This window comes from the organism of the source record quoted next, unplaced genomic scaffold (assembly GCF_019419815.1).
Source record: "Pyrus x bretschneideri cultivar Hongxiangsu unplaced genomic scaffold, Pyrus_bretschneideri_v1 Contig3, whole genome shotgun sequence".
NCBI classification, from domain to species: Eukaryota; Viridiplantae; Streptophyta; class Magnoliopsida; order Rosales; family Rosaceae; genus Pyrus; species Pyrus x bretschneideri.
The window spans coordinates 6006338-6070544 of record NW_025999612.1 but is presented as its reverse complement, the minus strand read 5'-3'; the positions used below and the strand labels follow the sequence as shown (position 1 = coordinate 6070544).

The 64207-nt window shown below is 38.0% G+C and overlaps 8 protein-coding genes across 19 annotated transcripts in view; 2 read left to right on the top strand and 6 right to left on the bottom strand.

Moving 5' to 3' along the window:
- The first annotated feature begins 13137 nt into the window (after positions 1–13137).
- On the top strand, positions 13138–14999 carry LOC103949292 (protein yippee-like At4g27745). 6 transcript variants are annotated; one of them, XM_009360404.3, is made up of 4 exons: positions 13138–13286; positions 13618–13681; positions 13818–13925; positions 14561–14999. In XM_009360404.3, the coding sequence occupies exons 3-4, from the start codon at positions 13833–13835 to the stop codon at positions 14786–14788; spliced, it is 321 nt and encodes a 106-aa protein (XP_009358679.1). In that variant the 5' UTR covers positions 13138–13286; positions 13618–13681; positions 13818–13832; the 3' UTR covers positions 14789–14999. The 6 variants fall into 6 exon arrangements, with proteins under 6 accessions (XP_009358679.1, XP_048445475.1, XP_009358676.1 ...); XM_048589518.1 differs by having other exon boundaries at positions 13768–13925; XM_009360401.3 differs by having other exon boundaries at positions 13139–13286; positions 13798–13925.
- Positions 15000–16858: 1859 nt separating this feature from the next.
- On the bottom strand, positions 16859–46215 carry LOC103949296. Of its 2 annotated transcripts, XM_048589513.1 has the most exons (5): positions 44179–46215; positions 43602–44042; positions 17891–18584; positions 17632–17752; positions 16859–17523 (listed from the first exon to the last, which is right to left on the bottom strand). In XM_048589513.1, exons 1-5 carry the CDS (start codon positions 45795–45797, stop codon positions 17162–17164), a joined length of 3237 nt encoding a protein of 1078 aa, XP_048445470.1. In that variant the 5' UTR covers positions 45798–46215; the 3' UTR covers positions 16859–17161. The 2 variants fall into 2 exon arrangements, with proteins under 2 accessions (XP_048445470.1, XP_009358687.3); XM_009360412.3 differs by lacking the exons at positions 16859–17523; positions 17632–17752; positions 17891–18584 and adding exons at positions 41918–42540; positions 42649–42769 and having other exon boundaries at positions 42908–44042; positions 44179–46172.
- LOC125479741 lies at positions 18728–21544 on the bottom strand. 2 transcript variants are annotated; one of them, XM_048589515.1, is made up of 2 exons: positions 19701–21544; positions 18728–18864 (listed from the first exon to the last, which is right to left on the bottom strand). In XM_048589515.1, exon 1 carries the CDS (start codon positions 21326–21328, stop codon positions 20369–20371), a length of 960 nt encoding a protein of 319 aa, XP_048445472.1. In that variant the 5' UTR covers positions 21329–21544; the 3' UTR covers positions 18728–18864; positions 19701–20368. The 2 variants fall into 2 exon arrangements, with proteins under 2 accessions (XP_048445472.1, XP_048445471.1); XM_048589514.1 differs by lacking the exon at positions 18728–18864 and adding an exon at positions 19446–19564.
- On the bottom strand, positions 28599–32824 carry LOC103949321. Its single transcript, XM_009360440.3, has 7 exons — positions 30983–32824; positions 30708–30882; positions 30297–30412; positions 29967–30177; positions 29564–29801; positions 29298–29442; positions 28599–29077 (listed from the first exon to the last, which is right to left on the bottom strand). Exons 1-7 carry the CDS (start codon positions 32213–32215, stop codon positions 28757–28759), a joined length of 2439 nt encoding a protein of 812 aa, XP_009358715.1. The 5' UTR covers positions 32216–32824; the 3' UTR covers positions 28599–28756.
- Positions 39180–41091, top strand: LOC103949294 (protein yippee-like At4g27745). Of its 2 annotated transcripts, none has more exons than XM_048589517.1 (4): positions 39180–39511; positions 39839–39902; positions 40040–40147; positions 40657–41091. In XM_048589517.1, exons 3-4 carry the CDS (start codon positions 40055–40057, stop codon positions 40882–40884), a joined length of 321 nt encoding a protein of 106 aa, XP_048445474.1. In that variant the 5' UTR covers positions 39180–39511; positions 39839–39902; positions 40040–40054; the 3' UTR covers positions 40885–41091. The 2 variants fall into 2 exon arrangements, with proteins under 2 accessions (XP_048445474.1, XP_048445473.1); XM_048589516.1 differs by having other exon boundaries at positions 39181–39511; positions 40020–40147.
- A 7367-nt stretch (positions 46216–53582) lies between the features above and the next one.
- LOC103949291 lies at positions 53583–57320 on the bottom strand. Of its 2 annotated transcripts, XM_048589171.1 has the most exons (5): positions 57104–57320; positions 55443–57031; positions 54767–55344; positions 54500–54673; positions 53583–54346 (listed from the first exon to the last, which is right to left on the bottom strand). In XM_048589171.1, the coding sequence occupies exons 2-5, from the start codon at positions 56955–56957 to the stop codon at positions 53929–53931; spliced, it is 2685 nt and encodes an 894-aa protein (XP_048445128.1). In that variant the 5' UTR covers positions 56958–57031; positions 57104–57320; the 3' UTR covers positions 53583–53928. The 2 variants fall into 2 exon arrangements, with proteins under 2 accessions (XP_048445128.1, XP_009358675.1); XM_009360400.3 differs by having other exon boundaries at positions 55443–57320.
- A 141-nt stretch (positions 57321–57461) lies between these two features.
- On the bottom strand, positions 57462–60536 carry LOC103949289 (serine/threonine-protein kinase WNK8). 3 transcript variants are annotated; one of them, XM_009360399.2, is made up of 6 exons: positions 59899–60534; positions 59701–59738; positions 59362–59586; positions 58893–59271; positions 58401–58791; positions 57462–58318 (listed from the first exon to the last, which is right to left on the bottom strand). In XM_009360399.2, exons 1-6 carry the CDS (start codon positions 59986–59988, stop codon positions 57624–57626), a joined length of 1818 nt encoding a protein of 605 aa, XP_009358674.1. In that variant the 5' UTR covers positions 59989–60534; the 3' UTR covers positions 57462–57623. The 3 variants fall into 3 exon arrangements, with proteins under 3 accessions (XP_009358674.1, XP_009358673.1, XP_048445129.1); XM_009360398.3 differs by having other exon boundaries at positions 59359–59586; positions 59899–60533; XM_048589172.1 differs by having other exon boundaries at positions 58893–59586; positions 59899–60536.
- A 1666-nt stretch (positions 60537–62202) lies between these two features.
- Positions 62203–64207, bottom strand: part of LOC103949288 (plant UBX domain-containing protein 10) — a 3484-nt gene continuing 1479 nt past the window's right edge. The window contains exons 2-4 of the mRNA XM_009360397.3: positions 63284–63454; positions 62969–63172; positions 62203–62723 (exon numbers count right to left, since the gene is read on the bottom strand). Of these exons, the coding sequence (XP_009358672.1) occupies positions 62493–62723; positions 62969–63172; positions 63284–63454 (606 nt within the window). The 3' untranslated portion in view covers positions 62203–62492. The remainder of the gene's footprint in view (positions 62724–62968; positions 63173–63283; positions 63455–64207) is intronic.

Sequence of the window (64207 nt, the reverse complement as noted above, 5' to 3'; positions counted from 1 at the left end):
ACGGGTCGAACTCGACGCTTGTTCAGGGAGGGGCGTTTCAGGCACTTCTTCTGCATCATTTTCATGAACATGCGAGCCATGATCAGGTGTAGAGTGTAGAGGGGTGCTGTTCATGAAAACTTCTGGACCAACAGACACAACTCTAAATTTAGGACAATCTTTGACAATATTCCAACATTCCCACCGGTTGAAGGATTTATTTTTGCTTTTGATTTTGGCATCGTACCAAGCTTGTGCTTGAAGTTCCTACACAATGCGGGAGAAGAAATAATTATAGTGAAAATTGGTAACAAATAAATAATACAAACAAATAATTATAATGTAAGTAGGTAACAAATAAATAACACAAACAAATAATTATAATGTAAATTTGGGTATAGTACAAACAAACAAATAATATATTGTTACTTGATCTGAGTAATTTTCCCCACTTCGAATATTAGTACTAGCTTGTGCCAAGGCGTCTCTCCACGTGCTAAATGATTGGCTAAGTAATTTCCAACGACTGGACATCGATTCTTTGGTTCTTTTCCCACCAATTTTCTCAAGATAATTGGTATGAATAAGACTCCACATTTCTCGCAACTGCATCTCATTACCTATAAGCGAACTATGAGTAACTTTAACCCAGCTAGTACACAACGCAACATCTTCAAGAAGAGACCAATTCGTACCTACATCAGTAATCATTTTTTTGAAAGAAAATGGATTGAAACTTTGAGAGAAAGAAAGGAATGTGATTGAAAGTAGTTGAGAAAATATGAAATTGTGGCATAAGGTAGATGATAATAAGAAGGTATTTATAGAAAAGTAAAAACAATTTTTTTTTAAAAAAATTTCAAATTTTTTTTCGAATTTTTTACAATTTTTTTTAAATTTTTATTCAACAAATTAATCTCTGCCATTGGATATAAAAAAAATTTGAATTCCAACACTCCAGATTGTGCCACGTGTCACAACGGTAACTTTTCTTACTTTTAAAACTATTTTTTCTTTTATTTTTTTATTTATAAAGCAGATTAATATCAACCGTCGATCTCAGATCGAACGGTTGATATTAAATAAGATTTTTTTTAATTTTTTTTACCATTGAGATCGAACAGTCCAAGTTAAAGAGCCATTGAGATCGAACGGACCGTGGGAAGCCACATGGCTTCTAATGGTAACATTTCAGTCTGAAAAGTGGGCTGACTTTTCTGAAAATATGTCAGGCGACGCACCCCCACGTGCGAGTAGGGTGCACGCGCTTGACAGAAAAAAATAAAAAAAGGGCCTGACACCAGGCTGACGTCAGCCCTGGCGTCACATCCATTTGGGCTCTCAGGCTGGCAATTCTTCACAGGCCCCGAGCTTAGGCCTCCACCTCCACTCGGGCTCCTTCATGCTGGAGCGAATCCACAGGGCCTCGGGCCCTTTTCTCTGGCCTGTCCCCCGAGCAATCCACCACGGTGGAGTTGCTCTAAGTAAACATGTGAGCTGCTCACTATCATACTGCAGTTCGGAAACATGTACGTAAAGGTCTTTCAAGCACTAAAAGTGGCTTGGGAAAGTAAAAAGGCAATTGCAAAGAAGCCCCTAAATTTTGCAATCTAATATTTATAGATAATAAGGCTATATATATATATTTTTTTTTTTTTGAACAAACGATATTATCTATACTAAAAAGAAGGGGGTGAGATTAGCCTTACAATAGACTAGTAATAATGTGGTTCAAATTCACTTTTGACGAGAATCGAACCTAAAACCTCTCACTTACAAATGAAGAGGAATACCATTAGACCGTAGTACTAAGTGACAGTCCTATTAGATCGTAGTACTAAGTGGCAGTCCTATTAGATTAAGAATGTGATTGCGTAAATCCTAATATATCTAGGATGACCTTATGAGATTCAACCATATCCTATTGGGATAAGGAATTTACCTTCCCTACAACTATAAATAAAAGTACAATGGGTGGAATAACACACATCTCACAATTACACATCTCTCTTTTTCTCTCTACTGTTGCCGCACCCTCTCTATCCTTTATATTGTTCAGTAAATTAGGCCTACAACAAAAACTTACTTTTATTAGAACTTAAAAATCTCATTGTGCACTTTTTATTACTGTACATTTTTTTCTTTCTAAATATAAAAATTTGGAGTGCACAATATCTGAAGTGTCAACAACAACACCCTTAAAAAAAAAATATTTTTTTTTCCAATGATCATGAATGAACCCACTGAAGAAATTAGAATGAAATATTTTTGCACCACCTCAAAAAATGCGCCTGAAGTTATATTTTGGGGCCAATGGGCTGTCTCCCAACTGGGATGCGCTATGTAGCTGACCTAGAGTTGGGTGATTCAAGTAGTTTACTTGCCTTGGCACGACTGTTTGGAACACTTAGATCAGACAATGATGCTAGGACACATCTTCTAACCCAAAGTAAGGATCTTGTGCTTACAAGCACACTTTGCCAAGCCCGCTTGTTTGGGAAATTTGATTTTTATATCACCATTCGCAAACATACGAAATGACCCTCTTTCATTGTGGAATCAAGGGAATATATGTGGACTAATCTAACCAAAATGCGGACTATATAAATACTTATGGTTTTGGTTGATGTATCGACAAAATGGTCACATGTTTGTCCACACACATTGTTGCTAAACCTCCTGGCCGATTTTAAGGGTTCACCACCCTAATTATCGCATAAAGTTTCGAAGACTGGATAATCCCGGAGAGTTTGTATCAAAGATGCTTTGATAAGTATTACATTTCTTTTGGGTTTATAATTGGGCACCAAATTCCCATGTTCACCCTAAAACAGCCTCATAGAGTAGTCATAAAGTGCAATTTAATTGATCGCCCAAACCTTGGTAAATGTACCAAACTTTAGGTTTCCGCTTAGGGCTATGCAATCTTGTACACATGTATGTTGGTTCGCCTTGAGGCCCATTGCCACCTAACCTTTTCAACGTTACAGTTGGTTACTGGGAACGAACCTGACATTTCGTACTTATGCATTTAGGTGTGCATTCTATGTGCCAAGTTTCGCCTCCGCAATGTATCAATATGGGTCCTCAAAGAAGGATGTGAATCTTTATTGATCATGATTCTCCTTCGCACTAGCTCTTTAAAGCCCTTGCAGACGATCTCTTACTCAATCATGAATAATTGGTCATGCGATTGTAGAAATGGAAATTCTATTTAAATAATGAAGAGATAACAAAAAATTCATTTATTTCTATTATAAGATAGCCTTCCCACCATTAGGGGGAGATAAGAACGTTAACCTTCCAATAGAACGACACGAATTTGCATGGACGTTGCCCACTATGTCTCATCTCAATCCATGTACTGCACAAATGTGATAAACAAGTGCGATGTATTCTAGCTTTCAGAATGTTGCTCTAAACGCATTCATCTAATCTAGCTAAAGCGACAAGATTATATACCAGCTGCAAACATGCTTGTAATGATAGACGTACCTAACGAACATCGAGTAAATATCCTTGAAAGGTGTGTTGCCCTTAAAGGATGGTTTGGCTACCCCTGTTAGACGACCTGGTACACCAGCGAATAACTAATCAATTTGTCTCAACCTGAAGCATGACTAATCACTTAGTTCATAGGATTCACTTCACTCGAAGAGGAAGATCACGACACAACATGAATCTATACTCGATTGTTATTTCAAATCATTTTCATTTCATGAGATTAATCCCGATTACTCTAAAAACTTAAAGTTCTTGGTCCAATATACTAGTTTGGATGAGATAATCAAATTGGAATAAGATTATCATTGATGATGTTTTCACTTATATGGTAGCTACCGACATAAATGAAAAACGAAGATATCAAACCGTGTTTCGTTGATTAGTGAAAATATAGAATTGATTGGACAACTGAAATTACAATCTAGGTTAAATTCCATACCAAAGTGTATTTTGAACCTATAGTTCCTATACTAGCTAAGGTAACCCAGTTGTATTACTAGTGAGAAATGAAGCATAATGAGATGAATGAAATAGTGCAAAGTAATGCACGCCTTACGGTGCAAGGTTTCTCTCAAATGCATTGTGATTGGCAGTAACATTATGAAATATGGTTAGTTTTTCTCCATTGGAATATTGATACGAAGATTTACATGTAAGTTCCCGAAGAATTACATGGATTGGTTCAAATTGTTCCAAATCACATAACACCCTCTCAACTTGTTTGAGGCATTCATTTACAGAATGAAGCAATCTGACGGATATGGTATACTCGTCTAAGTGATTATTTAATCAGTCAGGAATATGAATAAATGCCCTTATGTGTTAAACTATGAAGTCTTATTCCGAATTCCTATAGTTGTAGTTTATGTCGTTGACGTGAATCTCACTAAGACTCTGGAAGAGCTTGATAAAACTACCTTGCATCTAAAGACAAAATAAATGATCTTGGAAAAACTCGTTTATGCCTTAACTTGAAGTTTAAGCGTTACTTTGATGGTACTTTGGTCTAACAGTTGAACTATACCCCTAAGGTGTTACCTTTGAATATTTAATGATCTTCCATACACTGTATGCAAATGAGACCGTTGAAAAGGTTATGGAATCTGAAATTCCATAACTAAGTTCAACTTTGCACTTTGTTGTACTTGGCTCATTGCGTTAAACATGACATCTCCTTCACTATTGATCTATTGGTAAAGATGCAGCACCACACCTACATGCAACCACTAAATTGGTATTAAAGAAAATTTTCCGTTACCTTGAAGGTACTAAAGACTTAGGTTAATCTCAATGCATCACAAGCGAATCCGACCCCCCTGATCCTAGAAATGGTGCTTGCTCTGTTTGTTATGCTGACGCATGTTACTTATCAAATACACACAAGGTACGTCCCAAGATGGTTATGTCTTTACTGTTAAGGATATCACAATATCTTGGAATTTGATGATATGACTTTAGTTGTGAAATCTTCAAACCGTTCCAAGACTCAACTTACTTCACTATGCCACACATGAGACATGGTTGAGAGCTTTTGTTGAGCATATTCGAAATACTTGCTGTTTTCATTCATCGTTGAGTCCCGATGACGATCCATGAAGACTATGCTCATGTATCAACCTGACCAAGACATCATCAATAAAGTTAACACTAAGACATATTGCGTCTACATCGCATTAGTAAAGTATCAGGAGATTGAAGTCATGCAAGCCGATCCCAAACAACCTTACTGACCTCTACACAATGTCACTGCCGAAGTCAACCTTCCAGAAGCTTGTCCGAGGAATTGGTATATCTAACTATTCATACACAATGCTTATATTTCTCATTGGAAGTTTGATCAAACTAAGGGGAGTATTCAAAAGTATATTTACTTGATCTTAATGTACATTTTCCCCTACGATTAGGAGCATTTTCCCATTAGGTTTTTGCTACCTAACTAGGTTTTGACTAGGCGCCCATCATGGGCTGGTCATATCCTTGTAAGCTCTTCTACATGCATCTAGAAGACATTTAGTTTTGACTTAATGCAACTTCTCATTTTTCTCCTTAGTCTATGAGTTCTTTTCCCAGCTTGGGTTTTACTATAGCGAGGTTTTGTGAGTTTTACCTTTTATGCATTCTTTTGTTGATTTGAGACTTGTATTCGCTTATTGTGTCGACGACTTCATTAATGAACTTACTTTATCACTGAAGACCTGATGCGCCATTTGTTTGAGTATTTACACACTCAAAGTGAAGTGTTGTAGTCTTATTAGATTAGGAATGTGATTGTGTAAATCCTAACATATGTAGGATATGCTTATGGGATTCTAACCATATCTCTTCGACTAGATATTATCCTATCGATATTATCCTATTAGAGTTGTAAATCTATTGGGATAAGGAATTTATCTTCCCTACTACTATAAATAAAAGCAAAATGGGATGGAATAACACACACCTCACAATTACACATCTCTCTCTCTATTGTTGTCGCACCTTTTCTCTCTGTCCTTTATATTGTTCAATAAATTAGGCCTACAACAAAAACTTACCTTTATTAGCACTTTAAAATCTCATTGTGCACTTTTTATTAATGCACATTGTTTTCTTCCTGAATATAAAATTTTGGAGTGCACAATATCTGAAGTGTCAATAATGCAACACCCTTAAAAATAAATTTTTTTCCCAATTTTATTATATAATCATGCTATATATTCAAGTGAAATTTTAAATTAGTGTTTTTGAAGGTTTTTTTCTTGTTTAGCTGTTTAAGATTTAACTGCTTTTGATTATTTAGTGGAAAAATTTTTCCTTGTGCCCATAACATATGTGGTACACCATGTGTTATTATATAAGTGGTGGAAAATTTTATTTTTTATGTTTTTTATTTTTTAACACAAGAATCTCACCACTTATATAGAGACACGTGGTATACCATCCTATATTCCGGCATATTGAAAAATCTATCTATTTAGTGAAGGTAAATGCTTGTAGCTCTTTTACTTATTATTTAATGAAATTTGTAAACTTACAATCAGTGAATCCTAAAGTTTGTTTGATTTAAGTTATTATTTTCTAGCATCAATACATTATCCTACTTTTCTTTGGAAATCTATCTTAAGGAGGGGCCTTTTATTAGTGAGTCCTAAAGTTTGTGTGGATTTAAGTTATTAATTTGAGTCATTGTACAAGTTATTGTTTTAGGGTTCATTCAACGTTGGAACATCGCCTTCCTAATATCCTGGTGGAGAGTGATTCACTTCACCTAGATCTAGTGCAAACGGTGGGCTCTCTCTAACCAAAGGCTTGTCCTCAGTTTTATCACGGACGACATTAAACTGTGGCTTCACTCCTTTGATGATGTGCAAGTTTCACATGTCCATCGTTCAGCTAACAAAATGGCTTATAGATTAGTTCGAATGACTCTATTTCTTTGGTTGAATTCTTATTGGCTCGACGGACCTCCAGATTTAATTCACGATGTTTTACTATAAGATTGTAACTCTCTTCGATGATGAAATAAAAGTACTGCCATTCACCTAAAAAAAGGTTCATTCAGTGCTATTACTTTTAGTATTTCGTCCATTTCTTTTTATGAAGGTTGAGAAAAATATTGGCCTATATTTATATAGCCAAAGTCCATTATTATTAATATCTATCATTTTCATATATCTATTTTCAATCTTTCGATGGACCTAACTAACTTGACTTTGTGGATAACTAGACAAAGTCATCAATCTAATCAAATTTGAATTCTATAACTTACAAAATTGTTCTAATTCAATAACATAGAAGTAAATTTTTATTAAATTTTTTGTTTGATAGTTTGTGATATTGAGACTATTTTAGAAAATTCGCTGTATTAAAAATGTGATAATTAGAGCAAGTCATTCTTTTCATCATCATCATCATCTAAAATTCATTTTAAAATAATGTCCTTGATTTATTCGGTGAAATGATATCATGTTAGTAAGACATGAAGACTTTTTTCTTTAATGGAAATGATATGGAAGTATTATTCTATATTATTCACACAAGTTGGGAATAATTGAAACATTGCTAAGAACCCCATAAGCCTAACATTTGATTTTTGATTGCTATTGGCCGGGCAGTGATCATGTACTGCACGACATGATAAGATGGCAAATGAGAAGAGTTTTGAGGGGTTAATTATTGCTAGCTGGTTTGTCACGTAATTGTATAGTTGATGACCAAATTAGTACGATGCAGTGTGGTACCTACCCTTCCAACCCAACCCAATGCCAATTTATTCTACGCTTGCGTGTCTAAAGCGCACTTTCTGGTCTAGATTCAAAATATCATTCTTGAACCTCTGTAGATTTGCAGGTGGAATTTGATGATACACATTCGCACACGTAGAGTTTCCTCGACTTTTTGTTTGAAATAGAAAACAAAAAGATTACATATAATCGTTCACGTTGTTGAAAATGAGTTTCATAATAATAAGATAAGGAATTTGTATTTGGTTATAATTAGTTAAGAGCTATTTTTCGTGATGTTAATTGGTTTTATGATAACACTTCAAACATTTCATTACATCAGATCAAATTTTCTCGTGTCTAATTCAATGGCCACATATGTTTTACGTCACTCTATTTATGTTGTCTACATATTTAGTTTGAAATATAGCAATGCTATTATGAGTTAATATATGACAATCTTATTTGCATTTTTTCAATTGTACATAAGAATAAATTTTGACATGTTATATTGTCAATGTTTAGAGCCCATTTGGTATCCTACTAAAATTTTTTTTTTGGTTGAACTCAAACACCCTTGAGCAAGAATTTCATGGCATCAGAGATGAAACTAAACCAGGTTCCATTTCTACATCACGACGGCGATGGCCGCTGTCGTGTAGAAGAAGCCCACACGGCAGCTCAAAATCGACTTAATGTCGACGACTGAGTTGAAGGGGTCTATTGGAGTAGAGGCTAAACTTGATTCAATGATTCTGGTGATGAGAGGCAGAAATTGAAGAACGACAGGAGAGAGCATATCAATAAAATTGGAGGAGAGAGAGTGAGAGAGATCGACAAATATTGGGGAGTGAGATATAGAATTTGAGATTGGAAAGGAAATGTATGAACGCAAAAGAGTAGAGAATAGGTGAGAATAATTTGTGATTGATTTACTTGATTATTTGCATTATCACAGATTGTATATATAGGGTTTTTTAAACTTTAATCCTTCAAGAATATTGAAATTTAAAATAAGCCTAGTGTTAGATTACATATTGATTATAATTCCTTGATGTGTCCTTAATTCAAAATAATTAATGTGCATTTTATTTAATGTCTCCCATTAAATGTTTATGTCACATCCCAGCCCGGGGGGGGGGGACCCACTTCCCGGGCCCGCTCCATCACCTTAACACGATATTGTCCTCTTTGGGCCCCGACCACGCCCTCACGGTTTTGTTTTTGGGAACTCACACGAGAACTTCCCGATGGGTCACCCATCCTGGGAGTGCTCTCGCGCGCTACTCGCTTAACTTCGGAGTTCCCATGGAACCCGAAGCTAGTGAGCTCCCAAAAGGCCTCGTGCTAGGTAGGGATGGGAATATAAATTTAAGGATCGCTCCCCTGGGCGATGTGGGATGTCACAATTTAAATTTATTAATATACAAATTTTAATTATTTTTTGACCAAAAAAGAGTTTTTTAATTTATTAATTTTATTTAACATTCTTCAAACTTGAAAGACTCAATTAATGTACCTAAATATTAGTACTGAAACATGTGTACCGAAATGTATGTGTCGAAATATATGCACCGAAATGTATTATGTTAAATTGATGTACCTAAATGTGTGTACCGAAATGTTAGTACCAAAATGTATTATATTGAATTAATGTACCTAAATATTTGTATCAAAATGTATGTATCTAAATGTGTGCACCGAAATATATTATAATGAATTTAATGTATCTAAATGAAGAAGACAAAGTACATCAAAATATATTGTATAACAAAAATTAGTTTATCTAAATGTTTACAATAAAATATATTAGGATAAATGAAATGAAAATGAAAATTATAATGAATTAAAATTAATACATTAAAAATTAGGAAGAAAAAAGAGAAATAATTAATAAATCAAAATATAATTAATAAATGAGTTTATTAATGTATCAAAGGACTGAAATTAGATTTTAATCTTACTCATGATTTTAATCTAAAAGTCATCTTTGCCAAGGATTAAAATGAAGTTTTCAAGGTTTTTTTTTTAACTTTAATCCTTCAAGAAAGATTGAAATTTAAAATAAATCTAGTGTTTGATTACATATTGATTATAATCCCTTGATGTGTCCTTAATTCGAAATAATTAATGTGTATTTTATTTAATGTCTCCCATTAAATATTTAAATTTATTAATATACAAATTTTAATTTATTTTTTGACCAAAAGAAGAGTTTTTTAATTTTATCTAACATTCTTTAAACTTGAAAGACTCCATTAATGTACCTAAACGTTAGTACTGAAATGTATTATATTGAACTAATGTATTTAAATGTTAATATCAAAATGTATGTGTTGAAATATATGCACCGAAATGTATTATATTAAATTAATGTACCTAAATGTGTGTCAAAATGTATGCAACAAAATGTTAGTACCAAAATGTATTATATTGAATTAATGTACCATATGTGTACCTAAAAGTCATCTTTGCCAAGGATTAAAATGAAGTTTTCTAGTATATTCATATATACATATTACATCAGTTGACTTTGTAAAGCCATAGAAGGCAAGTATTAGAATACAACACAACAGTAAAGACAGAGACTGAGTGAATCGTGCAGTGCAGCAAATCACATCCTAATGGTAGATTTGTCTACTTGGTTTGCTGGACTTGTAGTAATCTCTTTATCCCCCCTCAAGCGAAGCAGAACAAAGTGAAGATTGAGCTTGGAAATAAGGAAGGAGAATCGTTCACGAGATAGTCCCTTGGCGAAGACATTGGCAATTTAACATTGTGATGTGAAGGAATATGTCGAGTGGCAAGGACCCCGCGAGCAATTAACTCACGAACAAAATGGTAGTCAATTTCTATGTGCCGAGTGTGAGCAAGGAAGATCGGATTTGTAGCCATTTGAAGAGCGAAGACATTATCAACATAAATGCATGTGGAGTATAAAGAGGAAGGCCAATCTCATGAAACAAATAGCAGAACAACCGTAGTTCAGCTGCAGTGGTGGCAAGAGCGCGATATTCAGCTTCAGAGCTTGAGTGAGACACTGTGGATTGCTTTTTAGCAGTCCAAATAAGAAGGTTCGAGTCAAGGAAAATGCACGCACCACTAGTGGATCGACGATCATCAACAAAACCAGCCTAGTCAGCATCGGAGAATCCACGAAAAAAGAAGTCTGTTGAGGAACGAAAGAGGAGACCATGAGCAACGGTGGCCTTGATATAGCAATAAATGTGCTTGATTGCTTGAAGATGAATGGTTTTCGGATTGTGCATGTATTGACAAACTTGATTGACAACATAGGTAATGTCGGGGCATGATAGAGTAAGAAATTGGAGAGAGGGAGGATTAGAGAGGGAGCAGAGGGAGATTGAGTTAAAAAACTTCAAAAACTCATGTATTGTGTTTTTAAGTTTAAAAAGTTGTTTTCAATGGAAGTATGACAGTAACCTAATTAATAATATTAGGGAAACTATAATTTTAAATCAAATGATTTAATTGTTGATGATTGAATTATTAATTAAGTGTTATTTGTTTTTTTATTGATGACACATTATTTAATTTACAAATTTAGTTTAAAAATTTAGTCTTCTTAGCATTGTCTATAACATAATTGCCAAAATTGACATTATTGTTGGTGTTGCAACTTGCATGTATTTGTATACTTGCATGTATTCGTATCCCATATAATACTATCCAATATCAGGCCATGTTGCTTTCCAAACAGATAAGGAAATTTTGAAAATATGCAAGAGACCTTACCTTTAATTTAAGGGGACTCAAGATGCAATCAACAGAGCTAAGAGCATCTTCATGGTGTACACACACACACACACACACACACACAAGAAGGAAGAAGAAGATTCTTTTCTTTTTCTTTTTTTTTTTTTTTTTTTTTGTTGTTGTCGTCAAAACGATAAATTTTGTTAAATTATATGTTAGATTAGTTATCGATGGAATTCGAAATCATACTATCATGTAAAAATTCAAACTTTTTTTTTTTTTTTTTTTACACTATGTTGAATGACCACTTGCCTTTAATTTATACAAATAATAATGTGCATGAGACACTGCCTTTAATCTATGTAAGGGTCCCAAGGGCAGACGCGATCATGAATGCAAAACTATATGAATAATGTCGGTGTGAATGTCCTTTCTCTTTCGGTGGGAGTCCTTCTCATTGTTCTATGAATGAACTTATTTCTCGTAATCCAACTATTTTATTGAGATCAAATGATCGAAATTTCCCTAATGATTAAGTGAGCATTTTTGCTCATTATCGTAAACTATAGTGTATGTTCATCATACACTTAATTATTTGCCACATGTCATTTTATTTGATCTTGGTTAATTTTTTTCAAAATTGTAAAAGTAACATTGAACTTGAGTTAAGTGAAAGGCTATGTGGCAGATAATTAGGTGAAAAGACATGTCTTTAGTCTCACCAATCCTTGTCGCCATTGGCCATGTTGTGGTTAGGATCAGTGGCAACTATCATCACTTTGTTGTTTCAATAGCTCTACCCCAAATCTAAATCACCACTTTCTTCCATCTCCCACAGTTCATCTCTCCCATCATCTTCATCAGTGGGTTCCATCATCTTCCCATCCATTTACAAGTTTGATCGATTACCGTTTGTGTTTTTCGTAATTTGTAGCAGAGTTTAGGGAGGATGTATAGAGCTTCAGCTTGGGTGTTCGCACTATCACCTTTGTTGGCCCTTGTTGGTCATTCCTGCTGTTCGCATTTGTTAGCGATGTTGCATGTGAGATCTTTCTTCTTGTGGACTTCCTATGTCATGTGATAGCGATCGTTGTTGTGGTGGTCCTGGGAGGATGCTGTGACCTTACTTTTACTCAACACTGGGGCACTCGCATGCAATCAAGGGTGCAACAGATTGTGTTGATCGTGGCATGGAGTAGGAACTATGCCGCGGAGGCAGTAGCTACATAGATTGTAGCTTCTTATTTCTATACCCACTTTATAACCCTACATCCCTACCCACCACCAAAAATTAAAAAATTAAAAAATTAAAACCCTATTTCTCCACCAACTACCATTCCCAAAATAACCTCGTATCATAAGACACAGGAATAGAAATATCAGCACTCTTTTTCTTTTGTGCTAACTTTGTATCTGAACCTTAATGTTTGTAGTTACCATTTGTTGGTAATATATTTACCATTTGACCAAAGAAAAAAAGAACCACCAAGTAAATGATTGATTGAGCTGTGCTAGTAACAGTAGTGCAAAGACTTCTGGCTAATGCAGACAATCTCATATTATATCAACGGTCAACAATCGTCCACATAAAACATTAAATAAAGTAACAAAATCCATGGAAGATTTGCCGACTTTTCCAACCTTTGACGCGCACACATTTTTGGCACTGCCACTTCACTCGCCATTAACCTAATAGTTATACCTAGATGGTTAATTTTGTAATTTAGCGCAAAGCTGATGTCATTTTTTCAGTGGACAGCTTCGAGGCAACTTGTCATCTTCCTGATCAGAAAGTTTACAACTGACCCAAACACCGACTCATCTCTCCTCCACTGCTACTACGATTAAACTCTCTCTCTAAAGTCACCATGGCACACTGGTCAGGTGCAACTCTTAATCAATCTTAATCCATCCGTTTAATCTTCACATATTCAATATCTCGTGCATTTTCAGGTGATCACTCCACTGCCCATTCATAATTAACGAAAAAGTTTCAAAATTTTCACTTTTTAAATTCTGGGTTTTATTTTTAAGCCACGATTCATTTCCAATTATTGTGATTTAGTTTTACCTTGTTTATTGATCTTGTGGTGGTTTTAGAAGTTGAGTTTTTGTGCAATTATTGGCTTAACTGATCACCATTATTGCTCTTAATCATTGGCTTAAGTTGTTTGATTCTTCACGTAATCACTGTCCTGTTTTGTTCTGTCAACAGAAATTGCGTACAAGATTAGTTGATATCGAAAATCATATAGACCAATATCTTTTGGTTTAAAAAGGTAAGCATTTTGTTACTCTTGAATTTTTGTAATTTTGATTTTTTGCTGAGAAGTTATGCTGATTGCTGGATGCTCTGTAAGGATAGGGTCTTGATTTTGTATATTTTGGCTTTAAGGGGTCTGGTCTTGTTCGTAGTTTTCTCGATTTTCGATGGCGGGATTGGTTGGGCCGAGGTTGTACAGCTGCTGCAATTGCCGAAACCATGTTGCCCTTCACGATGATGTCATTTCGAAAGCCTTTCAGGTGAACAATTTTACTTTGATCAAGTTGTTGTATATATTCTGAATGTCTCTCATTATGCTTATTGGGTAACCAACAAAAATCCGGTCTTTACAATGAAATGAATTGGTGTTTACTTTTCACTACATTTGGAGGAAATGAGGAATACAATTTTAGACTTTTCCTAATTTGAAATGAAGATTCAGTTCATACTCAATTAACTACCGTTATCCGTTCTTGTTTTGACATGAATTGGTGTTTACTTTTCATCACATTTGCCATTTGGAGTAAATGAGGAATACATTTTTAGCTTTTTCCTAATTTGAAGTGAAGATTCAGTTCATGCTCAATTAAGTAACAAATCTCTGTTCTTATTTTGAGATGAATTGGTGTCTACTCTTCCCTACATTTGGAATTTTGGAGTAAATGAGGAATAAAGATTTTTCCTTTTTGCATGTTGAAAATGAAATGAAGATTCAATTTGTACTCGGTTATCTATGCCAGGAGCCGAGTGGTTGTCGTGTGTTTGGTTGAGAGTTTCTATTTTCTGCATTGTGTTCGTATGGTTATTGTGTGTGTAAACGATAGTCTTCAGGATTTGAGTATGATGAGTAGATTGCAAGAAACATGATTCGACTATCTATTTTATTAAATCATAGGGTAGAAATGGTCGAGCGTTTCTGTTTTCACATGCAATGAACATTACAGTCGGGCCAAAAGAAGACAGACAACTCATGACCGGTCTGCACACGGTCGCTGATGTTTCCTGCTGCGACTGCCATGAGGTGCTGGGTTGGAAGTATGAACGTGCCTATGAGCAAACACAGAAGTACAAGGAAGGGAAATTCATTCTCGAGAAATCGAAGATAGTCAAGGAAGACTGGTAGCATCTGTGAAGGCTTTCAAGTTCATCCATCTGCATGCCAAATGTAAGTGTATGGATGCTCGTGCTTGTATTTATCTTGTCAAATTCTTAACAATTGAAAAATTCAATTGTTGTTGTTCGTTGTGGATTCCTCGTCTGTTGTGTGAATATTGTATCTGGAACTGGGGAACTGGCATATTACTAATTTGAATAAGATGTGAATAATTCATTCAGTAAGCTGGCTAGAAATATTCATTCAGTAACCCTCCAATGCCTCCAAAACCTCGACAGAACTGCGACCCTCGTGTGATTTGTTGGTGACAAACTTAGATCACAACCAAAACGCTTGTGCTTGTCAACGGACCATTTCAGCAGTGAGATATTCTCCTGAACCTCTAGATCTCCTTGGCTCGCAAGATCTTGAAAGTTGCTCTTATTGTTTCCCAGCTCCTTGTCGAAATGTTTTACAACAATCTCATCGGTCTTCAAGTTATTTTAACACATACCTATTGCTGTCAAGATTTTCCCTCACAATAAGTGTGTTAATCGCTCCCATCTCCAAAGCCTTTAGCGTGTCATCTACGCCCATGGTTAACTTCTTCAAAGTGTCTTCCGAGCAAGTTGTGCTCCTGTATAAATTTCACGTTGGACAGAAACTCCGCCGACAACTTAACAGCCTGATTGAAACCACCCTCTCCTCCGTAAGAAACATCAACCACTTTCAGTACTTTAGCCTGGAGGCGGGGATCAAAGTTACCTGATTCTCTAAGCTTCGATTTCAAGTCAGCTGATCAAGCCAGTACTAATCCCTTAACATTGGGCTGGTTGGTTGCTAGGCAAGTTCTGCTTTCTTCTTAACATGGTTGTCGCGCGCATTAATCTCCTCTCCCTGACGGGCAAATCGAAGATCTGAAATGTTAGAGAATATGTTTGTAGTGCTAGAGTTAGGTTGTTATGGGCGATTTATGCAATCAGCAATGTGCCAGATTCTCGAATTTTTCATTTCCAAGAAATAAGGTACTTCACAGCACCGTATATAAACCAACGTATATGATCGCGGCATCAATATAAACCTTAAAGCAAATGGATGTACCAAAACCTGAAAGATAATTAAGAATAAAATGAATTCGACATCATACAGTACTCCAAACAGTGCTCCTTTCGCGGCCCCTCCAACCAAAGCCTCTGCCATGATATACGAGCTTCCGAAAACTCCCTACACGCAAAAAACAGAAAACTTGTATTCGATTCGATCTAAATTACTGATTAGTCGGATTCAGGCCGGTTTTGCTCGAATCCGGTGGCAGTTGGTGGCGGACCATGAAGCGGATACGGATGCTCCTCCTGTGCGCAGCCTCCACGAAGCCTTGCTCATCCACAAGAAGCTACAGTTTTCGGGTTAGGTGGAATGCTAAGGTGTTGACTGGTTTAAGAGTCTGTGGCTCATTCAGCTGAAGACTGGTTTCTATTTTCTAATATTTTTCTTTGTTCCCAATCATATGTCCTCAATCTCTTTGTTCCTGTCACTTACTTTATAAATTACTAGCCTTTCTGCGTGCGCTTACGTGCGTGCGGACCCTTTTATAATTATAGCATTCTACGTTCGACTTATATGATTTAAATGTATTTATCTACGTGGATTTGAAAAAGTGAATTAAACGTTAAAAAAATGAATGTAACCTTATCATACATTTTGATGGAAGCAAAATATTTTTGTATCCAACATTTCTTGTGAAGACTCCCATAAATTAATAAACATATAAAACACACAGGAAAACAACATAACATGCTAATTATAAACAAACCAACGAAATTAGGACTTCAATTTAAACAGGATTAAAAAGCGACTTGCTGTTTAGCTCACTAACCCCATTGAATGAAAACAAATTCAATAAAATATATATATATATATATATATATATATATTAATGCCACACATGTACAAAAATGTTTGTGGGGATGAGCAATACCTTATCATGGCCATGTATAACTTAATGAAAGCAACGTGAGAATTCCTGCAAAATTAAAAGAAAAGCATGTAAAGAAAAAAGAAACAATATTTTTTTCGTACTTCATCTCAAAAGCCAGAAACTCATCTACTGCCACAATGGCAGCACCAATTTCCATTGATATAATAATTAAACAGTATACATAAACAAAGAAATCATCTTTACATATTGCAGATCAACTTTCATAAAATACATCAATTGATCATCTAACAAATAAAAAATAAAGTTGAAACCTTTTCCAAGGAGATGCTACACATACAAAAAGAGAGTAATCTTAAAGACCTTAATATCCAGCTTTGGATAATTGGTAAGTATCTGCTAACCTTCCTTTATATGCTACAAATTCTGACCTTTGCTTAGGAGCAATGGAATTTGATTATAATTATTCAGAGTGCATGTTCAATTTCATCTTCCCTTTTCTTGGTACGACTTCGCTCCTCTCTTTTCTTGGTGCAAAAATACACCATTTTCTCTTTCGCGGTAAGACTTCGCTCTTTCTTTTCTTGCTTCTTGTCTTCCATTCTCTCTTTCATAGTGAGATTTCTCGCTTTCTTATCGTCTTTTATTTCGGTCTTGGTAAGAAATTTCTCTTTCTTGTCTTCTTTGATCTCTTCCTTCGCTGGCCCAACTGATATTACCTCTGTTTTCGAAGCGATCTTTCTCAACCTAGTAGCTATTAGCGCCGGATCCAACAGCCCCATCACTGTTAGCCTTTGGTTCTTCGCGTCCCAACTGGTCGAATGAACCCCTGCTCATTCAAATCACCCGAAAAATGAAACGGTTTCGTTACATAATACTTTGTATTCGTCTCATATATAGTGCTGTAAACAAAACTAGGCAAAAAAGATTAGAATACCCTTTATGGCGTGGACAGCTTTCATGACTTTCTTCATTGCTTTGTCATTGGCACTCACCTTTAGTTCCAACTTCTGCTGCATATATGTCTGCGTCGACTTGACGGGGTTGTCGGGCTCAAACTAAATTGAAAGAAAGAGAGCATGTTAAAGTTGGATAAGCACCTGAGCCACGTTGGTAACAGTATCAACGCTTCTGTACAAACGAAAAAAACAAAAGCATGAGAATTCGTAGGTGTTCATGGCAGACTAAGAACTCACCATTGTCCCTGCATCTTTTGGAACATACGAGCTTTTATCTCCCAAGGTTGATGCGGAGGAATCATGAAATTGGTCCATTGGCCTGAAAGCTGTTGAAACATGAGAGCTTCCGTCTCCCAAGTAGGACGCGGATGAATCAGGAAAATGAGTTATCGGGCCTTCATCATCAAATGTGATGGGTGGTGGAGAAACACATATCAGGTCTTCATCATCCAGTAATTCGATGTTGTGTGCGCGGGAATGATGAGAAAGAGTCATCTCATCTTCAGCATTCAGTGGTTTCAGATAATATGGAAAACCAAATGCCGGAAATTCATACCTTGATGTCACCATAATCTTGTAATTTGGTGTTTTGAATTCATCAAACTTATCAAGAAGGGATTCCGATCCAGGCCAAACATCATCCAAGACCAACATTGATGGGTGCAGTGCTGTTTTCATGAGAAATTGGTGCAACCAGTGAAGTGCAATTGATTCGTCTTGCAACGCAGGTATCTGGAAACCCATCTGTTGATACAGTGTTTGTACCATAATGCTCAAGTTAGGATTTTCAGAAACATGAACAAAGAAGATGTTGTTCTTGAATATATTTTTGACTTCCTCATCTTCACAGAAGAATTTTGCTAATGTGGTTTTCCCGCTTCCCCCAGGACCCGTTAGCACAACCGCTGACACCTCATCATTAAGAAGAAACCTCTTCAATCCTCTCAGTTTCCTTGTATTCAGCATACGGAGGTTCAGAATCAAACACGTCTTTCCCCTGAATTTGCTTGAGTCCTAGCTCTGTATGAATCCCTTGTTCCCTGCACACTGAGGTCTGCAATGTTTCCTTTGAATCCCTTGTTCCCTGCACACTCGGTACATTCAATCCAACTGCTGGCGGTGTGGCTTCCACCACTTCATATGAACCTTTAATTTCACTTTGGTCGTTTTGTGATTGTATCGCACCACTCCTTTCAGTTTGACTGATCACCCTATGTTGGAAAAAAAAACTTGGAGTACACAACTCTAGCACAAGTGTTGGAGAGACAATACAAGTAAACAAATTACTTGTATTACACAAACAAAATATTACAACACAAACTATCAAAGACACTCTTGACAAGCTATGACACTCACTCACTTTCTAGAGACAAACTCTAGAGCACTCACACTCTTACAAGACTATTCTTTCTTCTCACTCTCACTTGCTTGCTTGCTTACAAGCTTGCTTGGTTGGTTTTGTTGATTTGTTGATACAAATGGTGTGGATGCCTTCTCCTTTTATAGGCATGGATGGAACCTTGGAGAAGCATGGACACACCATGCTAAAGATATCTAGATAATTCCACTAACTTCCTAAGCTAGAATTATCTACACTAATCTTACATGTTGGTGGAAACCTCACCATTCTTCTAGACTCTTCCACCAACTTAAGAAACAACATTCTAGTCATTTCTACAAAGTACTACTTTAACTTGGATTATCTTGCTAACCAACCTTAGTGAATGTTCTAGAATTCTTTATTCTAGATTTGTGTAGGTCTTTTAATTAGATGGGGTTGATTTCTTTAACACCCTATTTATATCACCACTTACGTCCTTTAACTGAGTGCCTGTACCATCACGTTCAATGTAGGGAAAATGCCTACGACAACTTTGTTTGGTGTCATCAAATTCTGATAGATCATGAAATCTACATCACAACATCTAGATTCAGGACAACTAACTAAATTACTAAGACTGAAATCCGAAAACCAAACCAGACAGAAATCATAGAAGCAACAAAATTAGCAGCGCGATAATTACAAAACTAGGTTGAGAGGCCAAACCTGCTGCATTTATGGCAAAACCTTCTCTTTTGACCAGACACAATCACAAGTGGAGCCTTCCAATGAAGTTCGCACACCCAATGCCTTCTATTATACGCCTTTGCATCACTCAGATCGACTGCACACCCATCAGCTTTACAAATAGGCATCCCGTCTCCACTTGCACCTGTCGCAGACTCAGCTCCTTTCTTCTTCCTGTCATGATGATCTTCCACTTGCTCATCAAGTTCCTCATCTTCCTCATCCTTAAGAACATCCTTCCCCAATACCCTAAATGGCACATCAAGTTTGGATACTTCTTTGCCCTGAATTCGCTTGTGCCCCGCCTCTACATCACTTACAGAAGTCTCCTCCATAGTCCTTGCTCCCACCTGCATGTTCATTGCATCCAGTCCAACTGCATGTGATGGATGTTCAGTTTTACTTTGTGCCACCCTACTCTCTTCAACTTTCCGCCACCCCACCTTTATATTAGCTTCCGGATACAATGTCTCAGTCACATCCCTTGTTCCCTCCACACTTAGTGCATTCAATCCAACTGCACTCTTAGCCATGGCTGTGGGCGCTTCACATGAACCTTTAGCTTCATTTTGCTCATTTTGTAATTTTACCACACCACTCCCTTCAATTTGATCGATCACCGCCTCTATATTGCTTACGGAAACCAATCACTCCCTCACATCCCTTGCTAACTGCACTCTTAGCACAGTTAACAATCTTTGAAGCGATTCGTCCAAACCAAGGAGTTTGTTGGTATATTCATACGTTTTATAGCTACTCCACTGACGAACCTTTGAGCAATTGCTCACAAGCTCTGCACCCTTCTCCATTTGCATTCTAACATCTTCTAATTCATCTTTTGGGAGATTCAATATCTTGCTACATTCTGCCACCTCTTCTATCAACGGCTTTACGGAGTCTAGCGTTGATTTGAGATCTCCGAGGGGGCGTTTAAGCATGGTAGTCTTGTCCTCCACTTGCATAACAGTGTCAAACAACACCCCAAACGCCGCTCCTAGAGCAGCAGCCCCTACTCCTCCACCTGACGGCGCCACTTGTTGTCCACCATTCTCTCCATTTTGTTCATTCGGTGTTGTCTCTGCACCACTTCCCGAAGACTCTCCCCCGTCCCTCGATTCTTGCTGCACTTTGAGCATATCGGCCAGTCTCCTTTCCAATTCACCTTGTTTGTCGTTGATCTTCCTAGCCAAAAGCAAGACCTCCTTCACATCCCGCGCTTCCTGCAGCTTCAGTATGTCCAACAATATTCTAAGAGACCTATCCAATTCAACAAGTTGTTCCGCATAACTCAGCTTATTGCAGTTGCAGCAGCTACACAAGATGTAGCAGCTCCACGAGCCACGGTTCGATAACATCCTAACGAGCTCTGTACCCTCCACCTTTTGTCTTTGCAGGCTCTCTATATCTTCGTTCGAAATACCCAATTCCACGTTACGTTCTCCTATCTGTTGGATGATCCGCGGCCTTAGAGAGTCTAGTGTGAATTTAAGATCTCTGAGGAGGGGTTTATACTGCATAGCAGTCTTGCCTATCGATATCTTAACAACATCATACAACGCTCCGAACAGCGCTCCTATGGCCGCCCCTCCAACTAAGGACAGTGCCATGATTACAACACCACCACTTTTCTGACCAGATTTCTGCCCAAAATCCGAACAGAGTGGCTGCTCCGGAGAAGCTCCGATTACAGAAACGAACAGCGGCGAAGAGATTTTGGTCAACTGAACGAACTCAGGAATCCAATCTTGGGAATGTCCCTCCCTCACTCCACCCAACAGACATTTAACGCGTGTTATCTTCTATAACCAGTTTGACTTTTTGTGGTTGTCTCTATAAGTTGAGTTTCGAGTCAAAATTCATAAGACGTTGTTTGAAGTTGTATGGCAATGCTCGCATTAAAGTGGGGGTGACCAAAAATTGGACCAACTCCTTGGGTTAAAATTCCGCCTCAAAACTTTCATCATTTGTTGGACTTAAAAATAATTTTTGGTATCTTAGTTGCCACCCAATACTTCCGCAAGGGCTCTTTTCCGATCGGGCAGCCATGATTATTAGAACTGATTTAAGGTCTGGATTTAAATTTATTTATATTTTAGTTGAGATTTATAAGTACATTGAATCCAATGATTTAACGGTAATTTGGCTAAAACAATTAAATTAAATCAAAATTCATCTACAAAATCTATTAATACCTATCTATTTGTTCAAATATCCATGCAAAATTCACTTTTCTGATACAATTCTTCCATTTTTTATTTCTACCCACTTCCAAAACTATTTGTTCTCATTTCCAAAATTTTCAAGATGTCAAGAGATCATATAGAGGACCTAATTGGTCAAATGATGAAGATGTTGCTTTGTGCTTGGCATGGGTTTGTACTAGTGAAAATGGTGTCATCGGTACAAATCAAAATAATTGGAGGCTAAAATCATTGAGAAGTTCAATTCCAACTCTAACACCAACCGAAGGGAAGGTGGTAGACTAGTAGCGTTTACAATTGATGAAAACTTATAAATAAATTGTGCACTTTATGGAAGGGAAGCTTGGAGAGAGCCATAATTGACATGGCTAGTGGAAGGAGCACCCAAGTAGCGATGAGTGTCTCCCTTCATAGTTTGTTTTTCATGGACACATCTTATTTTGCAACTATTGGTCTTTGGTTATTCCTTGCATAGGGTGGCAAATTAATGGTGATTTACAAGATAGGAATGACGCTCAAAAACCAAACTTCTAAGTTGCATCATGTTGGGGACGTCCTCGAGGATGGTCAAGGGGGAAAACCGATGCGGACCAATAAGGGCAAAAATTTTTTTCATAAAACCTCAAGCGTTAGTGTTGGCAATCAAGGCAACGATTCAGTGACCCCATCTTCTTCCATCGCAGCAGGGACGGAGCCAGAAATTTCTTCTAGTGGGGACAACCGAAAACAACTAAGAAAACCTTATTATAGTATGGTTATACACAATATGAGATTAAAGATGGTTTCAAATGACGATGTATTACAATTCTAATGTTACAAAAATTTTAATATAGTAGTGGAAAGTAGCAAAGTGATGAGAAAAATGTAAGTACATGATAGGCAGGAGAGGGTTTTTTTGGTTTGAATGATAGAACAAACATATTGCTTGTATAATATTTGATATGGTGTATAAGTAGAATGAATGTATGTTAGATATTAGATACATATATTTTCTTCAAAGATAACCCGTGTATATTATATAATTGTAGTCTGCAACTAAACAAACGAATTACTTGAGTGGGGGCATCTGCCCCCAGTAAGTCTTCATTGACTTCGTCCATGCATCACAGCCGCTCCAACTATATCCAGTGCCATAATCTACGAGGGTCGACCACCAAAAACTCTCTCTAAAGTTGTAATGGATATCAAGCGAAGTATGAAAAACAGCAAGCCTAAGGTTAAGCCTTTATATATAATTTGACCCAAAGAAAAAGGTTAAGCTTTTATAAAGGTAACAAAACCAAATTCTACTAGCCTACTAGGAACTGAAATTCCGAATCTATGTATTAACAAAACCAAATTTTACTAGCCTACTAGGAACTGAAATTCCGAAATTCCAATTAAGCCTTAGTCCAAATCCTATTAGAAATAAGTTTTTATAACAAATAGTCCTTCATGTATTGCAAAGTCGTAACTTAAGGTGTAGTCAAATTAGGACCGAGGAGGATTTTCAAAGACTCTGTTGCTATTGATCTAAATGAATTCTTATATTTTTTTTTTCCAGGCACGAAGAATAATAATAATTAAACGCCAAGCTGCCACCATCCCGCGTCTCATCATCGACATTGGTTGCAGATAGAAAATCAGTCATTGTATTCTTTGTAGTAGCCATAGCGCAAGGCGAAGAAAACTGGAGGAGGCAAGAAAATCAAGAAGGAAAAACACATGAGACGTGTTTGGAAGCCAAGAAAAATGTGAGTGAGTGATAAAAGTTGTTAGACGCACTGGCTCATGATTACATAGATGATCAGTTACACTTTTTGTTAAGGAATGAATCTTAGATTGATTAAGTAAATATTGTAAATACTTAATTAGTTATTCACTTACTTGTTTTGTATTTGACTACCTTGTTTATAGGCTTTAGTGTAGGATCCGAATTGATGGGTGACTCTATAATATTGTAACCCTAGTTTGATCAATAACAAGAAGAAATTCAGACTTTGCATTTCTTCACATGGTACCAGAGTGTTGATCTGGGAAAAACAGCAAAACACAACACGCCACCCAAGCCAACGCAGCCATGGATGACAAATCAGAAACACAGTCACATCTAAAGTGGGAAAATCCAAACCACCCACTCTACCTTCACCATTCAGACTAGCCTGGTGCAATGCTTGTATCGCAGCCATTGGTGGAAGATAATTATAGTACATGGGTTCAGTCCATGACAATGGCCTTAACGGTCAAGAACAAGCTTGGGCTCGTTGATGGCACAGTCAATAAACCAAGTGATGACAAACATGAAGAGTTGCAACAATGGAACGATGCAACAATTTGGTGAAGACATGGCTATTGGGGTTGATGTCAAAGGAAATTTCAGGAAGCGTCATCAATTGTAAGGATGCTCGACAAATGTGGCTTGATTTGCAAGAAAGATTTTCGCATGTGAATATCGTACAACTTTTTCATATAGAAAACGAAATTCACGATTGTGTACAAGGCACCATGACTGTGAGTTCTTAATTCACCAAACTGAAAAGTCTTTGAGACGAACGGGACGTCTTGTGTTCAATCCCAGCTTGTAATTGTGAAACGAAGAAGAAGATTGCTTCTTACGTGGAGACTCAGAAAACCATGAAATTTCTTATGGGTTTGAATGACTCGTATGCCACTGTTCGTGGCAACACCCTTCTTCTCGAGCTACTGCCCACGGTGAACAAAGCTTACTCTTTGGTTCTTCGTCATGAGCGTCAAGTGGAAGTTTCTAGTGGGAAAGGTGCTGCCCACCCAGAGGCAGCAGTGTTTGCCGTGAAATCCACAAGCTGGGAAGCTGAGTCCGAGGATCATGGGCCTTGATGTGGAAAGTGCAACAAGACGAACCACACCACCAAAAATTGTCGGGCGCATCTAAGGTGCACATTTTGTGGATGGAAGGGTCACACCTTTGACTTTTGTCGTAAACGGAAAGCGGCTGCTGAGGTCGAACAAGGTCGCCCTTCTAAAGGCAACCAAGTCACGACGATTGACAAAAGGGATGTGATGCCAAACTTCCCTTTCTCCCAAGAAGATTGCAAGCATATTCTACAACTGTTGAACAAGAGCAAGTCTTCTTCCTTTGCCAATCAAGTGGGTAATTCCTCAAACCATGAAGAACTTTCAGGTAAAGCCTTCTCTTTCATACATAATGGATAGAAAACAGTTTGGATTTTGGATGGTGGAGCAATAGACCACATAGTATGTAGCCCTAACTTCCTCACATCCTCGAAACCTATTGAAAACCATACTGTCGAGTTACCCAACGGATCCCTTGCTACAGTCACTCATGTTGGACAAGTTGTTTTCTCTCCCAATCTCATCCTTGACAATGTTTTATGTGCACCATTTTTTAAATGAAACTTAATATCCATTAGCAAACTACCCAATGATTCTCTATACATCACCATTTTTCTAAACCAATTTTGTGTCATACAGGACCTACGTTCGGGGAAGATGATTGGGACGGGAATTGAACGGAAGGGACTCTATTATCTCGACCCACTAAAGAAAGGAACATACAACACCGTTACAACCCTATCTTCTACATTTTGGCACCAATGCCTTGGGCATCCATCGCACAAAGTGTCCATGTTATTTCCCTTTTTGCACAATAAATCTTGTGATTAAAAAAAATGCTTTATTTGTCCATTGGCCAAACAAACAAGATCCTCATTTTCATTGAGTTCTATATCTACTAAGTCATGTTTTGAATTAATACATGTTGCTATTTGGGGTGGTTATCAAGTTGCGTCCATTTCAGGTGCCAAATATTTTGTCACCATTGTAGATGATCATACTAGGTGCACATGGGTTTATTTGATGAAACACAAATCTGATACCAAACATCTCCTTGTTCAGTTCATTCACATGGTAGAAAATTAATTCAACACTAAGGTCAAAATGATTCGAAGTGACAATGGTCCCGAATTCAAACTTGACACATTTTATACTCTCAAAGGTATCCTTCACCAAACTAGTTGCGTCAACACACCACAACAAAATAGTGTTGCTGAACGCAAACATCGACACTTGCTCAATGTTGCTCGAGCCCTACTATTTCAAGCCAATCTTCCTGAATGGTTTTGGGGGGATGCCATCCTCATTTCGGCCTATCTCATTAATCGCACACCCACACCTCTCCCTCATGGGCAAACACCATATCAAAAATTGTTTCACAAGGAACCAGCTTACACACACTTATGTGTTTTTGGCTGTTTGTGTTTTGCGTCCACCCATGCACAAAAACCTTCAAAATTTGACCCTCGTGCACGTCGTTGTATCTTTCTTGGTTATCCTTATGGACAAAAGGGTTATATGCTGTTTGATATCACTCTTCAAAAGGTTTTTATGTCACAGGATGTATCATTTTTCGAAGACCATTTTCCTTACCACACCTCAGATATTTCCGCTGCCCCTAGTTCCTTGCCCAATCTCACTTCTTCACTATCACACTTTGACATGGATGTTGCACCTCCATCCTCCTCTTTTGACACGTCTCTTATCTTGCCCTCTCATGCACGTCCAACCGAATCCCACTTTGCTCCCATGCAACATCCAACTTCCACCGATACATAACTTCCTATGCACTATTCACCATCCACCGCTACACCACTTCCCATCGACTCAACTTCAAATCATATGCCATCTTCATCTAACCCTTTCGACAACAACACCACAACCCCATAGTCATCAACCACATCACCTCCAAACCCCACCCCAGACTGCCCCGTGGCTGATGCACTGCCGGCACCACATCGCGGTACACGCCCCACCAAAATTTCCACCTTTTTGCAGGATTTTCATGTCAAGATTTCTCTCCTATCAAGACCTGATCCTTCTTCTTCTACGAATGTGATCAAGTCCTCAAGTACCTCTCACCCTCTCTTTCACTACTTATCTTACCACCGGCTATCTCTAACCTATAAAGCTTTTGTCACTAACGTCACAGCCATCCCAGAACCTACCACTTTTTTGCAGGCTGTCCAAAATCCAAATTGGCGTGCTGCCATGAAGCACGAACTTGAGGCTCTTCAGGCTAACAACACTCGGTCCCTCATTCCTCTGCCACACCACAAACGACCCATTGGTCGTAAATGGGTGTATAAGGTCAAACTGAAACCTGATGGGACTATCGAGCGGTACAAAGCATGATTAGTTGCGAAGGGCTATAGTCAAATTGAAGGTGTTGATTACCAAGAAACATTTGCTCATGTTGCCAAATTGACCACTGTTTGTGTCCTACTTAGTGTGGCTGCTGTCCATGGGTGGCACTTGCACCAACGCGATGTTAACAATGCCTTTTTACATGGTGACCTCGATGAGGAAGTTTACATGCACTTGCCTCCTGGTTTCAGCCGAAAAGGGGAGACTCGTGTATGCAAGTTACATAAATCTTTATATGGCTTAAAACAAGCTTCGAGGAAATGGTTTCTTGAACTCTCCAATGCTCTCAAGGCTGCCGGATTTCACCAATCATGGTCTGATTACTCACTATTCGTCTGAAGTCATCAAGGTAACTTCAGCGCTTTGCTAGTCTATGTTGATGATGTAATACTGGCAGGAAATAATTTGCAAGAAATTGAAGATACAAAGCGGTTTCTCTCGCAACAACTCAAATTGAAAGACTTGGGCTAACTTAAATATTTCTTGGGGATAGAGGTTGCGCGGTCCAAACATGGCATAACTTTGTGTCAACGGAAGTATGCATTGGATATATTAGATGATGCGGGGTTTTTGGGTGCCAAACCTTCAAGATTTCCCATAGAACAGAACATTTTGCTCACGGAGACAGAAGGAAAGCCGTTAATTGATGCATCACCATACAGAAGGCTTGTAGGTAGATTAATCTACTTGACCATAACAAGGCCGGACCTAGCCTATGACGTCCACATGCTGAGTCAATTCATGGAAAAGCCTCGACAACCACATCTTGAAGTAGCACACAAGGTTCTCAAGTATATCAAAGGTGAACCGGGACAGGGTATTTTTCTACCTTCCACAGGATCATTACAATTAAAGGCATTTTGTGATGCTGACTGGGCTAGATGCAAAGATACGAGGAGGTCAATAACTGGTTACTGCATTCAGCTTGGTCAAGCACCGATTTCTTGGAAAACGAAGAAACAAACCACTGTATCTTGCTCCAGTGCAAAGGCCGAATACCGTTCCATGGCCACTACATGCTGTGAGATTACTTGGTTGAAGAACATTTTAAAGGATTTGAATGTGAGTCATCCACAACCAGTCACATTGTTTTGTGACAATCAAGCAGCCATGTATATTGCTTCGAATCCGGTGTTTCATGAATGGACAAAACATATAGAAATTGATTGTCATCTGGTAAGAGAGAAGATTCAAGGGGGAATGGTTCGTACACCCTACATACGAACATCTGATCAACCAGCTGACATCTTTACCAAGCCATTGAGTTCAACACAGTTTGAAACACTACTCAGCAAGTTGGGTGTCATTAACATGCACTCCAACTTGAGGGGGAGTGTTAAGGAATGAATCTTAGATTGATTAAGTAAATATTGTAAATACTTAATTAGTTATTCACTTACTTGTTTTGTATTTGACTGCCTTGTTCATAGGCTTTAGTGTAGGATCCGAATTGCTTGGGGACTCTATATAATATTGTAACCCTAGTTTGATCAATAACAAGAAGAAATTCAGACTTTGCATTTCTTCACACTTTTCCTTACACATACAGTACAAACAATGTGATTAACCATAATTGTCTGGTTAATTTTAACTAATCACCAGATTTGCTACAAGAGTTGCAGTTAACCGTTTATCCATTTCAACTCCTTGAGCTGCCTAATGACTTCTCTTGCTTGAACTTTGAAGTGATGACATGGGAGCTGAGGAGTGTATGCTAACACTACTGGCAGGGTCTCGTACTTCAAGATCCATGAAATCCGATACTGAGCCTGGCTTTGATATATTACAGTCGTTGACATCCACCTCTCCTGTCAGCATCTTAATCACAGTTGTCATGAGTGGCCTGAGTTTCGGAGTGTCCTGGGTGCAGATGAGACCAATCTGTAAGAATCTACAAGCCTCCTCCGTGTCACAATCATTGCGCATTGATGTGTCTACCAGCCCAACAAGCGCCCTCTGTACGTAGAGTTGCCATGCCTGCAATACAAGAATAGGCACTTATCATCAACAACAATGCCTACGGTAATAGATTCGGTATCTGCTGTGCATAATTCTTTATAAACAGACGATCCACCATAGTATTAGGCAGAGTGATTTTGCTCCTTGACTCGATAGTTTATTTAACAGTCAAGAAACAGGGAAAATGAAAACAATTGCATCTACGAAAATCCCATATGGCACAACCTGAAATACATACCCTTTCAAGCAGATACGGTCCGTCAAGTTGTCTATAAGTATTACATCTGCCACTGACTATTTCCAGAAGGAGCACCCCAAAGCTATAAACATCTGCTTTCCTTGTCAATTGCCCTCGTATTGCGTACTCCGGTGCAATATAACCTCTAATACCAGAAACAAAGACGTAATTGCAAGGCAGTAAATATTTGGATTAAGATAGATCAACAAAGAGAGAACTGTTGAATTTTAAAGACACCAAAAAGAAAGAGAGACATCACAACTTACATTGTCCCTGCAACACGGGTGCTAGCATGCGTCGTGCTGGCTGGAGTAAGTCTCGCAAGACCAACATCTGAAATTTTAGGCACTAGGTCTTTATCGAGGAGAATTTTGCTTGCTTTGATGTCTCTATGGATAATATGTCGCCTTATACCCTCATGAAGGAAGGCAAGCCCACGTGCAACCCCGATGCATATTTCACGCCGTGTTTGCCAACTAAACTGGACCTGATTCTTACCTTCACCTGAAATAAAAACAGCTCATTTAAATACGATTCTCAGTAATGAACAAATTAAGCTCAGAAAAGGACTGACTCAGTTAAAATGGAAATAACACATTTGTGTAATCACTCACTCTCTTCTAAAGATCAGAAAGGAATTTCAGCTCGAGAAGGAAGGTATCTACTTACCAAAAAGAGTCTGTGCAAGACTATTATTCTCGAGGTATTCACAGACCAAAATTCTTCGGTTCCCTTCACAACAACAGCCATACAGCCTCTCTATATTTTTATGCATTATTTTTGAGACCACTTGAATCTCATTCAAAAACTCCCGCGATCCTGCAGTCCATCCATCTGAAAGAACTTTTACAGCAGCTATAGTTCCATCTTTAAGGCGTCCCTGATGATTATTCACAGAAGCAATTGAAATAGGTGTCACTAACCTTGTAGACAATTATTTACCAAATGCGGAAGCAATGGTTACAAACTCATACATTAAAAAAGTAGATGTGAACTTACCTTGTAGACAGAACCAACACTGCCTTCCCCGATTTTATTGGCTGGACCAAAATCTTCAGTTGCGTTTCTCAACTCTTTGTAGGCGTATGATTTAAAATCATAAATGGCAGAGAGTTCTGTTGCCAGGAAAAAATTATTCATAAATTTCTGATGCCATGTTAATAAAGAGCATCTTATTATAGGTACATGACGTTGTCAATGACATAACATAATAGACCAACGATACATATACCAAAATAAAATCCAAAACTAGAAACTGAAAAAGTTATCAAATGGTCCCTAAGATACTTTCTTGTGACTTGCCACATCATTTGGTTGATAAAATTTCAGGAAAATTTCTGGTTCGTCTAGTATTGATATCAAAAAACGAATATGTGCACTTGCAATAATAACCCGTCGGATTTTCACTACCTTTCACACGTTTCTGCCCATATTCGCTCCCACTTTTTCCTCTTTTTTTGGCTCTACTACTGAACCAATTGGAGAACCTTGGAGAAGTATCAGGTCTGCTACCCTGCGTATTCTCGTGGATTGTGCCAAATTCCGAGAAGACTTGTTGCGGCTCAAATGCGGTTTCAGACTCTTCCTGTTTATGAACAATCCCGCATCAGTATAGTGTTCAAAACTAGGCTTCCAAATGCACGATTTATTTAAAAGAATAAAGAATGAAGAGAATTTAGACATACCATTGAAACCATATTTGAAGAACCATGAATTTCAGTTTGATTTTGTACAACACCACTCCCTTCAATTTTCTTGGCCCCCTCCTCTAATTCCCTTGTTTTCGTCATCTTCCCTGCTCCCTGCACACTCAATACATCCAAACCAACGGTAGCCGATGGAAGTTCAACTAATGGACGCCGACTTTCTGTTTGATCATATTGTATCATACCACTCTCTTCAATTTGCTTGGTCACCGTCTCCATATTAGCTACCGAAACCAAGCTTTCTCTCGCATCCCTTGCTAGTTGCACTCTCAGTATATTTATCAATCTTTGAAGAGATTCATCTAATCCAAGAAGTTTGTTGGTATATTCATACTTTTTGTTGCTTGCCCAAAGACTAACCTTTGAGCACTTGCGAACGAGCTCTACACCCTTCTCCATCTCTACTCTAAAACTTTCAAGTTCTTCCTCTGTAAGATGCAATACCTTGTTATATTCTGCAATCTCTTCTATCAATGGCTTTATGGAGTCTAGCGTGGACTCGAGATGTCCCAGGATGCGTTTAAACATCCTCGTCTTCTCCTTCGTTTGTTGAACGGCACTAAATAGTACCTCAAACACTGCTCCTAGAGCAGCTCCTCCTCTGTTTATTGATGCCGCTTGCTGCACACCACTGCCTCCAATTTGCTCCTGCACCACTGTTTGTGCATTACTTCCTGAAAGCTCTTGCACACCCTTATCTTCCTGCTGCGCTCTCAGTATCTCCCCTGCAATTTTCAGTATTTCCGACTGCCTTGTTGCCAATTCATCTTGTTTTTCGTATATCTTCCTATTCAAAAGCAAGTTCTCCTTCATGTCCCTGGCTTCCTGCAACCTCAGCACTTCTAACAGTGCTCTAAGAGACCTATCCAATTGAATAAGTCGATCAGTGTAGCTCGGCTCCGAGCATTTGCAGCAACTGCACAAGACGTAGCAGTTCCACATGCTAAGCTTCGATAACCTGCCAACGAGCTTTATACCCTCCTCCATTTGTTGTTGGAGACGTTCTATGTCATCGTTTGGGAGACCCAGTGCCACGTTATGATCTCCTATCTCTTGTATGATCCGCGGTCGTAAACAGTCTAGTGTGAACTTGAGATCTTCAAGGAGGGGTTTGTACTGCATAACAGTCCTTCCCATCGATTCCTTTACGACATCATACAGTACTCCAAACAGTGCTCCTATCGCAGCCCCTCCAACCAAAGCCACTGCCATGATATACGAGCTTCCGAAAACTCCCTACACGCAAAAAACAGAAAACTTGTATTCGACTCGATCTAAATTGACAAACCTTATTACTGATCAGTCGGATTCAGACCAGTTTTGCTCGAATCCGCTGGCAGTTGGTGGCGGACCATAATGCGGATATGGATTTTCCTCCTGTGCCCAGCCTCCACGAAGCCTTCCCCATCCACAGGAAGATACAGATTTCGGGCTGGGTGGAAATGTTAAGCGGTTGACTGGTGTAGGAGACTGACTTCATAAATTATAAAAGTTTGCTACTTTTTTTTTTTTTTTTTTTTTTTTTTTGAAATAAATCTCACGCATTCTTTACCTAGCAAATTAACTTTGATCGAAAGTTACCTTGTACTACAGGTTACCTATAAGAATTTTTTTTTTTTTTTTTTTTTGTTTTGTTTTGTTTTTTTACTTATGAGTAAAAAATCCTAAGTTTGAATCTCAAAAATGGAAAAGGATCCTCGTTGCATCATTTTCCTAAGGATCCTGGGGATAGTGTAATCATGTATGTTTATCATTCATCGTGCAGTCAGTTTTCGTTAGATACTATTTGTATTTAATTTTAAAATTTAAAATAATTTCTGATTGCACGATGTACGATGAACGGATATGATTATATGATTCCCGAGATCCTAAGGAAAAGGATTCGGCGAGAATTACTTTCCCTAAAAAATGATGATAGTGCAACTAATTTATTATTTCATTCCCTTAGTGTAATCATATCATTGTATAAAAAAAAATATCGGATTAATTACACTAACACATCCTAAGACTTATCGAGTTTTTACAAAATTTACTCGTATTTGAAACATTGCACTAACATTCCTTGAAGTTTTAACGCTCCACAACCAGATCTTCCGTTTGCACTTCTTCTAACTGGTGAGCAAGTAAAACAACTACAAAGAGGAAGTTTAGATTTGAGTACCTGTAGTTCAAAGGATATTTACTTTTGCAGTAGAGTTCTGATTTAGAAGTAGGTGGACTTCCTTTATCCTCATTAACTATATGAAGTAGATTCCTGTAATAAATTCCTCCATCTCCTTTCATGAGGGATTTTTCAATACGATCTGTACACGGAATAGTACATTATATGTCATTATATAAATAGTAGGATATGTGTGTTAAAAAGTTAATAACTTAAAAAATAAAATTTCCCACCACTTCTAAAACACGTGGTGTACCACTTGTGTTCCCATCACAACTAAAAATTTCTTCTCCTTCTATAATGGCACACAAAGTTCAAAACACCCAATAAATTAGAACAGGGAGATTGCAGAAAAAAGTACAAAACACAAACTAGAGAAACCGAGCGCTTGGGGAAGATTAGGTTTATCAAACACAATCCCACAAGGAGAGAAAGTACATTCTTTCGTATAAACCTTTGAGTAAAAAATCTGATTATAAATTTACTAATTTCCCCATATAATTAAAGAAAAGCTCTATTTTTATTTACTAATTTCTTTATATAAATACATATAAAAAAAACAAATTAAAACGTTAAATATTAAAAAAAAAAAATTTAAATCAAACAGTCAGAGCCCTAACTGCCTCCGTCACTCTCGCTACAAATTTTCATTTTTCACCACAATCTCTTCAATCATTCACAAAAAAAGATTATAAATTTAAGGTGAATGGTAAATACACATGAAAGAATTAGGTCGGAGATTGAATTTTGATATGGATTTCGGTCACAATCTGGGTTTGGGTTAAGAAAGTAACAATAGCAATGGCTGGGGCCTAACAAATACATAAGACTTGGAAGCAGCTATTTAGCTTCCATTCAAGGTGCTTTCGGTATGTGATTCTGATTGTACAACAGAAGCAGCTCCTCCAGCTCCAAACCCAGCCGCCACGGCTTTACTAGCCTCATTCGAACCACCATCAAGATCTCTACGATTCTGCCACAACTCTAGGGAGAGAATTAGAGATAAGGATAGAGAGGCCCAGTTAGAGACAAGGCTGTAGGTGTGAAAAAAAAAGGGATGGCTTGCAGGAAGCCATGGCAAAGCAGTGGGGAAAAGGGTGCTTGATCGACAAGGAGACAGTTGGCTGCTTGGGAATTTTTTTTTTTTTTTTTATTGTTTTTTTTTTCTATTCCTTTATAAAAGTTTATTTATTTTTCATTTTCTTATGTGATCATAAGGCTAAATTTGTATCTAAAAAAATTTAGCTGAAATTTGGGTAAAAAGGGTTATGTGTAAATTAATTAAAATTTCAAAAAATGTTAATGTAATTTCTAAAAAATTTTTGTAAAATCTCGATAAGTTTAAGGGGATGTTAGTTTAATTAATCCAAAAAACCTCAGATCAAAAGTTTGGGACCCTACCCCATTAGGGATGGCCCAATGGTCGGATGAATGTTATAGGACAAAAAATATAAAATGAAAGAAAATAATTAAAAAAACCCTAGTAGTTGTATAACCGGGCAAGTCAAAGGGCCTTGCAGCCATGGAGATATATTGAGGCCTCGTTTGGCAGCTCGGACTGTACTGACTATTTTTGTCGGATAGGATAAATAACCACTGGATAATACTGACTAAATTAGTTGGGTGTTTGGTGCAGTATCAGACTAATAACCGTATTATTTATACTGTATTTGGTACTGAACCACATAAGAAAGAGGAAAAATTTTTTTTTGACAAGTTTCACATCTCAAACACTAATCATACTTCTCGTTCAAGTTGTAGAACGCATTAATCTCTATCAAAAACATCTGCCCAAATTCTCACAAACTCTTTTTCTTGCTCATGAAGATGACGAGTTTCACATCTCAAACACTGATCATACTTCTTATTCAAGTTGCCCTTCTTCCAATGTTGCTCCATCGCAGGGTTTTCTTCCCAATGGATGCCAACCTCATCACTCAAACATGCAGAGTATGCCCTCTTTCTCTTCCACTCAGTGGGTTGGGATTGAAATTCCAGAAAAGGGTTTGAAGGTTTTGGATTAAAGAATCGCAGGAATTCAAGAAAAAAGGAAATGGCCTTTGAGAGCTTCGAGTCTCAAGTATTTGACCCCAACAACAAACCCTAAATTCGAAAATTCTAATTAAAACACAAAATTACATAATCAATTGCATAATTACAAAGAAAACAATAACTAGATTCAAACAATTGAAAGAAAATTGCAAGAAAAATAGAAGGAGGGGGAAGAACAGAGGGAGGGGCGGAACCTGGGAAGAAGAAGAAGAATGAGAAGACAAACCTGGGAGTAGTGCGTCTGGAAAGGACCGGTGCGGTTGGAGAGGAAGGAGAGAGCGAGAGATTTTCTTGTACCGTATGGAGAGGAAAAGAGAGCGAGAGTGCGTTTTCAACAGGAATGAGAGAGCGATGGTGCGTTCTCAGGAAGCCGACTAAATTGTACCGTGGTTTTAGAGGGGATAAGGAAACGGGTCCTTACCATATAAAATAAGTGGGCTCGGATTATTTAATTTGGTGGCTATCTAATACGAACAAACACCAAACACCGTACTCCGTATTATTAATCTTATCCAGTGTACCAAACACGACCTGAAGGTTTAAGTAATTTTTTTTTTTTTTATCACGAAGATCATTTTCATTACATTAAAAATTAGTACAAGGCACAAAAAGAATAAGGTAGACAATTACAAACAAAGTAAAAGGCCTAAGCGGCAACCCAAGAAACAATGGAAGAGCCACACTAGCTTAGGCACAAAGGTTGTAAAAAACAAACAACAAAACCCTATTCTCCAGCAACAAAGACCACACCGCCGCTGTCGTCACATCCTTGGAAGAAGCAAAACTCTGAACCGAGAAAATAAAAATCAAATCCAAGTTCTCTTCACGAACCCCTACAAATATATACAAACAAAGTAACATATGGGTAGAGAGTGAGGTTAAGGGGTACGTAAAATACCCAACACTAGGCCTCGATGGGATCCGGTATGCTAGTTGAGGGAAAGGAAGTGAGGGAGGGAAATGAATATGGTATCCAATTTCAAATTGGAGCCCGCTGATCCAAGCACATAGTGGGATGGGGATGAAGCATCACAGCTAGGGAGAGGGGAGGAAAAGACAAAAAGCAATAAAAGTAGAGGAAAAACGCCGAATAAGGGGCTTGAAGTCTGGGATAATTGGGGGCTTGGCTTAAGGAAAATTGAGATTAAAATTAAGAGAGAACCAAGAATAAAAAAGATAGGAAGAAAACTGGAAAAGGCGAAAGGAACAAAGGACATGATATGGGAGAAAGAGAGGGAGAGGGCAAAGAAGAGAGAAATTGAGAAAACTCAGGAGAAAATCGAGAAGATAGGGGAAAGAAGGAAGGAAGGAAGGAATGAGGGGTGGATGCCTCTGGCACCCAAAGCCAAAGGCTAGGGCCAGTGACAAAAGTTATTAGAATTGTGTTTCACAGAGAAAGTTTTAAAGAGAGAAAGGGGAGACTTTTTTGAAAAAATGTGTAGTTGAGAATGTTTTTAAGTAACTTCAAAATCTCTATCGTTTTCTTAGCAGCTATTACTCTTTCACCTGCCAGAGCAAGCTATACTCTCCCCAAGAAGCCCTCCCAGCTCTACTTTGAAGTTTTTGGTTGCCTTCGTGTGTAGCTGTAGCTGCATTTGTTATAACGTAGACGCATGCTAAACAAATTGGCCATCAAAATTCTTTATGACAAAGCGAAATTTAAATAGGAAGTTTTGGGAAATAATATCTTGAAATTAATGAATCGGGCATATATGGTGTAATTGAGTGAATAATAGCAAGATACTATGTGAAATAATATCTTGCAATTATTCACCCAATTATTCCTAATTTAAATAGAAAGTTTTTGGAGTTACCTTTTGAATAAAATCAAGGTTTTTTAGCTAAAATGGTTCATGAGATTTGCCTAACTCCTCACTTTGGTTCCTAAGATTTGAAATCAATAAAAATGATCCATGAGATTGTCCACCATCAATCATTTTGGTCCTTCAGTAAAATTTATGTTAGATAAGGATTAAAATGACAAAATTACCCTCAATATAATAAGCAATATGCCAAAATGATTTAACAAAAATTGAGGTATTTTTGTCATTTTACTCTTATTTAATGGAGGTTTTTCATGGAATGACCAGAAAGATTGATTGTGGACAAACTCAAGGACCAATTCTATCGATTTCAAATCTCAGGGACCAAAGTGAGAAATCATGCAAATCTTAGAGACTATTTTTGACTAAAAAGCCTAAAATCAATAAGGGATTGATGAGGAGTGATGAGAAGGATTTGAATAAATACCATATTGATCATCTTTGACTTTTCCTTGATTGAGTCGTTATTGTCCATTGCATGCGCATGGGAATTTCGGTGTACCTCAAGGATAATTTTTTCCTTTTAATCCAAAAGTCCACATGGTATCTGCATAATTTTTTGAATTATTTTTAGCTCCACAACAATGGCAACGGCAGCTAGCGTGTAGAAAAAACCCTCACCACAGTTCAAAATCAATGCAATGTTGATGACTGAGTCAAGGAGGTTTATTGGACAAATGAGATCGTAGAGGCTAAACTTGATTTAGTGATTCTGGCGAGGAGAGGCAGAAATTGAAGAATGACAAGAGAGACAAGAGATTGTAAAATTGGAGGAGAGAGAGTGAGAGAGAGAGAGGGGCAGATATTGGAGAGAGGAGGATCAGGGAGGGAGCAGAGGTTGGTTGAGTTAAAAAACTTCAAAAACTCACGTATTGTGTTTTTAAGTTTAAGACTTGAACAAGTATTTTTATGTTTAAAAAGTTGTAGCTATTTTCGATGAGTAATGTTAGTGAAATCAAAATTTTAAAATCAAATGATATAGTTGTTGATGATTGAATTATTAATTAAGTGTCAATTAATGTACTTGTATCTTATTAGTTACACATCATTTTACATGTAAATTTAGTTTAAAAATTTAGTTTTCCTAACATTATAATGCAATTGCCAAAATTGATACTATTGCCGGTGTTGCAACTTGCATGTATTTGTAATATCCCATATAATACTGTCCAATATCAGGCCACGTTGCTCTCTAAACAGATAATGGAATTATGATTATATGCGAGAAACCTAGCCTTTAATTTATGGGGACTCAAGATGCAATCATCAGAGCTAAGAGCATCTTCTTGATGTACATAAATTTAGGGGAAAAAAAAAATTGTACCATAATAACGTGACAAATTGTCTCATAAAAAAAAAAAAATGTTTGTCGCTCTAATGAAATAAACAATTAAGTAGTCAAAATTTTATTTTATTATATGCATGATGGACCGTCTTAAACTTATATTTTTAGAGTTGCATTCAAATTCTCTCTTTTCTTTTTTTTTTTTTTTTGTTTTTATTTTTTATTTTTGTCAAAATGATAAAGTTTGTTAAATTAGATGTTAGATTAGCTATCTATGGAATTCGAAACTATGATGTCATACAAAAACTTAACTTTTTTTCACCACTGTAATACATGACCACTCGCCTTTAATTTATACAAATAATAATGTGCACGAGACACAGCCTTTAATTTATGTAAGAGTCCCAAATGTGGGCATGATAATGAATGCAAAACTATATAAATAGTGTCCGTTAAAGTCATTTCTCTCTCTTTCGGGGAGAGTCCTTCTCACTATTCTGTGAATGAACTAATTCCTCATAATTCTACTATTTTATTGAGATTAAATGATCGAAATTTCTCTAATGACTAAGTGAGCATTTTTGCTTACTATCATAAACATAAACTTTTGTGTATGCGCACCATACACCCAATCATCTGTCACGTGTCATTTCACTTAACCTTGGTTACTTTTTTTTCAAAATTGTAAAAGTAATTTTTAATATAAAGTTAACTAGAATTAAGTAAAAAAAACATGGGGCAGATAATTAGGTGAAATGACATGTCTTTAGTCTTTCCTTGTCGCCGATGACCGTAGTTGTGACTAGGGTCGATGGCAGCTATCATCACTTTACTGCTCTTCTTGCCCTTGATTTCAATAGCTTTACCCCAAATCCAAATCACCAGTTTCTTCCATCTCCCACAGTTCATCACCCCCCATCATCTTCATCAATGAGTTCCATCAAACCTAGGGTGATAAAATATAATTTATCTATAAAATTAATATAAAATATTAATATAACTTAATCATAACGATTCAAGTAAGAAAGACGAAGAAAAAGAGAAAAGAGAATCCCCTCCCACCCCCAGACACTGACGCATCTCTCCTTTACTGCTACTACGATTAAACTCTCTCTCTCTCTCTCTCTCTCTCTCTCTCTCTCTCTCTCTTCTCTAAAGTCACTCTGGCACTCTGGCACTCTGGTCAGGTACAACTCTTAATCAATCTTAATCCATCCATTTAATCTTCACATCTTCAATATCTCGTGCATTTTCAGGTGATCATCCACTGCCCATTTGATAATTAATGAAAAGGTTTCAAAATTTTCACTTTTTAAATTCTGAGTTTTATTTTTAAGCCACGAGTCATTTCCAATTATTGTGAAGTTTTACCTTGTTTCTGATCTTGTGGTGGTTTTAGAAGTTGGGTTTTTGTGCAATTATTGGCTTAACTGATCACCATTACTACTCTTAATCATTGGCTTAAGTTGTTTGATTCTTCACGTAATCACTGTCCTGTTTTGTTCTGTCAACAGAAATTGCGTACAAGATTGGTTGATATCCAAAATCATATAGACCAATATCTTTTGGTTTAAAAAGGTAAGCGTTTTGTTACTCTTGAATTTTTGTAATTTTGATTTTTTTGCTAAGAAGTTATGCTGATTGCTGGATCCTTTGTAAGGAGAGGGTCTTGATTTTGTATATTTTGGCTTTAAGGGGTCCGTTCTTGTTCTTAGTAATTTCGATTTTCGATGGCGGAATTGGTTGGGCCGAGGTTGTACAGCTGCTGCAATTGCCGAAACCATGTTGCCCTTCACGACGATGTCATTTCGAAAGCCTTTCAGGTGAACAACTTTACTTTGATGTTTGATCAAGTTGTTGTGGTTTTTCTGATTGCCGCTCATTATGCTTATTGGATAACTAACAAAAATCCGGTCTTTACAATGAAATGATTTGGTGTTTACTTTTCACTACATTTGGAGGAAATGAGGAATACAATTTTAGCCTTTTCCTAATTTGAAATGAAGATTCAGTTCATACTCAATTAACTAACGTTCGTCCGTTCTTGTTTTGACATGAATTGGTGTCTACTTTTCACTACATTTGGATTTTGGGAGTAAATGAGGGATAAAGATTTTGCCTTTTTGCATGTTGAGAATGAAATGAAGATTCAATTTGTACTCGGTTATCTATGCCAGGAGCCGAGTGGTTGTCTTGTATTTGGTTGAGAGTTTCTATTTTCTGCATTGTGTTCGTATGGTTATTGTGTGTGTAAACGACAGTCTTCAGGATTTGAGTATGATGAGAAGATTGCAAGAAACATGATTCGACTATCTATTTTATTAAATCATAGGGTAGAAATGGTCGAGCGTTTCTGTTTTCACATGCAATGAACATTACAGTCGGGCCAAAAGAAGACAGACAACTCATGACCGGTCTGCACACGGTCGCTGATGTTTCCTGCTGCGACTGCCATGAGGTGCTGGGTTGGAAGTATGAACGTGCCTATGAGCAAACACAGAAGTACAAGGAAGGGAAATTCGTTCTCGAGAAATCGAAGATAGTCAAGGAAGACTGGTAGCATCTGTGAAGGCTTTCAAGTTCATCCATCTGCATGTCAAATGTAAGTGTATGGATGCTCGTGCTTGTATTTATCTTGTCAAAGTCTTAACAATTGAAAAATTCAATTGTTGTTGTTCGTTGTGGATTCCTCTTGTGTCTGTTGTGTGAATATTGTATCTGGAACCGGCATATTACTAATTTGAATAAGATGTGAATAATTCATTCAGTAAGCTGTTTAGAAATATTCATTTGGTAACCCTCCAATGCCTCCAAAACCTCGACAGAACTGCGACCCTCGTGTGATTTGTTGGTGACAAACTTAAGATCACAACCAAAACACTTGTGCTCGTCAACAGCCTGAACCTCTAGATCTCCTTGGGTGCCAAGATCCCGAAAGTTGCTCTTATTGTTTCCCTGCTCCTTGTCGAAATGTTATACAACAGTCTCATCGGTCTTCGAGTTCTTTTAACACGTACCTATTGCTGTCAAGATTTTCCCTCACAATAAGTCTGTTAATCGCTCCCATCTCCAAAGCCTTTTGCGTGTCATCTACGCCCATGGTTAACCTCTTCAAAGTGTCTTCCTGGCAAGTTGTGCTCCTGTATAAATATCACGTTGGACAGAAACTCCGCCGGCACTTAACAGCCTGATTGAAACCATCCTCTCCTCCATAAGAAACATCAACCACTGTCAGTACTTTCGCCTGGAGGCGGGGATCAAAGTTACCTGATTCTCTAAGCTTCGATTTCAAGTCAGCTGATCAAGCCAGTACTAATCCTTTAACATTGGGCTGGTTGGTTTCTCGGCAAGCTCTGCTGTCTTCTTGACATGGTTGTCGCGCGCCTCCTGTCCCCGACAGGCAAATTGAAGATCTGGAATGTTAGAGAATATTTTTGTAGTGCTAGAGTCAGGTTGTTTTGGGCGATTTATGCAATCAGCAATGTGCCAGATTCTCGAATTTTTCATTTCCAAGAAATAAGGTAGTTCACAGCACCGTATATAAACCAACGTATATGATTGCAGCATCGTATATAAACCTTAAAGCAAATGGATGTACCAAAACCTGAAAGATAATTAAGAATAAAATGAATGTCTTGGAAAAATGCAGATATGATACACCCTAGCAGGAACACAGTACAACAATTAACCCCTGTTTTCTGTTTTGCTATCTGAAACCTTTACAGTATTGGTTGAAAATGTACGTTTATCTGATCTACACCCTTGATATCGTTGGCATCTGACGCAGTGTTCTTGGATGAATCTCTTTTATCGTTATATAGATTACAAACAAAATACAAGGACAGCCACCGGAGGAGCCGGAAGAGAGATTTCTTACGGCAGTGTCACCTGGGCGTAATGAATCTCTCCTCCTCTTCTCTTTTCTCGTACTCCATTTTCTCTTTCAAGGTAAGACTTCGCTCTTTCTTTTCTTGGTTCTTGTCTTCCATTCTCTCTTTCATAGTGAGATTTCTCGCTTTCTTATCGTCTTTTATTTCGGTCTTGGTAAGAAATTTCTCTTTCTTGTCTTCTTTGATCTCTTCCTTCGCTGGCCCAACTGATATTACCTCTGTTTTCGCAGCGATCTTTCTCAACCTAGTAGCTATTAGCGCCGGATCCAACTGCCCCGTCACTGTTAGCCTCTGGTTCTTCGCGTCCCAACTGGTCGAATGAACCCCTGCTCATCCAAATCACCCGAAAAATGAAACGGTTTCATTACATAATACTTTGTATTCGTCTCATATTGAGTGCTGTAAACAAAACTAGGCAAGAAAGATTAGAATACCCTTTATGGCGTGGACAGCTTTCATGACTTTCTTCATTGCTTTGTCACTGGCACTCACCTTCAGTTCCAACTTCTGCTGCATATATGTCTGCGTCGACTTGACAGGGTTGTCGGGCTCAAACTAAATTGAAAGAAAGAGAGCATGTTAAAGTTGGATAAGCACCTGAGCCACGTTGATAACAGTATGAACGCGTTTGCACAAACGAAAAAAACGAAGGCATGAGAATTCGTAGGTGTTCATTGCAGACTAAGAACTCACCATTGTCCCTGCATCTTTTGGAACATACGAGCTTTTATCTCTCAATGTTGATGCGGAGGAATCATGAAATTGATCCATTGGCCTGATAGCTGTTGAAACATGAGAACTTCCGTCTCCGAAGTAGGACGCGGAGGAATCAGGAAAATGAGTTATCGGGCCTTCATCATCAAATGTGATGGACGGCGGAGAAACACATATCAGGTCGTCATCATCCAGTAATTCGATGTTGTGTGCGAGGGAATGATGAGAAGGAGTCATCTCATCTTCAGCATTCAGTGGTTTCAGATAATATGGAAAACCAAATGCCGGAAATTCATACCTTGATGTCACCATAATCTTGTAATTTGGTGTTTTGAATTCATCAAACTTGTCAAGAAGGGATTCCGATCCAGGCCAAACATCATCCAAGACCAACATTGATGGGTGCAGTGCTGTTTTCATGAGAAATTGGTGCAACCAGTGAAGTGCAATTGATTCGTCTTGCAACGCAGGTATCTGGAAACCCATCTGTTGATACAGTGTTTGTACCATAATGCTCAAGTTAGGATTTTCAGAAACATGAACAAAGAAGATGTTGTTCTTGAATATATTTTTGACTTCCTCATCTTCACAGAAGAATTTTGCTAATGTGGTTTTCCCGCTTCCCCCAGGACCCGTTAGCACAACCGCTGACACCTCATCATTAAGAAGAAACCTCTTCAATCCTCTCAAAAGCACATCCATGCCAGTTGTAACCGATGGAGGTACGTATTCAGTTTCCTTGTATTCAGCGTACGGAGGTTCAGAATCAAACACGTCTTTCCCCTGAATTTGCTTGAGTCCTAGCTCTGTATGAATCCCTTGTTCCCTGCACACTGAGGTCTGCAATGTTTCCTTTGAATACCTTGTTCCCTGCACACTCGGTACATTCAATCCAACTGCTGGTGGTGTGGCTTCCACCACTTCATATGAACCTTTAATTTCACTTTGGTCGTTTTGTGATTGTACCGCACCACTCCTTTCAGTTTGACTGATCACCCTATCTATATCACCACTTAAGTCCTTTAACTGAGTGGCTGTACCATGGTGTTCAATGTAGGGAAAATGCCTACGACAACTTTGTTTGGTGTCATCAAATTCTGATAGATCATGAAATCTACAACACAACATTTAGATTCAGGACAACTAACTAAATTACTAAGACTGAAATCCAAAAACCAAACCAGACAGAAATCATAGAAGCAAAAAAATTAGCAGCACGATAATTATAAAACTAGGTTGAGAGGCCAAACCTGCTGCATTTATGGCAAAACCTTCTCTTTAGACCAGACACAATCACAAGTGGAGCCTTCGAATGAAGTTCGCACACCCTATGCCTTCTATTATACGCCTTTGCATCACTCAGATCGACTGCACACCCATCAGCTTTACAAATCACCATCCCGTCTCCACTTGCACCTGTCACAGACTCAGCTCCTTTCTTCTTCCTGTCATGATGATCTTCCACTTGCTCATCAAGTTCCTCATCTTCCTCATCCTTAAGAACATCCTTCCCCAATACCCTAAATGGCGCATCAAGTTTGGATACTTCTTTAGGCTGAATTCGCTTGAGCCCCAGCTCTACATCACTTACAGAGATCTCCTCCATACTCCTTGCTCCCACCTGCATGTTCATTGCATCCTGTCCAACTGTACGTGATGGATGTTCAGTTTTACTTTGTGCCACCCAACTCTCTTCAACTTTCTGCCACCCTACCTTTATATTCACTTCTGGATCCAATGTCTCAGTCACGTCCCTTGTTCCCTCCACACTTAGTGCATTCAATCCAACTACACTCTTAGCCATGGCTGCGGGTGTTTCACATGAACCTTTAGCTTCATTTTGTAATTTTACCACACCACTCCCTTCAATTTGATTGATCACCGCCTCTATATTGCTTACGGAAACCAAGCTCTCCCTCACATCCCTTGCTAACTGCCCTCTTAGCACAGTTAACAATCTTTGAAGCGATCCGTCCAATCCAAGAAGTTTGTTGGTATACTCATACATTTTATAGGTAGTCCAGCGACGAATCTTTGAGCAATTGCTCACAAGCTCTGCACCCTTCTCCATTTGTATTCTAACATCTTCTAATTCCTCATTTGGGAGATTCAATACCTTGCTACATTCTGCCACCTCTTCTATCAACGGCTTTACCGAGTCTAGTGTTGATTTGAGATCTCCGAGGGGGCGTTTAAGCACGGTAGTCTTGTCCTTCACTTGCATAACAGTGTCAAACAACACCCGAAACGCCGCTCCTAGAGCAGCAGCCCCTACTCCTCCACCTGACGGCGCCACTTGTTGTCCACCATTCTCTCCATTTTGTTCATTCGGTGTTGTCTCTGCACCACTTCCCGATGACTCTCCCCCGTCCCCCGACTCTTGCTGCCCTTTGAGCAAATCGGCCATTCTCCTTTCCAATTCACCTTGTTTGTCGTTGATCTTCCTAGCCAAAAGCAAGACCTCCTTCACATCCCGCGCTTCCTGTAGCTTCAGTATCTCCAACAATATTCTAAGAGACCTATCCAATTCAACAAGTTGTTCCGCATAACTCGGCTTATTGCAGTTGCAGCAGCTGCACAGGATGTAGCAGCTCCACGTGCCACGGTTCGATAACATCCTAACGAGCTCTGTACCCTCCACCATTTGTCTTTGCAGGCTCTCTATATCTTCGTTCGAAATACCCAATTCCACGTTATGTTCTCCTATCTGTTGGATGATCCGCGGCCTTAGAGAGTCTAGTGTGAATTTAAGATCTCTGAGGAGGGGTTTATACTGCATAGCAGTCTTGCCTATCGATATCTTAACGACATCATACAAGGCTCCGAACAGCGCTCCTATGGCCGCCCCTCCAACTAAGGACAGTGCCATGATTACAACACCACCACTACGAACAAGAAAATCACCTAACTTTGTATAATTGTTTGTCTTTCAATCTGAAGTCTAACCTGATCGACTGGTTTCACTTTTCTGACCAGTTTTTTGTTCAAAATCCGAACAGCGTGGCCGCCGCGTGAGTGGCTGCTGAGGCCTCCTCCTTGTTTTCCCCGGAGAAGCTCCGATTACAGAAATGAAGAGCGGCGAAGAGTTTTCGGTCAACTGAACGAACTCAGGAATCCAATCTTGGGAATGTCCCTCCCTCACGCCACTCAACAGACATTTAACGCGTTAACTTCTATAACCAGTTTGACTTTTTGTGGTTGTCTCCATAAGTTGAATTTCGAGTCAAAACTCAAAAAAGATTGTTTGAAGTAGTATGGCAATGCATGCATTAAAGTGGAGGTGACCAAAAATTGGACCAATTCCAATAGTTGGGTTAAAATTCCGCCTCAAAACTTTCATCATTTGTTGGACTTAAAATAATTTTTGGGCTTAAACTTAATTTTAGCCCATGCTAAAATATTTGTTGCCACCCAATACTTCCACAAGGGCTCTTTCTCGATCGGGCTGTCATGATGATTGGAACGTAAGTTGATTTAAGCAAGGTTTAACAAAACACTTCCGGTACTGTTTATTTTTAGCAAAAAACCATATTTATACATTTTTTGATACTATTCACTATACCTTTAAAAAGGGCTTTTCATTAAAAGATAATTTTTTTTTTACTTTTCGTTAGTTTTTCTTTGATTTAATGGTTTGGATTCAAATTTATTTATATTTTAATTGAAATTTATAAATACATTGAATCCAATGGTCTAACTGTAATAAAAAATATCTAACGACTTAAAATTAAATTCAACGGCTAAAACAATTAAATTAAATCAAAATTCATCCAAAAACACTATTAATACCTATCTATTTGTTCAAATATCCACACAAAATTCTCTTTTTTGATACAATTCTTCCATTTTTTATTTCTAACCACTTCCAAAACTATTTATTCACATTTCCAAATTTTTCAAGATGTCAAGAGATCATACATATACTATCTTGTTGGACTTTATCTCACTCACTCATAAGAACCTTTTTCTTGTCGAAGATGTTCCTAAAGATATCCTTATTCCATTTCTTGATAAGAAATTTGAATCTACCTAAGTAACTCTTAACCTTATCACAAGAGTTACCAGGCATGTCATCACTCCAAGCTTTACTCACAATATTCACAAAATTCAGATGAGTAAACCACATAGCCTCAAATTTGAACTTATTACTACCTCCAACATTAGCGTAGCACAAGGTATTAGTATCCAATAAGATTGGGCTATGATCCGAGCAAAAACTGGGATAATTATGGAGAGAGGCATTGAGGTATAAGTTTAACCAATCGGAGTTAGTAATAGCCCTCTCCAATCTTTCATAGATAATGGTGTTATCTTTATGACCATTACGCCAGGTGAAAGGCACTCCTAAAGTAGGGATTGAAATTAAATTGCCTTCACTCAAGAACTTATTAAAGTCTATCATGTGATTTGGGACACTTTTATTACCTCCAACCTCAATAAGATTAATGATATTGGCCAGGGGTTAATTTCGTTATTTGTAGGCCTTAGATTAATGATATTGTTCCACATTTGAGGTTGCAAATTTTTTTTAGGTAAGCATAAACAAAAGTACAAAAGAATTTAATGTTTGTTGGCTTATCTAAAACATCACAGTGAATAAATCTAGAGTTATGGGCATGCACATTCATATTAATATTTCGATCGTTCCAACAAAGGCATAGACCCCCTGCCCTTCCATACCCACTAGCAGAAAACACATTAGTGAACCTCTTAGACAACAAAGCATTAAGCCTTCTATCAAGGTTGGATCTAGGTTCGACAATATAATACCAAAAAAAAAAAAAAAAAAAAATCTAAAAAACATAGATAGCAAGGAAAATTAAGATGTGAGGCAAAATCAGGCCAGCCCCAGCCCCTACAGTTCCATAACAGTGACTTCATCAATCAACATCCTCCAAATTGTAGCTAGGACCCGTTCCACCTTTAACCTCACTTCTAACCCTATTCCTATTACCTCCAGCTTGAACTTCCTCAGTTTCCATAAAGACCTCATCAGTATCCAGATCAGTGACTTCTTTAACTCCCTTACCTTTACTTCCACTACCGATAGCCTTCTTTGTAATACCCTGAAAATTAAATATATGAATATGTGGAGAAAAAATAAAAAATAAATTGATTTATGAGTATGAAAAATTGAATTGAGAACTTTTAAAAAAAATTTTCCTGAAATTATTGTATATTACGTCGTAAAATTTATTGTTCAAGTTGAAAAGATGAAAATGCCCCTAGTACGCTAAATTGAATTATTCGAGGACATATTTTATCCTCATAGATTGTATCATATTTCTTGACATATTTGGATAGAGGACGATTCCACGAGTGCGTAGGCACAAACCGTTCGTGAAACAGAGTTATAACGAAAGAGTTATTAACATTTAAAGTAAGGGACATTTTTGTAATTTTGTCCTCATTTAGAAGGCTCCAGATTTTTGGAGCAATGAAATGTGCCACGTGTGTGGCTGGGATGAAAGGAAAAGAAGAGAAAGAAGAGAGATGGACGGTCGAGATGGAAATGAGAGAAATGAGGGAAAGGATGGGGGAAATGGCCCAATCAGAAAAGAAAGAAATGAGGGGAAATGAGAGAAAGAGGAAACGGGGGATCCTCGACCCACATCCCTTGCGACCCAACCCAGCGGTGCAGTTTTCTGACGCCAAACACGGCGTTTCACAGCAAATCGCCGCCATCCATCACTTGGAAACAACTCCCTAGCCTCCCCTATACCAATTCCACACCAAAACTCAAAGATATTTGGCCTTGAATTCGGGAAAACCGCACCAGTGGGTGCGGGGGTTCTTGCCATCGATCCTCCAAATTCTAAAGCAATTTCCTTCAACCACCACCACTAATAGACTCCCATCAACCTCAGGAACAAAGACTATGCATTGGTTGGGTCAATGGAGCTGTATTGGAGTCAAATCAAGAACACCCAAATATCAAGGGTTTCCGGCGGTTCGTGGGCAATTTGAGGTGTTTCCCGGCCAAATTGGACTTGGCCTCAGTATAAAAATTGCTCTACTCATTGGGATCAACATTTATGTGAAATTTGGTAATTTTTGGAAATAATTGAATTTTTCGGTGAGTCGGGATGGCCGACCGCCACCCGCGGCGACACATGGCTAGTGGGCCGACACTGCCTTTTTTCATGAAAATTTTGATATTTTAGGTCTGTAATTGGTACCCATTTGATGTGATTCAATTGTGAAAGCTAATGTTGAATGTGGCCGATACTAGAATATTTTCATAAATGGATAAAAGAATGAAATGTGAACTACGAAAGGTTTGATCATGTTCAAGAGTACGTAGGCAGTCTAACAGGGTTAGATACAACCTTAAATAATTGAGAATTAATCTTTAGAGTGGAATTTGATCTAAGAGAAGAAAATGGTGAGAAATTGAGAATATAATCGTATGTTTTGGTAAGAGAATTATGGTTAAAGATCATGTGTGGAATTAAGGAATTTAATTAAAGAATCGCGATTAATGGTAGTTAAATAAACAAGAGTTTAGTTTGGGCCTATCACCGATATTAATTTCCGAAATAAATATTTTCGGGTGGGCCGTTACATTCTCAGTCATCACAATCCTTTCTCCAACATTGCCAGTTCCGAACCCACTATCAGCTTGAGGACACCACTTAGAAACAAGATCAGCCTATGATGCCCAAATTCTAATACCTAGTACAACATTCTCATAGCTTCTGCCATCCATATGACTAGAACTCCTGCCTCTACTAGCACTTTTGCTTCCTCTAACTGGGACTGAATTCCACCCTTCCTCATCCTCGGCTTGCTCCTGGAAATTTTCACCCCTCACTAGTGTTTCGCCCTCAACAGAACCCAACTTATCAGCTAGAGTAGGTTGGGGAAATAACATCATAACACCATCATGAAGCTCACTATTGGTTTCATCATTCACTGGGAAATCAGCAAGGCAACCAGAGGTTCATCCTCAAAGATTCTATCCACAAGGAGACAACCATCATTATCATAGTTAGCAGGGCAAGAATGTTTATCAGTCATATTTCTTCTGCAATAGAAACAGACTTTAAAAAGTTTCTCATAGCTCAGTAGCAATAGGCATTCTTCATCATTTACAACTAGGATTCTCTTCAGGGGCAACATCAGATCTACTTTGAGAAAAACTCTAACAAACAAGCCATTGAGCCCCGAGAGGGTAGTCTCATTCGCTCAGACAAAGCTACCCACAGGTTGCGTAATAACCTCTAAAATCTCAGCATCATGGTATTGGACCGGAACTTTGTGAATCCTAATCTAAACCCTCAAATTAGAGATAAGGTATGTATCTCTAAAATGAACATTTCACCTTTCCATATGGAAGATCTGACCCCGAACATACTAGGGCCTATTGTCTAAGGTAAACTCCAACTCTTTCTCATCAGTAAACTTAATAGTATACCACATATGCCCAAAGTGGTCCAAATAAAATGGATTCTTAACTCTAGTACCCCAAGTTAACCCCAACTTCCAAGTTAACCCCAACTTCCACTAAATGGTCCTAGCATCCAATTACTTACCCACTAACTTACCCCATGAGCACTCAACTTTCCATGTACTCAACATTCAGGTTTGAATAAAGGCTGGTAAACACTCTAGTAATACCACTCTCCATGGTGAAGGTACCACGAGCACCATTAACCACAATTGGGGGTTGACTAAGGAGGGGATTGGCAAACTTGTTGGCCCAAGCAGGGATTCTAGGGTTGGTGGGAATTCTAGCATGCTTAGAAGAGGAAGCTCCAAGTTGGGAAATGACAGTCATGGTTAAGGTACTAAAGCTCTGAGGGGGAGTCAAGGATGATAAGTAAAGACTAAAACTAATCAACCAACGCCTAGAAATACTAATGGCAAAGCTATTAAGATGATTCCAGGAATACAAAGTGGGCAAACCCATAAAGCAAAGGGACATACACAAGCATTTAGAGATAATTAACACCCTACAAAACCTAAACCTAATCCAGACAATAGAGAAAGCATGCATGCTCTCGAAAAACTTGGGAAACCAAGACACTCTAAACCAACAACTAATATTTAAGCAATCATGATTAAGTCTAGAGATTAAAATCATATTCATATCAAAAAGACTGTTTAGCTTCCAACATGTGTTATAATTATCTCCGCCCAAAATGAACCAATGATAATCGAAACATACCTTGCACGCTCAGGTTATCAGGTCATCAATTATACAACAACAAACGATAGCTAGCATCACCTCCCAACTCACCTGCCATGGGTAATTCCCTCATCTCTTGATCTTCTCATTATGAATTAGCACACCACACTCTCCTCTTTTAACATAATGATGAGGATTATCCTCCCGAGACAAGGACTTATCAAAACATGCGAAATCTCGAGCCTTATCAAAATGACTAAATCCTAATTTCTTTTGATCCCTAATTGAAATTTCTCTCCCCTATGTTATCCAACTAGTTAACCAATTAACTACAACCCAAATGAAATTTGCAAAGAGATTCTGATTAACCAAGTGGATTGATTGCAACTGGGTGAACCCTAACCCTAGAAATTTCCCCCTTTTTCCCTTCTCGACTCTCATTCTCTCCCTATATTCTTGCTGCAATACTTACATATATTTAATACAACATCATCTAATTGTCAGAATAATTCATGTGAATTGCAACAGATGCTATTCTTGGACCTTGGTTCCAAGGAAGAAGAGAAAATGACTTTTTCTCTCCATTTTCCACGTGATCAACTCTTTCTTTTTTTTTTTCTTTTTTTTTTTTAATTATTGTCCAATCAGATTGTGTCACTTAGCATTTAATTAATAAAGGAATGATATATTATTCAACCAATACTTTTTAGGGGCAATTTGATCCAGGTCCAAAGAATTCACCAGTTTTCAGATTGGGTCCAATTTTATTTGATTTTTTATTACACCTAATTTGCCCCTTGAAAATAAAAAATATTTAAATTCTTTATTTTTGAATTTAAAATTTTAAAAATTTGAAGCTTCAAATACCTTTATCTACCCGTTTTCTAATTAAAAACAGTTTAAAAACACATTACAACCAATCTTATAAGTTTATGAAAAATTAAAAGAAACGTTGTCGAGGTACATAAAAAATTTGTGATGTAGGTAGATAATATTAATTAATCTATGATATAGGTAGACTATGAATAAAAGCCTATCGTATAGATAGATAACACAAAATAATATGTGATATATAGATAGACTAATGAGCAAAAACATATCGTATAGGTAGATAACACAATTAATTTGAGATAGAAAAATTTGTGATATATAGGTAGATAAAATACAATTAATCTATAACACATGTAGAATAAACAAAATATACAAATAGATTCATTACAAAAATATATAATACAGGTAGATAAACAAAGCAATGCATTTCCTATAAAGGTTGAAAAGAAAAATATGTATAATCCAAGTTCAAACTAAAAATTAGGAAGAAATTAATAGTGCACGCATGAAACTCATTTTCATGGCAATGTTCCCAATCAAAATGACCTAACTAGTGCTATTGTGGGAGGACCTGGTGGGGATGAAAAGTAGGAAGATGCAAGATTTGATGCTACAAAACCAAAACCAACCACGTACATCAACCCACCTTTTGTTGGTGTATTCGCATACTTCAAAGTTCTATACAACCGAAAAAAATTAGAAATTGTTACCTTGTATTTCAAAAAGGAGGAAGAAATCATAAGAGCTTGAAAGAAGAAGAATGAACAAGAAGGAAGGGGATCGGAGAACACAGCACAAATTGTATACGAGAGTTATGGAAGAAGAGATATACTTTAAAACTAATTCTACAAGTAGGGGATTATTTAAAGATAAATAATCAATTATACTACTTTATACCTATAAAGCAGATATATTCTACTTACTCTATATAAAGACAAAATTACTTTCTACGTCTACCTATGTATTAGGTATATAAACAAAATAAATAAAGTGCATTTGCTATAACGTTTTTACTTATAAAAAGAAAAGTTCATATAAACAAACAAAAAACTAAGAAAGAAATTAATAGTGAGAGCCTACAATTATATGTACACATCAACACCCACGGTTATGGTTTAGAAGGCTTTCTTCCTAGCCCTGTGGTTAAATGTTCCAGCATGAACACACATGGTTATGGGTTCCAAGGAGGAAGAAGATCACCACGCATAAAAAATAATACTGTTTGTAGGGGAGTTATGAGGAAGAAGAGATAATATTATTTCAAACTAATCCTACAATTATGGGATTACTTTAATGATAAATAATCAATTATAATTAATTTTATAATACAAGTAAATCTAGAATTAAAAGATAATGTTAATAGAGGGGTAATTTTGACAAAAAATGATAATAAAATGACGTGGACAATGAGTCACTGGACTTAAACCAATAATTAAATAAAATTGGACTATATCTAGTAATTGCTTACAAATTTGGACTTATTTCAAGTTTCCCCTACTTTTTATACCACATGTTTGTCATAGTTATTTCTTTTAAATTTCACATAAATTGATATGATCTCTGAAAAAATTTAGTAAAGTACGACCGACTCGTAATCACTTAAACTTTCATCTAATACCATTAAATTCACTAAAATACTAAAGCGAAAATTTTTGATATTTTTGTATGTTATATGTTATATAATAAACTTAATTAAAATAATAAACCCAAATTTTCAATACAAATATAAGTTTAAGTCTAAATAGACACTCATTTTTAATGATATATATAATTAATTTGCTTTATCTAAGACCTTCCAACATGTACGCACCCAATCTTTGCATTGGCTCCCCAGAGACCGACACCATTTTCTCCAAAGCTTCAACTAAAATTGTTGCCGAGGGTAGACCATCTAAGGCTACTGCACGCATGAGAACATCTTTTAGGTCTAACCTGGGTATCATTTCAGCTATTCCAGACTTAACTCCCGTTATCTCTGTTGATAAAGTCGCCTTTCTTGAGAATTTGTTGAAACAAGATGAGTGCCGTCCTTGGCGCTTCAGTGTCTCCATACTGTTGAATCAGACGTCTCCTTCACATCCATTGGTCCCTGTCCATCCAATCCAACTGCAAACAACGGAGGTTCAATCCCTTCACAATAACCTTTAATTGCAATCTGATCTTGTACCACAACATTCCCTTCATTTAGCAACTCTTGCTCTGATTCAACCAGTGTCTTTTTTATGGCATCCTCTGTTGCATGCACGTCTAATACATCTAATCCGCCTAGTAAAGATTGAGATTGGTATTCGGAAGCACTTTCTTTTGGAGCACTATAAATGTCACTATAGCGTGCTGCAGGAACATCGTGGTTGTGTTTCCCTTCATATGTGGTGATCACGGACCTTGAGTCATGCGGTGATCGCTCCACATGTTTCCTCACCGGACAACCTGTATACGTGCATTTGTAGTAGGCCCTACAGATTGGAAAACAGTTGAAAAGGATAAGCAGCCGAGTTGGGGAAGTGTTTGCTTGTAATGAAAGGAATCTACCAAGGAAAGCTAAACAGACTTACAAGGTTGCAATACTATTTAAGCAACTAAAAGTGTTAAAGACCTAGAGTGTGTACCTTGGAAGAAAATTCCCCTTCATTACTTTCTGTCCATATTTCCTCCACCTATATCCATCATCCACAAGATCAATTTCACTTACTGTCTGCACCACAGTTCTTGGTTCTTTTACAATGCTACTCCCAGAAGCAGAAAAGGTATGAGTTGTCTGATCATTTGCATTTCCTACATCCCTGCAAAAGAAGGAAAAAAAAACCCATTACCGCATATGCAATTTTGGCTATCATATGACATATACAGTCCTAACCAGAATCGTCTGAGATTACCATTCTTTGGCGACGGGCTCATTTTCATCTTGAACTCCTGAATTACTGATTGGAGAATTTTGTTCCAAATCATCTGGCATCTTGGCTGATTCAACTTTTGGGTTGGATATTTTTGGGGCCAATTGATCAGAGAGTCCGTATGAAGAACCCTGAATTGGTCGAGAGGTTGATTGTCTTGTAGACTGGGGCTTAGGATGGTTGTGACTTCCCTTGTATACGATTTCAGTAATCTCTCCATTCAATGATCTCTCAACCTTTTTCTTTGTTGGGCAATTGTGATATGTACACTTGTAATAACTACGCGGATATTTACTACCTTCCACTTGTCTTTGCCCATACTTTCTCCAGTTAAACCCATCATCAGACTTTAGTTGGCTAACATGCTGAGACGATTGAGTTCTATGTATGTAGTCAGGCTCTGAAGCATCGTCATGTTGCCTACTCCGTAAATATGCAATGCCCGTGAGAATGTCTGGGCAGAAACCTGGTCGTGATTCTGGCTCAAATTCAATTTCAGACTCAAGTCCTGCCTTCTCTGTTGGCAAATTAAAGTACTTGTTGAAATTCAGTGCCTCTGCCTGTTCATGAAAAATGATATGGTCTCAGAATAAGGTTCAAAACTAGGCTTTTGACTGCACAGTTAAAAGGATAAGAGAATGCATGAATTTAGTCATACCAAAGAGTTTTGCTGCTGCTGCCAGTCTATTACTTGCTGGTTGTCTTCGAAGCTACTCATTGAATCTAAGAGCCCAAATTGGAAGCTTGAATCATTAAGCGATGGAAGTTCATATACAGAAACTGGAGCTTGGAGTGCAACCGCTCCTATCCCTTGAATTTGCTGATCATCCCTTGTTCCCTGCATGTTCGCTACTTCCAATCCATCTCGAAGCGACTGGGGTTCAGTTACTGCAATATCAATTTGATTTTTCACCACACCACTCTCCTCGATTTGCTTGACCCCTGCCTCCATATTCGTTGTGGAATCTGATGTCTCCTCCACATTTATTGTTCCCTGCAGATTCAGTACATCCAATCCAACTTTCGGTGATGGTGGTTCTACAACTTCATACAAACCTTTGATTCCGTTTTGATCTTTTAACACACCACTCCCTTCAATTAGCTTGACGCCTTCTACTATTTTCCTTGCTGCAACCGATGCCTCCTTGATCACATCGCCTCTCTCATGCACATTCAGTACATCCAATCCAACTGTAGTGGATGTAGGTTCAGGCAGGGGACACAAACCTTTGCCTGCAACCTCATCATTTTGTACCACATCATGCCCTGCAATGTGCTCGATCACCTTCTCCATGTTACTTACGGAAACCAAACTCTCTCTCACATCCCTTGCTAACTGCACTCTCAGTATATGTAACAATCTTTGAAGAGATTCGTCCAACCCAAGAAGTTTGTTTGAATATTCATATTTTTTGTAGCTAGCCCACCGATGAACCTTAGAGCACTTGACAACTAGCTCTACACCTTTCTCCATTTCTATTCTAAAATTCTCTAGTTCCTCCTTTGGGAGATGCAGTACCCTGTTACATTTGGCTACCTCTTCTATCAACGGTTTTAAGGAGTCTAGTGTGGATTTGAGATATCCAAGGACGCGCTTAAACATCCTAGTGTTGTCCTTCACTTGTATAACAGCACCAAAGAGCACAGAAAACGCTGCTCCTAGAGCAGCCCCTTGCACACTATTCCCTTCAACTCGGTCCTGCACCATCGTCTGCGTGTTACTTGCTGAAAGCTCTCCCACAGTCGTTTCATGTTGCGCTGTCAACCCTGCCTCCTGCTGCACTATGAGCAAATCCGACATCTTTTTATCCAACTCATCTTGCTTGTCGTGGATTTTCCTTGCCAGAAGCAAGGCCTCCTTCACATCCCTTGCTTCCTGCAGCTTCAGTATCTCTAACAGTATTCTTAATGACCTATCCAATTCAACAAGTTGATCCGTGTAACTTGGCTTTGTGCAGTTGCAGCAACTGCACCAGATATTGCAGTTCCACATACCAACGTGTGATAGCTTCCTAACCAGCTCTATACCCTCCTCCATTTGTCTCTGAAGGCCCTCTATTTCGTCGTTTGGAAGACCCAATTGCACGTTATGATCTCCGATCTGTTGGATGATCCGCGGTCTTAGGGAATCTAGTGTGAATTTGAGATCTCCAAGTAAGGGTCTATACTGCATAGCAGTCTTTCCCACGGCCACCTTAACCACATCATAGAGAGCTCCAAACAGTGCTCCAACAACAGCCCCTCCAACTAAAGCCAGTGCCATGATCTACTAGTTTAAATAACAAAACTTGTATTCACTTCAATTCAAAGTTTACGTACCTCTGTACCATTAAGCGAGATTCGGACTAGTTTCACTCAAATCCGGTGGGGGGTTGGTAGCTGTTGATGGAGCCATGATGAATGTTCCTCCCGTTCGGGAGAGACCCCGAGCCTCCCTGGATCACGTCCTCGTTTGTGAAGGCTCAGGTGAAGCAGAAATGAACAAGAGGGTGAGAGGAGGAAAGTAAAAACTAGCTGAAAGTCGGTCAACTGGGGTTTCTGCTTCTTATATTCGTCCAAGTGTCCAAATATATATGTACACATTATCTCTCTCATGTGGATTATTGTCGAAAATATGAAAGTATTAGCACAGGCCGTCACTTTTTTGCATCATATTTTTTTTTTTTTTAGTAAGCAATGGAACAAAGAAATACATTATTAGGAACCGTAAAACCAAATGTATGAACCAAATCGACACATAAAAACACGGGCATGATTCGCTTCGCCACATTTCTTGACGAAAAAACAATTACAAGTACAAAACGAATTAAAAAGACGAAAGAGAACACTAAACAGTACATCAATTAACAGCTATTTTCTTTTTCGCTATCCACCTCTTCTTTGCACTCTGAATTTCTTCCTCCCTCAACCTCAAGAGCTCGAGAAGGCATCGATGGTACTGCCTATCAATAGCAACAAGCTCCCCCTTTTGCTCATTGTATCGATCTTTATTTGCTAGAGACAGCTCAGATAAGGAACAAATGCTTGACATGTCGGGGCGTACCTCATTCATCACAACTGAATCACCAGAATCAGCTTCGTAACTCTTCTCCCTGACCGCACCCTGAACCATACAATCAGGACCGGAACCGTAACCATCCGAAGCTTTACAGCATTCATCAGAACTGTATTTAGCCGACTCCATAACTTTGACATTACTGGCACCTGAGGCAGTAGGGACACCATACTCAGCTGAGGTAGCCGAAGTATCTAAAATCATTGATGCTTGGTTATCTCTGTCCTCCGCATGTGCAAAATGTGAGACAACATTTTGCCGTGCAGGCTGATCCCCACACGAACTATTTGTTCCACATGATGAACCTTCTGATGAAGGTTTCCAGCCAGGTACTAGCTTCATGATCAAGTTATCAATTAACTCCGCTATGACAGAGACATCTTCATGCGAAAGATCAAGTTGCTCAACCATCTCCCCAGCAATTGAAATTGAGGTATCAGACTCCAGATAGAACTCAAAATGGATATTCCTCACACGACCTGTATAAACAAATAATATTCAGGTGTAGTTCAGGAAAATAAGGGGAGGAAGAAAATCTTTTTGCACCGCAGATGTACTTACCACATGTATCAGCAATGCGCAAAGTTAATGAGACGGTGTTATCAGCATTTTTGGTTGCTCTTAACCTGAACTCATTATTCTCAGTTAAACTCTGTAACTCCAGAACTGAAGGGTTAGAATTTTCATTGGGACTTCTTCCACAAGATCCAACAGGGCACTTCTGGTAGTTAGTATCTATGTCCATAGGACGAGCTTCAGGGTGTGGCAAGTTCACCATCTTTTCTGACTGTAAAATAACACAATTCGGCTCCTTCAAATCGTCAGGTGCAAGGAATGGATCTTTCAAGAGTTCCACCGCACTCAATCTCATAGATGCTGGAACTAGACACTTCTCTATGAACTCCTTGACTTGAGGATTGTCCACTTTATTGAGTGAAGCGGGCTTTACACCCTACAACAAAGGAATTCAGGAGAAACATTAGACAACCATTTAGTAGGAGAAAAAAAAAAAAACTGGAGAGAAATTCATAAATCAGTTGATCAGAAACTTACAGAGGTAACCTTCTTATAAATTTGTGCCGGATTTTTACATTCACTATAAGGGTATTCACAAGTAACCATTTCTAACATGCACATGCCAAAAGAATAGATGTCGACTAATTCATTGTATTCCTCGTCATAAAGCTCTGGAGCCATGAATTCAGGGGTGCCAATAACACTATGAGCAGTAGGCTGCTGCATGACTATCGCCAATCCAAGATCTCCGATTTTAATTTCTCCAGTATTTCCATTGACAAAAATGTTGTCACATTTCAAATCTCTATGAATAATTGGAGGATTGTGAGAATGCAGATAGTGCAATCCTCGAAGAATCTGCCTTGCCCAGTTCTTAATGGCCTTCATATCGACATTTTTATGCTTCTGTCGATACCTTAATCCCAGAACAAAAACAGTTAGCATTTGAAGAAGGTACGCCAAGTAAAAACATGAAACATGAAAAAAAGTCAGCAAAACTAACTGCCTCAAAGTCCCAGAAGTGAACAGCTCTGTTATTATGTTGATGGTCCTGTTCTTATCATCCACCCAGGAGTTATGGAACTTCACAATGTTTTGATGTTTTAACGACTTCAGCAGATGAACCTCGGAATACAATCTCTCCAGTTGTTCCGGAGACTGCAACACCTCCTTGATATTCACTTGGCACCAGGCTACTTCTATTCCTTCTTCCTTATCGAATGCCTTGTATCTACATTTTGCACAACATCCAAATAAGTAAACAAATAATTTTGCAACATCAAATCGTTAGAACCCTAGAAACCAACTACCAAGAAACGAATTCAAGGTGGTTAGAGAAGCATACGCAATCTTGAATGCTCCCCTCCCCAGTAATTCGTCATACTGGATGAACAAACACAAATCTACATAAGAATTATATCACCAAAACCAACAAGAAGCAAGCAAAGATGACCGAAAACACATTCAACAAACACCGATAAAATTTACATTAAAATACAATTGAAATACCAAATTAAAGAGCAAACAAAATCCGGAACCGTACCCGCAAGTATTGCCCAGTCGGATCTTTCTCTACAACGCCACCATCGTCGCAACCAGAATTCCCACCAACAAAACCACTACAGGAATCCATAACCCTAAAAACACAAAAAAATCTCCCGAAAGAAGCAAACTTTTTTTTTAAGACGGAAACGATTCTTCACAAACCTTTCAAAAGCTTCTTGCGCTCAACAACCCCAACCGGAATCAGATTACAATAGTGTTCAGAAAACGCCTCGCAAGCGACGGAGTACGAGTCGAACGCCAAACGAAGACGAAAGCGGCAGCCGATAAACCACATGTTCCCGAATTCCGTCCCTGAATTCCGGTTCGCGACGGAGCTCCACATTGTCAAAGCTATCCGAGACTCAGCCATGGTGCTATCTGCATTTTTCCAGCTGGAGAGGCGAAATTGGGGACTCTCAGAACCCTAAAGAGTGCAGAAATGGAGCTGCGGAGAGAGCGAGAGCGATTGGAGATGGAACCCTAGGGATTGCGATTGGGAGGAGAGGGGTAAATGTAGGGTTGGGTGGGGCATCGTGATGGTGTTGGATTGGGATTTCTAGGGATTTTGATTTTTGGATCGGAAGAGTTGTTCCGGTGGAGTCCTTTTCTCCCTCTATGATTAGAAGGTACACGCTGTTCTTCTCGACTTCTACTTGGAAACTAATTTAATTATTTAATTTTGGATTTTAAATTTAATTAATTTAACTTTAATTTAATTTAGGAATTAGGAGGTTGATTAGGGAAAGACAATTCAGCTCGGAGCGTATTAGTAAAATTAATCTACTGATCAGCAAAAATATTAGCAAATTAATCTTTGATTTAATTAATCACGGTGTCCTGAAAAGGCTGGAAAAGTTGAAACTGGAGTTCTGGTAAAATATTAAAATTTATATATATATTTTTTTTCAATTTTTTCGTATATTTGTTCTACTTTTTATTTATTCGGAAACTAAGTACTAGGATTCTTTCACAATCTTTGCACGCCACATGTTTGTGTTTATGTTACAGATATGTAGTGCACTATTTACGTGTTATAATAAGAGTAAAGACATAATTAAATGTCTAAATTGTAAAGTATATTAATAAAGGCAATCAAATTTACATGTTATTATTTAAGTAAAACAGTACTATCACATGATTGTGTTTCAGGTATATTAAAAAACGTTGATACTACACAACTATTTCAGAAACATATATTGATAAAAAATTCAAATAAATTTAAGAAATTTGACAAGAAAAGGGAAATGGCGGGGAAGGGGATGACATAAAGAGGTGTTACTAACTTTTGTAGTGAGGAAATTAATTCGATTTTTGAATATTACGAATTTAATAGAATCAAAATTTGGTGTTGTCACAAATCTTGTTGCTTTGGGAAAGCGAAGGAATAAAGGAGGTAAGATTAAAGTCTAATGGAGAAAGGATCAAAAGACAACAAGGCTTTTTGGTTTTATTCCTAATTTCTGCTGTAATATTTCAAAAGACGAAATGTAATTTGAACTTAAATTCTTGGTGTGGTGTATGTGTAGTACTACATTTGTGCTCTTTCAACGTCTTGGAACGCAACAAATGTATCGACCATACAAAGAAGCTAGAATCAACATAAGAGATTTAAGATTTTCAACAAAGAAACAAGTTATATATCACGACATTTCCAACCATGTTATCCACAGCCACAACCTTTCCAACTATATGGCAACTTTCGGTTAAGTAAAAGCATAATTTTAGTGTTTTTTTTTTTTTTTAATCATGTATCGACATATGAAATTTTTACATCTAACGGTCTGGATGATTCAAAACCACAATGTGCGCATTACATTTCAATTATTTATCTACTTGGCACAATTTAAGTACAGTGTTGAAATGTACCCACAATTTTCATGGAGCATGGTGCACAACCACTACGTCCTTAACCACGTAAGATAGGGGTAAAGTTATGATGATTAGAGTATAGTAATCACGTCAATCGAAGGTCTCCAATTCAAGTCACGTCAATCAAATATCTCCGGTTCAAGTCTGGCCAACGTTGACGATGTTTGCCGGTGGCTTAGTTGTGCTCAACGAACCGTTAGATCCACGGAGTTAGGTTGATTACGAAATTTAAATTACGAACAATGAACCGTTAGGACAACAAAGTCGACATAATTCTGTCGACATATGTCGTTCGTAGTCGTACTGATGCATTGTAAACTTGGTTCTTGCCCGGCACTCATCTCAGAAGTTTGAAATTCAACAGCTCTATCAAGAAACGAAAAGGGAGGGAGGGGGCAGCATCACAAAGTAATCATTAATCACATCAAACAGAGAAACGAGTGGAAGAGCTTATTTAGATTTTCAAGTCTATATAGTCAGTATCGTTATTTCAATCCGCTTCCATTTTAGGGGCCGCGTGTTTGAAAGAATTTGCAACGAAAACAAACTACACGTCCACATATCATCAACGTCATCTACCTTTAACTCGTCACATCGTTCTAAATAAATCGACATAGTTGCTATGTATAGAGGTGCAAAAATAAATTAAACCCTAGTTGCAGTTTGCAGGAATCATCTCTACTGAATTTTGATAACAAACCACGATGCGTGCATTAAAGTTCTCTAAGCATTCAGCTCCAGAAAAAGACTGGCCTGTGGATGCAATCCTGCTTCTTTCAAGGATAAAGACAACTTCTCTGGTCCGTATACGACTCGAGGGAAGTTCGACACCAAACTGTAGTTCTCAGCGTCTAGACAACCCAAAGAATCAACAAAATCATAGAGATTTTGGATTAATGCAGTGCTGTGGAATCTCCTTTCCTTGCGTTGTCCAGTTGGGAACCGAACCACAACCTGGGTTATCAAATAAAAATATAACCATGCGTCGATTAGGTTAAATAACTAGTATCTCGAACAAAACAAGGAATACTGGGATTTGCGACCAGTATAAAAGTTGCATAGAATGTCCATGAATGATATCTAAACATACTGAACTGAATGTGTGAACGTATCATAGAAGTTATCTGAAACACCTATACATTCAAAACGTACAAGAAAATAACAAGAGAAAATTTAAGTCATAATGCAAGAGGGATTACCTGTGTAACATCAGGTCCTTTTTCAGGTTCGGCACCAAGTGACAAGGCTTTTTCCTGCCGCATCCTAGCTAGTGCAGCCTCTTTCTCCGCAGCTTCCTGTGCTGCTCTTTCACGAGCCTCCTCTTCCTCCTGGCGCTTCTGCTCAGCTTCAGCAGCTTCTCTTTCTAGACATTCTTGCTCTTCCCTCCTCTGGTTTTCCCTCGCCTGAAGCAAACGAACATAACAATGAGGGAATGAGAAAAGACCAACCTAAGAGCTTCCTAAAACCTATAGCCTTTGTTTGTCACATGAAATTAGGTTAAAATATTAACATACCTGATCAGCTTCGAGTGCTGCTCTATAAGCAGCATCTTGCTCCTCCCTTAAACGAATGTTCATTCTCCTTTCTTCTGCCTCATGCCTTGCTGTACCAAGAACAGAAGCACTTTCTTCGACCACTCTATTTAGTATTGAGAGCATTTCTTCCGGAGACTTTGGCCCCTCAACCTGCCAAATATGACAAAGATAGTCGTTACAGACAAAATGAACAACAAAATTAGACATCATTCATACTTAGTTACCATACAGTTGACACGGAAAATCGGGAAATATGGAAAAGAAATAGAACATCGAAATCAATCTAATACTCTAGAAAGAAAAACTTCAAGTTCAGGATGCATCACTTAAAGAGGAAAACACATTCAAGGTAGGGTATAAAACAAAATGCTCATACCAAGCTATAGAATAGCTTAAGAGCTCAATAACAAATTTAACGTCCACCTAATCTGAAAGAGAAACAATAATACTTAGTTACTGTCCAAGATAAATTGTGACAATCTTTCTGTACAATAATTCACCATTTTCGCCAAGGAACATGACCAGTCAAAATAAAGGCTAAAGCTCCAACATCATTGGTTTAGAACAGAGCAGCGATTTTTAAGATAAGCGCGAGTCAAACAAACAAAAATCTCATGCACAGATCATATTGAAACAACTTCAAATTAATAGCATCTCCAGAAGATAAAAGAAGAAATTTTCTAATAGATATCCATTCTGTTAGGCCTCTTATCCCTCCAATAGAATCTATCCTACATTCTAATCTATTAAAAAAAAATAAAAAAAAATTTGAGTGCCTGCCTTCTCACCAACATAAACATGCTTTCAATGTTAAGGGGAAAAAAGCAACAAAGGAAAATCCCCAAAACTTCAGTCACTGCAGTAGAAACTCTAGGGTTGGAAAATAGAAGAACAAATGACGAA

Excerpts from the sequence above, each read along its gene's own strand:
- LOC125479741 (XM_048589515.1), bottom strand. The coding sequence starts at position 21,328 with ATGGCACTGTCCTTAGTTGGAGGGGCGGCCATAGGAGCGCTGTTCGGA.
- LOC103949291 (XM_009360400.3), bottom strand. The coding sequence starts at position 57,047 with ATGGCACTGGCTTTAGTTGGAGGGGCTGTTGTTGGAGCACTGTTTGGA. Across the intron at positions 55,345-55,442 it reads AGCAGCAGCAAAACTCTTTG|GCAGAGGCACTGAATTTCAA; the intron begins GTATGACTAAAT and ends TTTCATGAACAG. Across the intron at positions 54,674-54,766 it reads GAGCCCGTCGCCAAAGAATG|GGATGTAGGAAATGCAAATG; the intron begins GTAATCTCAGAC and ends CTTCTTTTGCAG.
- LOC103949321 (XM_009360440.3), bottom strand. The coding sequence starts at position 32,215 with ATGGCAGTGGCTTTGGTTGGAGGGGCTGCGATAGGAGCACTGTTTGGA. Across the intron at positions 30,883-30,982 it reads CTTCAAATATGGTTTCAATG|GAAGAGTCTGAAACCGCATT; the intron begins GTATGTCTAAAT and ends GTTCATAAACAG. Across the intron at positions 30,413-30,707 it reads TGGGCAGAAACGTGTGAAAG|AACTCTCTGCCATTTATGAT; the intron begins GTAGTGAAAATC and ends TCCTGGCAACAG.
- LOC103949292 (XM_009360404.3), top strand. The coding sequence starts at position 13,833 with ATGGCGGGATTGGTTGGGCCGAGGTTGTACAGCTGCTGCAATTGCCGA. Across the intron at positions 13,926-14,560 it reads TCATTTCGAAAGCCTTTCAG|GGTAGAAATGGTCGAGCGTT; the intron begins GTGAACAATTTT and ends ATTAAATCATAG.
- LOC103949289 (XM_048589172.1), bottom strand. The coding sequence starts at position 59,988 with ATGGATTCCTGTAGTGGTTTTGTTGGTGGGAATTCTGGTTGCGACGAT. Across the intron at positions 59,739-59,898 it reads CGACTGGGCAATACTTGCGG|TATGACGAATTACTGGGGAG; the intron begins GTACGGTTCCGG and ends TTGTTCATCCAG. Across the intron at positions 58,792-58,892 it reads TTTATAAGAAGGTTACCTCT|GGTGTAAAGCCCGCTTCACT; the intron begins GTAAGTTTCTGA and ends CCTTTGTTGTAG.
- LOC103949294 (XM_048589517.1), top strand. The coding sequence starts at position 40,055 with ATGGCGGAATTGGTTGGGCCGAGGTTGTACAGCTGCTGCAATTGCCGA. Across the intron at positions 40,148-40,656 it reads TCATTTCGAAAGCCTTTCAG|GGTAGAAATGGTCGAGCGTT; the intron begins GTGAACAACTTT and ends ATTAAATCATAG.
- LOC103949296 (XM_048589513.1), bottom strand. The coding sequence starts at position 45,797 with ATGGCACTGTCCTTAGTTGGAGGGGCGGCCATAGGAGCGCTGTTCGGA. Across the intron at positions 44,043-44,178 it reads TTTTGCCATAAATGCAGCAG|ATTTCATGATCTATCAGAAT; the intron begins GTTTGGCCTCTC and ends GTTGTGTTGTAG. Across the intron at positions 17,753-17,890 it reads CAAAAGATGCAGGGACAATG|TTTGAGCCCGACAACCCCGT; the intron begins GTGAGTTCTTAG and ends CTTTCAATTTAG.